The sequence below is a fragment of the Photinus pyralis genome, unplaced genomic scaffold (assembly GCF_008802855.1).
Source record: "Photinus pyralis isolate 1611_PpyrPB1 unplaced genomic scaffold, Ppyr1.3 Ppyr1.4_LG8, whole genome shotgun sequence".
Lineage (NCBI taxonomy): Eukaryota > Metazoa > Arthropoda > Insecta > Coleoptera > Lampyridae > Photinus > Photinus pyralis.
In genome coordinates, this window is record NW_022170819.1 from 5,379,227 (window position 1) to 5,448,295 (window position 69,069).

General features: G+C 38.1%; 11 protein-coding genes across 16 annotated transcripts in view; 7 read left to right on the top strand and 4 right to left on the bottom strand.

Moving 5' to 3' along the window:
• Nucleotides 1-5,066: 5,066 nt before the first annotated feature.
• Nucleotides 5,067-24,337, top strand: LOC116178753 (putative leucine-rich repeat-containing protein DDB_G0290503). The gene is made up of 27 exons (XM_031498338.1): nt 5,067-5,226; nt 5,277-5,369; nt 7,167-7,497; nt 7,550-8,111; nt 12,316-12,444; nt 12,491-12,616; nt 12,671-12,823; nt 12,871-12,948; nt 13,023-13,097; nt 13,144-13,206; nt 13,328-13,435; nt 13,490-13,609; nt 13,659-13,733; nt 13,821-13,982; nt 14,032-14,139; nt 14,187-14,249; nt 14,304-14,471; nt 14,551-14,607; nt 14,659-14,784; nt 17,271-17,402; nt 17,461-17,604; nt 17,651-17,764; nt 17,812-17,937; nt 18,300-18,668; nt 18,721-19,042; nt 19,088-19,304; nt 24,076-24,337. Exons 2-27 carry the CDS (start codon nt 5,290-5,292, stop codon nt 24,280-24,282), a joined length of 4,215 nt encoding a protein of 1,404 aa, XP_031354198.1. The 5' UTR covers nt 5,067-5,226; nt 5,277-5,289; the 3' UTR covers nt 24,283-24,337.
• LOC116178754 (tubulin alpha-1 chain-like) lies at nt 5,552-7,147 on the top strand. The gene is made up of 2 exons (XM_031498339.1): nt 5,552-5,692; nt 5,743-7,147. Exons 1-2 carry the CDS (start codon nt 5,690-5,692, stop codon nt 7,090-7,092), a joined length of 1,353 nt encoding a protein of 450 aa, XP_031354199.1. The 5' UTR covers nt 5,552-5,689; the 3' UTR covers nt 7,093-7,147.
• A 2,777-nt stretch (nt 24,338-27,114) lies between the features above and the next one.
• Nucleotides 27,115-34,245, bottom strand: LOC116178755 (UPF0047 protein YjbQ). 3 transcript variants are annotated; one of them, XR_004146895.1, is made up of 4 exons: nt 33,851-34,245; nt 33,666-33,802; nt 32,825-33,590; nt 27,115-29,058 (listed from the first exon to the last, which is right to left on the bottom strand). XR_004146895.1 is itself a non-coding variant. In XM_031498340.1 (3 exons), exons 1-3 carry the CDS (start codon nt 34,008-34,010, stop codon nt 33,375-33,377), a joined length of 513 nt encoding a protein of 170 aa, XP_031354200.1. In that variant the 5' UTR covers nt 34,011-34,245; the 3' UTR covers nt 32,711-33,374. The 3 variants fall into 3 exon arrangements, 2 of the variants coding, with proteins under 2 accessions (XP_031354200.1, XP_031354201.1); XM_031498340.1 differs by lacking the exon at nt 27,115-29,058 and having other exon boundaries at nt 32,711-33,590; XM_031498341.1 differs by lacking the exon at nt 27,115-29,058 and having other exon boundaries at nt 33,469-33,609.
• A 5,070-nt stretch (nt 34,246-39,315) lies between these two features.
• Nucleotides 39,316-41,455, bottom strand: LOC116178516 (coiled-coil domain-containing protein 47). Its single transcript, XM_031498024.1, has 2 exons — nt 40,509-41,455; nt 39,316-40,464 (listed from the first exon to the last, which is right to left on the bottom strand). The coding sequence occupies exons 1-2, from the start codon at nt 41,005-41,007 to the stop codon at nt 39,578-39,580; spliced, it is 1,386 nt and encodes a 461-aa protein (XP_031353884.1). The 5' UTR covers nt 41,008-41,455; the 3' UTR covers nt 39,316-39,577.
• A 441-nt stretch (nt 41,456-41,896) lies between these two features.
• Nucleotides 41,897-43,698, top strand: LOC116178518 (extensin-like). The gene has a single exon (XM_031498025.1). It carries the CDS (start codon nt 42,145-42,147, stop codon nt 43,432-43,434), a length of 1,290 nt encoding a protein of 429 aa, XP_031353885.1. The 5' UTR covers nt 41,897-42,144; the 3' UTR covers nt 43,435-43,698.
• Nucleotides 43,699-44,402: 704 nt separating this feature from the next.
• LOC116177916 (transmembrane inner ear expressed protein) lies at nt 44,403-46,077 on the top strand. Of its 3 annotated transcripts, none has more exons than XM_031497093.1 (4): nt 44,403-45,074; nt 45,123-45,275; nt 45,313-45,396; nt 45,443-46,077. In XM_031497093.1, exons 1-4 carry the CDS (start codon nt 44,948-44,950, stop codon nt 45,502-45,504), a joined length of 426 nt encoding a protein of 141 aa, XP_031352953.1. In that variant the 5' UTR covers nt 44,403-44,947; the 3' UTR covers nt 45,505-46,077. The 3 variants fall into 3 exon arrangements, with proteins under 3 accessions (XP_031352953.1, XP_031352954.1, XP_031352955.1); XM_031497094.1 differs by having other exon boundaries at nt 45,319-45,396; XM_031497095.1 differs by having other exon boundaries at nt 45,313-46,077.
• A 92-nt stretch (nt 46,078-46,169) lies between these two features.
• Nucleotides 46,170-49,053, bottom strand: LOC116177915 (probable actin-related protein 2/3 complex subunit 2). The gene is made up of 4 exons (XM_031497092.1): nt 48,090-49,053; nt 47,561-47,941; nt 47,094-47,516; nt 46,170-46,347 (listed from the first exon to the last, which is right to left on the bottom strand). Exons 1-4 carry the CDS (start codon nt 48,161-48,163, stop codon nt 46,320-46,322), a joined length of 906 nt encoding a protein of 301 aa, XP_031352952.1. The 5' UTR covers nt 48,164-49,053; the 3' UTR covers nt 46,170-46,319.
• A 408-nt stretch (nt 49,054-49,461) lies between these two features.
• On the bottom strand, nt 49,462-51,018 carry LOC116177914 (PI-PLC X domain-containing protein 2). Its single transcript, XM_031497091.1, has 5 exons — nt 50,623-51,018; nt 50,274-50,575; nt 50,069-50,230; nt 49,775-49,988; nt 49,462-49,730 (listed from the first exon to the last, which is right to left on the bottom strand). Exons 1-5 carry the CDS (start codon nt 50,711-50,713, stop codon nt 49,525-49,527), a joined length of 975 nt encoding a protein of 324 aa, XP_031352951.1. The 5' UTR covers nt 50,714-51,018; the 3' UTR covers nt 49,462-49,524.
• LOC116177913 (zinc finger X-chromosomal protein-like) lies at nt 49,897-54,006 on the top strand. Of its 2 annotated transcripts, none has more exons than XM_031497089.1 (2): nt 49,897-49,998; nt 51,967-54,006. In XM_031497089.1, the coding sequence occupies exon 2, from the start codon at nt 51,969-51,971 to the stop codon at nt 53,040-53,042; it is 1,074 nt and encodes a 357-aa protein (XP_031352949.1). In that variant the 5' UTR covers nt 49,897-49,998; nt 51,967-51,968; the 3' UTR covers nt 53,043-54,006. The 2 variants fall into 2 exon arrangements, with proteins under 2 accessions (XP_031352949.1, XP_031352950.1); XM_031497090.1 differs by lacking the exon at nt 49,897-49,998 and adding an exon at nt 51,129-51,868.
• A 7,665-nt stretch (nt 54,007-61,671) lies between these two features.
• On the top strand, nt 61,672-66,184 carry LOC116178114 (6-phosphofructo-2-kinase/fructose-2,6-bisphosphatase-like). The gene is made up of 4 exons (XM_031497491.1): nt 61,672-62,138; nt 62,662-62,805; nt 62,859-63,643; nt 65,468-66,184. Exons 1-4 carry the CDS (start codon nt 62,093-62,095, stop codon nt 65,927-65,929), a joined length of 1,437 nt encoding a protein of 478 aa, XP_031353351.1. The 5' UTR covers nt 61,672-62,092; the 3' UTR covers nt 65,930-66,184.
• Nucleotides 66,185-68,706: 2,522 nt separating this feature from the next.
• The window catches only part of LOC116177866 (transcription elongation factor SPT6), a 16,324-nt gene continuing 15,961 nt past the window's right edge, over nt 68,707-69,069 (top strand). Inside the window, exons 1-2 of the mRNA XM_031497015.1 lie at nt 68,707-68,874; nt 68,942-69,026. Of these exons, the coding sequence (XP_031352875.1) occupies nt 68,836-68,874; nt 68,942-69,026 (124 nt within the window). The 5' untranslated portion in view covers nt 68,707-68,835. The remainder of the gene's footprint in view (nt 68,875-68,941; nt 69,027-69,069) is intronic.

Genomic DNA, 69,069 nt, shown 5'->3' on the forward strand with positions numbered 1-69,069 from the left:
AATTGAATACGAATAACATTAGTGCTTGCCATAATAATTATAGACGCGTCCATAATTGTTATTCCTGAAATAGTTTTATTACATAGAGCTACGCCATTCAAATTTATTGGGACTATGTTTACCTTGTTTGGCATGATGTGCTGCAGTGAATTCATTGCTGGCTTGCAGAATATCAAAAAAACCGTAAGTAAGTAAAGTTTATGTTCAACATTTTAATTTTAATTGCATGATTTTAGGCGTAATGGTAACGGAGATTAAGTTGCGACAGGAAGTGAATTCGTTTCCAATTATCATTTTGGCCTATATGATGTTGATGCAGTGCGTTTGTATCATGATCACAAAGAAGGATCCGTGCAATATTCTTAGGAAAACGAGTTTTTAGACTGCGTGTGCGTGCAATATCAAATTTTGGTCGCTACGCGTCTTGCATACCTTTCGGCATATGTCCAATCGGTGGGGTTTCTTTTTGAAATTATAGTGTTAATTGTAGTATGTAAGCTACACATGTACATTTATTTAAAATAAATACAACATCTTAACAATGATATCCAATTGGTGATAATACTCATTTAGTGAACATTCATTACGTTTGTAAAAGTTCACAATCCGAATCATCATCAGATGAAATTGACAAATCCGAATCACCACTGTCATTATTAACACTTATTATAAAGTTCAGAAACATCAACCAATATAACTTCTCTTTTAAATTAATCACTTTCCACATGTTCACACACTTTCTTCCAGTTGTCAGCTTCCATTTTAAATGTAACATTTCTTGCTTCTATGCGATTTAAATAAATAAAAAGGCGGTTTATTTATGTTGTCTCAAATCTGATAATTTTCTGGGTGATTTGTGCTAACAATTTGATTGACAGTTATAATAAATAATGCGAATCTTGTCTTCCATGCTCAGGGTACCTCTATAAAGGATAGCGCTATACGTAATTAATGTGCCGAAAGTGATGGTAATAGATGGTACGTCCTTTTGAACTATGTTGGGGTATGGCTGTATCTATGTATTTATATATCTATGGCATGTACTACAGTGACTTTATAGAGACGGTGGCGACAATAGGAGATCGGCCGCCATTTTGAGTCAAAAAGGTGGCAACACACAATACACGTAGGCATGTATGGCGTACACCGCAATTTCATATTAGAGAGCAGTCAAAATTACACAAATTTTTCATCGTCTGCCACTGGCATTTCACTGCAGAAGTCGCTAATGTCAGACTGTCATCTGTCATGATACTATTTTTTTTTAGGAATATCATGGCACCTGTACTTCAAATTTGTCAACCAGTGACGTTTATAGAAGCGCGGGAATGCGCGTGAGCATATCTATTACCGGATATTTGACGCAAAATGGCGGCCGATCTCAATAACCAATCAAAAATTAGACACTCTATTGTCGCCACTGTCTCTATAAAGTCACTGGTAGCATGTACATACCATAGATTTAGACTTCTCAAAAAAAAGTTATAGACTAGAAACCAATTTCGTAAGAAAATTCAAAGGGCTGTAACTTTTGATCTAGTAGCCCAATCTTCGAACTGATTGAAATTATGGATTCTACAGGCCACATTCTATAAGAAAATGTTTTTCCTGGTCGATCTGAGACAATTTTTTTTCAGGCCAAAAAAAAGGCAGTGTATAACCTTCCTTTTTTACCAAAAATCGACTGCACCAAAATTTCTCGGGAAAACACTTTTTCTTATTAATTTTGGTGCGTAGAATTCAAAACGATTCGTAGTTTTTCGATTAGACTTCTCAAAAAAAAGTTATAGAGAGCAATTTCGTAATGAAATTCAAAGGGCTGTAACTTTTGATCTTGTAGCCCAATCTTGGAACTGTTTGAAATTATGGATTCTACAGGCCACATTCTATAAGAAAATGTTTTTTCCTGGTCGATCTGAGACAATTTTTTTTCAGGCCAAAAAAAGGCAGTGTATAACTTTCCTTTTTTACCAAAAATCGACTGCACCAAAATTTCTTGGGAAAACACTTTTTCTTATTAATTTTGGTGCGTAGAATTCAAAACGATTCGTACTTTTTCGATTAGATTTCTCAAAAAAAAGTTATAGAGAGCAATTTCGTAAGAAAATTCAAAGGGCTGTAACTTTTGATCTAGTAGCCTAATCTTGGAACTGTTTGAAATTATGGATTCTACAGGCACAAAAGTTACAGTACAGGGCAGGGCAGTTGAAAATGTGCATTCTCTAGTAGGATCTGTAGAGCAATAATTGTACTTCAATTATCTAGTATTTGGAAATGTCTTTTGTTAAAGCAATTGGTACACGTGCGCCATCTCTTTGATAATCGCTACACTTTTCCAAATAATTTTCTTGTAATAGTTGAACAAGTTCCAATGAGATGTCGCCACGTGCGTACCTTTCAATTTATTCAATTAATAGCCACGGCGCCCACGTCCCACTCAATTTTCCATAAAGGGCAGTTGAAAATGTGCAATCTCTTGTAGGATCTGTAGAGCAATTGTACTTCAATACTCCAGTATCTGGAATTGTCCTTTGTTTATGCATTTGGTATATGCGCCATCTCTTTGATAAACGTTAGACTTTCCAAAATCATTTTCATGTGATAGCTGAACATCTTTCTGTGAGATGTCGCCACTTTATTGGAAGGCGCTTATTTTGAATACTTTATATAACATAACCGAAAACTAAAAATTAGGGAAAACTATTACTTGGGACCCTTTGATCTGCTTTCATTTTACACGCAGCTTTACTGAAGTTTTTACCCATTCATTTAAATTATTTCATGATAGGTAGGATTGAAATTTGTTAAACCAATTGAACACATCGCAGGGAGGAAGATCACAGGTGTACCTACTCCATACCTAGGTAGCTATTGCGATAGCCGTTTTTTGAACATTTCAAAATTTCATCAAATGTCGAGGTTTTAGACCATTTTAAGCAACTTTTAAAGAATAAAATTTTTTTCCTAGTACGTATGTACGTACGTACGTTTGTTGGCAATTTTCTGAGAAAACGGCTCGACGGATTTTGTTGAAATTTTGTATATATGTTTTAGGCATACCGAACAGAAAAATAACGGGCCGGATTTTTGAACAGTTCCAAGATTGGGCTACTAGATCAAAACCAATTGCTTACGCGGACGCCGTGGCTATTAATTGAATAAATTGAAAGGTACGCACGTGGCGACATCTCATTGGAACTTGTTCAACTATTACAAGAAAATTAATTGGAAAAGTGTAACGATTATCAAAGAGATGGCGCACGTGTACCAATTGCTTACACAAGACACTTCCAAATACTGGATAATTGAAGTACAATTGCTTTGCAGATCGTACAAGAGATGGCACATTTTCAACTGCCATTTAAGGAAAATTGAGTGGGACGCGGACGCCGTGGCTATTAATTGAAAGTACACACCAAGATCTTTAATGCAATCAACCCTTCTCAGACTCTGATTATCTAGAAATGTTCTTTAGAAAATAGGTACGCACGTGGCGACATCTCATTGAAACTTGTTCAACTATTACAAGAAAATTATTTGGAAAAGTGTAGCGATTATCAAAGAGATGGCGCACGTGTACCAATTGCTTCATAGATATATTGGCATGTATGTACGTAATAATGTACCGGGTAATACAAATTAAAGATTTAAAAGTAAATGAACCGAAAGGTAGAAACGACGAGATCGCAGAGACGTTAGCGCTCCAGTATATATACAGAGTTGCTCAGCAATATTGGCTTAAAAGTTTTCCCTAGACAATTCAAATTTGGTGATGCCCAGGAACTGAATGCTAGTTTTTTGCATTCATGTACAATTGGTTGCACGTACCTACATTGTGCGTAAACCTCTCCATCTTGTTTCTGTTTTATACAGTCCTCTAATTGTGGGATGAAATATAAAGTTTCTCCATAACTGCCTTCCCGCCATGTTTTTCACATCCGTCAGCCAATTATTCATATCCTGGTACACACTCAACCCACAAGTTAAATCGGGCATCACGCTTCTTCTCTTAGACACCTCCTAAGCTTGTCCCACCCTGACTCCTGCCGTTCCTACATTCCCTGCGAGAGCGTCGCGCTCTCTCGTCAGAATTTACCTCGGTTCGCAACTCCAAACCCTCTTCCTCACCGAAACCCAGAATTCCTTCCAGACATTGGTATCCTGCTTATTCTCCCTCGACTCAGCAGTACTCCCTAGAACACTTATGGCCTCCGCAATTCCTTCAAAATTCACTTCACTGAACTCCCGAGAGTGCGATAGGCTCTATTCCGCTTCTGACCTGAATTACAATCACGATGGCCTTAATAAAACACCTAAATTAGTGTACAACTTTAAGACGAGATAGAAATGTTGACTTAAACTAGGTGACAAAATTTAACAGGTTACTCCTATGCCGACCTGAGAGGATCTGTCCCTTTTCGGCAAGCTACTCTCTGCCGCCAATACAAAAAGGGCCACTACTAATATTTTGCCACAATATGTTTCATTGTTTTGTTGTAATGTTATCCCTTGCAATATTTGACCATAGACAGTTGCCTACTTTAGGCGCCCTTCAGAAGAGATTTTGTCATTTAAAAGTAGACGTAGGGAAAAACAATACATGTAAACCCCTCCATCTACTTCTTAATAAATATCAGTACCTATATTACTATTATATGTGAAGACGCGAGAATACAGATGGCCAAGTAGGTACCATCTTTCCCTTACCCTATTATGCCAAAAGTCACGCTACGTAATTGTTTTGTCCTCTGCTTTATTCTCATAGATTGCAGGCATTGCTTGCAATAGAGGCCAGCAATACCTAACGTCAAGTTATAGTCATTTCCTGCAAAAAGCGAAATAATTACACGAGTTCCATCAGAATGAAGTAAATTTTACATTCGTTGAAGTATTATCACTGAATCTCGTGACTAAGCCCCTCACCCGCCATCTCGGCGATAAAACGGTAGATGGCAGAGGTACAGAGGCGGTCTTTTGCGGTCGCATTTTAAAATTCTAATAATCCATTATTAACGCGGAAGCGCAGAAGAGTTAATTAGTACATTTGTGACTGTGTGTGTTGTGGTAACGAAGACATTAATCAATTAAGAGATGATAATTAAAGCAACCCGCATTATACGAGAGTAAAACCCGCTTCGTTCTATTAATTGCTGGAACAAATACAAATATAAAAAAATCATTGAACTTAAAGTTCATAGAGTCAACCACTATCGATACTTATCTAACGTAAATATCGAGTGATAATAAACGACGGAATAAGGCAAAATTTTTTCTAGTGCTATAATTCGGATGATGTGCGTGCGGGGTGGTATTTTCTTCGTACTGCTTGTGTGCGTCTTTCAGGCCGATGGAGCGCCCCGGTCCGTGACGTAAGTATGGTTTTTAAATTTGTAATAATAACGACGCGCATCTCTTGCATCCTGCATATTTTCGAAAAGTTCGAAAATAGCAGCGGGTTTAAAAATACTCAAGTTCGTTTACCCCCAAGGATGGGACGTTTCCGGAATTAAATTCTGAATCAAGACCGAGAATGCGAAATAAACTAGGAAAATCTAGCGTTTATGGGAAACAATTGAGGGTAACCTGGTAACGGATGTAAATGTTATAAAATTTTGTAACAGTTATACACGGTTTTTTTTATCGTCGCGTTTTTTGCGTTTATATATTATATTTTTTTATTATATTTACAATGGTAAGTTATAAATATTTAGGGGTGGTGGAGGTTTATTTGTTGATTTGCAGCGTGAGGTAATTAATGTACACATAGGTCAGGGCGGTGTCCAAATTGGAAATGCATGTTGGGAATTGTTCTGCCTGGAGCACGGCATTCAGCCCGATGGGCAAATGCCGTCTGACAAAACGGTCGGTGGAGGAGACGACAGCTTTAACACCTTTTTTAGTGAGACCGGAGCCGGAAAACACGTACCAAGAGCGGTGATGATCGATTTGGAGCCGACGGTCGTAGATGAAGTGCGCACCGGGACCTACCGCCAGTTATTCCACCCCGAACAGCTAATATCCGGCAAGGAAGACGCGGCCAATAACTACGCCCGAGGGCACTACACCGTCGGCAAGGAAATCGTAGACTTGGTCCTCGACCGGCTGCGAAAGCTAGCGGATCAATGCACCGGAATGCAGGGATTCCTAGTTTTTCACTCGTACGGAGGCGGCACCGGCTCGGGATTCACTTCCCTGCTCATGGAAAGGCTCTCCGTGGACTACGGGAAAAAATCAAAATTGGAAGTCGCCATCTATCCTGCGCCCCAAATTTCGACCGCAGTCGTCGAGCCGTACAACGCAATCTTGACCACTCACACCACCCTGGAACATTCAGATTGCGCCTTCATGGTGGATAACGAGGCAATCTACGACGTGTGCCGCAGAAACTTGGACATCGAAAGGCCCACCTACACCAACCTTAACCGCTTACTGGCCCAAATCATCAGTTCAATCACCGCGTCGTTGAGATTCGATGGCGCCCTCAACGTCGACATGGCGGAATTTCAAACAAACCTCGTTCCCTACCCTCGAATTCACTTTCCCTTGGTGACCTACGCTCCGGTGATATCGGCGGAGAAGGCCTATCACGAACAGCTATCCGTACCGGAGCTGACAAACGCGTGCTTCGAACCTGCGAATCAGATGGTCAAGTGCGATCCACGGCACGGTAAATACATGGCGTGCGTTGTCTTGTACAGAGGCGATGTCGTGCCCAAAGACGTAAATTCGGCCATTGGCACAATCAAGACTAAACGTACCATTCAGTTTGTCGACTGGTGCCCGACTGGGTTTAAAGTGGGCATTAACTATCAACCACCCACTGTTGTACCAGGAGGCGACTTGGCCAAGGTCCAACGTGCAATTTGCATGTTATCGAACACCACCGCCATCGCGGAAGCGTGGGCACGGCTCGACCACAAGTTCGACTTGATGTACGCCAAGCGTGCCTTCGTCCACTGGTACGTGGGCGAAGGAATGGAGGAGGGTGAATTTTCGGAAGCGCGAGAAGATACCGCCGCATTAGAGAAGGACTACGAAGAAGTCGGGATGGATTCGGGCGAGGGCGAAGGCGAGGGGGGAGAAGAATTTTGATAATTGTGTACTTTTACATTATTTTACAGAAATATACGTAAAGTCACATTTTTGATTTATTTTGATTACTCTAGCAATGAAGACATTCGAGATGCCATCCTATCAATGGTCAACGTAATCCGTTCCACGGAAGATAAGCTAGAACGACACGAATTTCGAGAAAAAACTCTGGGAGATCAGTTCAAAAGAGTCCTGTCAAATATTGACAAACGTCAAAAACAATTAGATTCGGTGAGAGGAACGATAGGTAGACTCGATCAGAGGTTGGCCACCGTCGAGACCATTCTCCTGCAGAAAGATGAAAGAGAGCGGATTCAAGTCCAGAAAGTTTTTGACATGGTGGAGCAGATCCATCGAAGTCTACCGCAGCTGTTCGAAACGTTAAAGAATGACATAACGTCTTCGGTAGGTAACCTAAACTCTTTGCGTATCCTGTAACGCCTTAATTGCGCTTCAGTTTTCGAGCACCGAAGAAAAACCTCAGGACGCGCCCCATAATGCAGAACTCGAAAAGCTCCAAAAAGAAATCGCGACAAAAATCGACCACACCTCGAGCACGGTTAAAAACATCGAAGGGCAACTGTCCCAGATACGAGAGGAGAACAAAAACAACTTCAGCGGGACCCACAAGTTCATGGAACAGTATGATACCAAGCTGGACGAGTACAACAAGCACATTGACGTTCTACCCACGAGATGCAAACAGGAGACCGACACTCAGACGGACGTCATCCTCAAGGCGTTACAAAACCAAGAGCTGCACATAAAAAAAATGCAGGCGGAAATCAGCGGCGCGAACGCCACAATTAGGGAGCTTCAGCATAAAATCGTCACGATTCATGACAACCTGGAGAGCGGCCAGAAGGACGTAAAGGACAACCTCAAGGAGCTCATGAACGACAGCAAGCAGAATTACAAGAGCTACGGTAGCCAGTTGGGCACGTACAAAGAGAAAATTGACGCTATACCGGGGACGTACAAAAATGAGACTGAAGCGCAAACGAAGGAACTGCTGAAGGGTAGGAGTTTTGCATGTTTTTTTTTGCGTGGGGTTAGTTTTGAATTCGCAACCGAGTTGCCTAATATTTACGTGGACACTGTACATCTGTCCGTTCATATACAGTGATATTTATTAAGAAGTAGCCTTAGGGATTTACGTGTGTTGTTTTTCCCTATGTCTACTTTTAAAAGACAGAATCTCTAAAGTCACTAGATATAAAAAGTACCTCAATCATCCACCATTTTTGGGCAAATTTGCTGCCAACTTAAAAAAATTGACAAATAAAATCTGAATAGCTGTAATTTTTTATAACCTAACTTCATAGTACTGTCATGTTTTATAAGAATATACACAGATATCTCCAAACAGGTGGAACAATCCCTAACATTAAAGTTACTCTAATCTGGTAATTTCCGCCATTTTTGGGCAAAAATCATGCGTTCTCTCTCTAACACACGAGCCCAATGGATTGCGGTACTTTCTATATTTAGTGACTTTAAAAATCTCTTTTGAATGGCGCCTAATTTTATGCATCTAACATAACTTTTTAAAACAAATAAACATCTGGCTGGTTTGAATATTGTTGTTTTGACTTAACGGAAAATAAATCTTTTACGCTCCTTAAACTGTTATCGGCACTATATCAGTTGAAAATATCAACTTCTTCAGTTGAATACATCGCACATCCCAAAGCAACAAATGTGACAGCCAGATCTTTATTTGTTTTAAGAAGTTATTTTAGTTGCATAAAATTAGGCGCCCTTCAGAAACGATTTTGTCATTTAAAAGTAGACATAGGAAAAACAATCCATATACATCCGTATGTCTACTTTTTAATTAATAGCGCTGTGTATTTATAAGTTAAGCCTGTACGGTATACTTCACGTTGTACAGGGTGGCCAACTAAAAATGCGAGGTACTGTATCTGAGAATCTATCCATCGTAGAGGCTTGCGGTAAAAAAATTTATTAGTAAAACGGCCACGAGCAAAACCTGGAAAATATTTTAAGTTTTTGAAATGACCGCTAGGGGGCGAAACTGCAATCTGGAATCTAAAAAAAGTGATGTTTCTGTGAATTCCGCTATATTAACTTAACAAAAAAATGTCCGTTCTTTGAAGTTGACGATAATCTGAACAATTTTTGTTTGACAAATTTTCCTGTATCTCTAAAAATGAAGTGGTGGAGGGTATTCAAAGGTTTCCGTAGAGAACACCCTGTATCTTCGAAACGGCTGAGCCGATTTTAACAAACTCGGGTTAATTGAAATGGGTTATTCTTCAGCTATAAATATTATGCTATTTGAAGTTTTGTTAGTTTCACATATCACCGCTTGAGGGCTTTTTTGAACATTCCGACAGAAATGGTTAATTTTCTCAAAAAAATTAAATGCATTGGTTTGATTTTTTTTTCATGAAAAAGTCGCTAAATGATGCCTAAATAAATTCGCGAAAACAGCATCTCGATATCTTGAGATATATTATCTTTTTTTATATCGTGATGGCCAGCATTTCGAGCATTTACGACGGCATAAAAAGCTTCCTTTTTTAAATCGATCCACCTTAGGACCACAAATTATATAATAAAAAGAATTCCGGAAAAATTAGCTTAAAAAAATTAAAATTTTGAGGGTATACATTTTTCTTTGGCCTAAATTTTAGGTTAGGAACAAGATATCGAGATGCGGTTTTCGCGAGCTTGTTCAGGCATCATTTAGCTACTTTTTCATGAAAAAAAAATCAAACCAACGCATTTAATTTTTTTGAGAAAATTTACCATTTCTGTCGGAATGTCGAAAAAAGCCCTCAAGCGGCGATATGTGAAACTAACAAAACTTCAAATATTATAATATATGTAGCCGAAGAATAACCCTTTTCAATTAACCCGAGTTTGTTAAAATCGGCTCAGTCGTTTCGAAGATACAGGGTGTTCTTTACGGAAACCTTTGAATACCCCCCACCACTTCACTTTTAGAGATACAGGAAAAATTGTCAAACAAAAAAGGTTCAGATTATCGTCGTCTTCAAAGACCGGACATTTTTTTGTTAGGTTAATATAGCGGAATTCACAGAAAAATCACTTTTTTAAATTCCAGATTGCAGTTACGCCCCCTAGCGGGCATTGCAGAAACTTAAAAATATTTTCCAGGTTTTTCTCGTGGCCGTTTTAGTAATAAATTTTTTTACCGCAAGCCTCTACGATGGACAGGTTCCCAGATACAGTACCTCGCATTCTTATTTGGCCACCCTGTACATACCACCCACGTTCGATGTAGCATTCGCTTGATAAATTAAGAAGCAGCGTAGTCGCTGGCATTTTCTAGTTCCTTTTTATTGAAGAGTAATTTTTTATATTTCGTATAAAAAAGCGTTCGAATAATAATAAATCGAAGAAATTGGGCGCTCATTTCCGAAGAAAAAGACGAGTTTCGTTATCCACCTGCTCGGTTTAGCACATTCGCCCTAATTTTTTCATGGTTCGTTTATTTATATGACGCCCCCCCAAATTCAAAACATATCGCATATTGTGAAAATCAGATGTACGCATGCGCAAACTACGATTCAATGTCAACTTTATTATTTATGGAGATATTTCTTTGAAATTTTAAGCACATTCGCTTCTAGTAAAGACAAGCATATCGCATATTTTAAACATCAAGTGTGTTTCTTATTTATAAGAATATTTATGCTATAATTTATTTTCCTTTGCACACATAAATAGTCCGTTATATGAGCTTTCGGGAAGTACCGATCAAATTCATGGAAAATGCGTTACGCCCTAAGGCGAAAACGCTTTTTTTTAAATGAAATAAATATGGTATTGTTTGTATTTTGTCCGTCCGGACCAATTTCTGTGGTTTTGAGCTACTTTTAAGGACATTTGTCATAGACTTCTAGATTTTTGTGCGATAGATAGATACCTTGAAGGCGTACCTTCAAATTTCGTTGTATTAAGGTCTGAAAGTAAAACCACTACGACCAATTTGCCTCAGATTTTGGATGCGCGCACCTCTAGAGGTTCCAAGTAAAATTTTGAAAATGAGAGGGGGGGCACACGTTCTACCATTCACGAGTTCATGGCAGGCTAAAGAAGGGTCTTAGTTTATACAAATTAAACTTTTTTCGTGGCCCATTTTTGAGATGAAAGGGTGAAGAGGGGGGGCGGGGTTGGTTTAACGTTCATGGTATTCTAATAAAAGGTCTCAACGAAAGGAACTGTTTTCTGCCTAATTATCTCCCTTCTGCCATACCCCTTATCAAAATCAGGGGTGAGGGAGTGGATTTATCCTTCCAAGGTCTTAACGAAGGGACCAATTTTTACCAACCCCAGTTCTTCTCGTAGACGCCGGCGAGGTCGAAACGAATATCTCGACAGTGTCGGAAGAGGGTACTACTCATAAAGGGCAAGTGGAACTTTTGGACGAGACACATCTACTACCAACTACTACAAATGGTAAAAAGTAGTATTCGGGTGAAATGCGAATTCAAAGCTACCTTCTAACGCATAATTTTATTACTAATTAGCTCAAGTGCACTTTGGTAGCGGAAATGGTAACCTTCATTGTCTCAATTGATCTGTCATCACCTTCCTGCGCGAAACCAATCTGCATATCTCAGATAGCACAATTTATTCTAAAAATATTCTGAGAATATTCCTCTAGGAATATCTCAACATTCTCTTGGAATATACCGTAAATATATTCATAGTATGTCTTATGTCCGCCCACAGAACATTCTAGGAATATTCTGATAAATATATAATATGATTATTCTGAATATATCTGCAAATATATTCTCAAAATTTATAAAACGTGATCACGCTAACCAATTAACTATGATTATACTTGGAATATTCTCAATGAAATACTGATGATATTTATACATTAAAATATTTATTGTAGTTTAACCAGTGACAAAATTAAGAAAGTAGGAGTACCACGCTAAATGTCTTTATCCACTCTTGTCAATACATTACGAACCTCCGCTAAAAATATTCCTGGAATACTCTTCAGGAAATAATCATGGAATATCCAATATAATTATTCCTTGAATATTCACTTTAGGATATTCCTGGGGGATTCATTTAGGAGCGGTTTTAACAATATTCGTAGAATATCGGTGCTACCTGAGATTGTGTGTGATATTTTTAACACTCGCACGTGATGTTGTCTTGAGCTAGTTAGCGCACGTAATTTTCTTGCGTAGATAAATAACAATTTTGCAGCATTTCAAACGCATGACGCAGGCCTAAAGCAACTTAAAAAAGAACTAAACGATTTGAATACCAAATTACCAGAACAACATGTAAAAATCATCGACAAACTGGATCTACTACCCAAATTAACGAACAACGGTTTGTTAACACTCAATATTTCAAAATTCTCATCTTTGTAACACAGACAACCTCCTCCTAAACCAATCGGAACTTGTACAGAATGCCTTGAAGAAAATGGAGACGAAGATCAATGATCAATTGAGAAAAATGGGCGAGGAAACTCCTAAGATTAAACAGGAGATAGGAAAAGGTCCGTCGATCTCCCCCCCCCCACCCACCGTGACTTAGACCTAATCACTTTTAGCTCTCAACCTCGAGCTACCCAAAAAAATAGACGCGGCCGAAGGAAACATAAGGAAACTGTTAGAATTGCAGAAGGAACGTTTAACCGAATGCAGTAAACACATTGACGAGATCCCCAAGCAGCAGAAGCAACACACAGACGAAATTCTGAAAGGTGAATGAGCAGAAGCCGAAATTGTAACAAACTTGATGGTGTTGTAGTACTCAATCACGAATTGGCGAAGAAGTTCGAAGCGGTTTTGCAAAATCAACGGCAGCAAGGAGACGAAATCGTTAAAGGTCTGCTAAAGGCAAACTTCCACTGGATGTGCTCTCGGTGGAAATTGGCTTTTAGTTACCTTTCTCTTTTTCAGTTCTGAGTCGCGAAATGGAGGGCGCCACTAACATCTCGATCGAAAGCAGGACGGAGCGAAATTTAATACTGGAAGGTTAGTGAAGGTTTCGTTACGCGATTTTTAGCCGTCTACATTCCAGCTTTACAAGTGCAAAGGGATCAACTGCAAGCGTGCGGCAACCAAACTGAGTTGTTAAAAAAAGGTTTGTTTTTAGCGAACTTGGGGGAGTTTGTGTTAATCGTTAATGTTAACAAGATTACACCGCACAGTCAATTTTATGACCGATGACTGTATGCATGCAATCATCACATTAAACATTGCAGATCTTACGAACATTTTACAGAGGGACAATTTGATTACTAGCGAGAGCCTTTCGAAGTTGGCCGATAGTGTCGATCGGACTCGTTCGCAAAACCGAGCGAGCGCTGAAGGTCTGTATTGTACGGAGCGATATCGAAATAGCCAATGACGATACGAATTCGCAGCGCTTTTGGTGCAATTGAACGAGACCAGATCTTCGGCGCTTGAAAATCTCCAATTGATGACATCCAACTCCAATTTTCGCTGGGATGCGATTGAAACGTTGATCGAACATGCTACTGAAGGTCTTATACGGTTTTTTGATGCAATGCAATTTCTGGAACAAATTTTTAGTGTCAATGACGATCAAAGAGGCAGTGGGAGCCAGTGAGAAAAGTCTGATCGCGAAGGTGGATGATATTATACGAGGTTTGTTAAGACCCCAAGCGTTTTCTTTCAATTTTTACCCTCTTACGTTTTTGAGTCACAAAGCAAAGTGCATATATTTTCTGGTAGATTTGAAAACCCACAGCGGCGAAGTTAAGGAAGCCTTGATCGAAAGTAAGACTATTTTACAACGACAGGAAAGTGAGCTAGTAGACTACAATGACAAAATGGACGCACTGCCATGGAAGCACAAGGTTGAGAATGACAAGCAAACCCAAATGTTGTTAGAAGGTACGTAATTTATGACTCAAATTGTGGAGGAAAACAGCTACACTTACAGCGATTAAGCATCACATTGATGGTGCAACGATGGACAGCAGGTCACGTTGCGATCAAGCTCTCCTGAATGAGAAAGAACTCACCCAAAACCAAACTAACGCTTTGAAAGGTTTGTAATCGTATAAGAGCGCTATTGGGTTAAGACCCTACTTTTAGAACTGAACACAACCGTGGTGGAGTTGCTCAAACGGCAACCGAAGCAAAACGAGCTCGTTCAAAGTTAGTACAAAAACCCCCCCCCCGTAAATATAAAACTACCAAAAGCGTTTTCAGCAATTGAAAAGCAAATGTTGTTCATTGCCACGACGGCCGCCACGAACATCAACGATCGCTTGGAGCGCATCACTAGCTCCCAACTGGAGCAGTTCACGAACAGGATGGACGCATTCGTGTTGGGCCAGAAGGTCGACAACACTCAGTGGCACGAGGCGATAATGCAAGGTTGGTTCGCATATTTTTGCACTTCACATAAATGTATGCTAGAAGTGGTGGGTGGGGTAAAGTTATTTTATTCTTGAAGAGTGCGCCAGTCAGAGTACCGTGGCGGCAATCGAGGGCACCGTGAGGAACTTGACTAGTGAGTAATTCCGCTAACGCCCTAAACCAAAACGTACCAATATTCCTCTAGCCTTTCCGGAGTTCATAAAGAAGTCAGTAGATGATGCGAGGAAACGTGCAAAGGATCAGGAAGGCAAGCTTAATGAAATCTTAGAGGAACTGGAAATGAAAGCGCTCAATACTACAATAATGGAAGGTACAATAGTATACAGGATGTTTCACGCAAACCGTTACCTAAAAGTATTCAGACTTTCATTGATAAATTAAATCTGCATCGTTTCACTTCCGGTTCTACCGGATGTCGATAGCAACTTTCTTATTTTAAATAGAACACCCTGTATTTGATTGCATTTTCGAAACCCACATGAAAATCTACGTCGTTTGATACCACATTTCCCTATACCCAGCATTAAAGGTTTTCAAGTTATTCAAGATTTTTCAAAATTTTTGACGTTTGACTGCTAGCCTTTTGATCCCGGTACCTATGACTCCGTTAACTTGCATTTAAAAAAATATTCCAAAATCGACAGTACTGACTTGATGCTGCGTGACAATTATTTAAATTTTGTCGCTCTTCTACAGGGTGTTTTAAAACTGATGGCCAACTTTATAAACTTAAAACCTTAAAAAGTAGACCTGAACTTTCAAACGCAATTATTTCAAGGCCTCCTAAAAAAATTATGGATATAAACGGTCACAATTTTATCTGAAATAAAACGAAAACCATAACAGAGAGGTATAGGGAATGTAATCATTGATGTAGAATTTTTTCGACATTTGAAAATGCAAAAAAATAAACTTTCATTAAATCAACTTTTTAAGGTTTAAGTTGGCCATTAGTTTTGAAACACCCTGTAGAAGGGCGATCAAAATTTAAATCAATGTTACGCAGCATCATGTCAGTATTATCGATTTTTAAAATACAAATCAACGAGTCCTAAATACTGGTCTCAAAAGGTTAGCAGTCAAAACGTCAAAAATTTTGAATAACTTGAAAACCTTTGATACTGGGTATAGGGAAATGTGGTATCAAACGACGTAGATTTTCATGTAGGTTTCGAAAATGCAACCAAATACAGAGTGTTCTATTTAAAATAAGAAAGTTGCTATCGATATCCGGTAGAACCGGAAGTGAAACGATCATAATATTTTCTTTCGATAGATCATAAAGACATGTTGGTATAGTCAGGGAGACATTTCTGAAAAAGGCTCTCTAAAATGTCTAACGGCGTTTTGTGCTACAAACTGGCAACAGGCGGTTCTAGACTAATTTGCCCCCGCTGGCCGCTGAAAACGATGCGCCCTGTTGCCAGACCCAATTTTGACATTTAAGCTCTTAAATCCAAGATGGCGGCCAAAATTGCCGTTTTTTCGGTTATTTCGAGCCCACAAGGCAGCCACTGCACGTTTTGGGTAGTTTAAGGGTAGAATAACATCTAGTACACACGACGACACCGTTTGGGCACACTTTCGTATTCATATTAAGGGCATAAATGCCTAAACTCCGCTTAAAAACGTCAAAAATGCAAAAATTCATCATTTTTTTCTTTCTGACCGGTTGTCGGCGTCCAATATGCATTCATATGGTCAAGTTAACATTTAAGTATGCGTGGGGACCTCCAGATGGCGCTGCTGGAGATCCCCACTTACCTACTTAAATGTTAACTTTACCGTATGAATACATATTGGAGCCGACAACCGGCCAGAAAAAAAATGACGTTTTTAAACGGATTTTTGGCATTTAGGCCCCTAATATGAATACGAAAGTGTACCTAAACGATGTCGACGTGTGTACTACATGATATTCTACCCTTAAACTACCCAAAACGTTCAGTAGCGTGCCTTGTGGGCTTGAAATAACCGAAATACGGTAATTTCGCCCGCCATCTTGGATTTAAGGGCTTAAATGCCAAAATCGGGTCTGGCAACAGGGCTCATCGGTTTCAGCGGGAGCCAATTAGTCTAGAACCGCCTGTTGCCAGTTTGTAGCACAAAACGCCGTTACACATGCACTTTTCAGAAATGTCTCCCTGACTAGTATGCCAATTTTCAGATTTAAATTATTAATCAAAGCCTGAATACTTTTAGGTAACGGTTTGCGTGAAACAGCCTGTATAGCTATGGCACAGATCAATGGCTATGGTAATACCTTTTCAAGTCGCAAACGTGTTTTTGCACGAACTTATAAATTAAGATGGACTGCTAATGCTGAATTGACAAATGGCACCTACATGGGGGCAGCCATGATGTGCACACACTTGGCGCGAAATTCAAATCAACTAATAAACAAGCATTAACCTCACGTTATCTAAATAAATTACTGTGACACATGTCATTTGCCAAGGCTGCAATAGTCTCAAAACTTGAGCAGTAGGAAAATTCCCCTAGAAAATTACTAAAACGTGCACATCATGGCCGCGCCCATGCTAGGGCCATTTCTACCTCTATGCAACTGTTTGATCAGCAGTCCATCTTAATTTATAAGTTATTTATAAGGATGGATTCCGAGACGAATTGTGGATTTTTTCGACTAGTAGTTTACGAGGACTTTGAAATGAATTATCATAGCCTTAAATACGGATTCCGATTTGACTCAGTGTGCGTTGTAAAACCACTTCAAATTAAGCACACTAAGACAAATCTGTCTCCTACGACACTTTGCGTTACCACGCCCACATTTAGCGTTAAAATCGCACTCCCGAGACTTCACGAACGGCCTCGATTCTGTCAAAACCGATATCCATAATGATCTCGAAGAGGCTAACCTCAAATGGCAAAAAATCCAAAGGGATGGGGGCGATACTCTGATTAAAGGTGAGCTCACCTCGGCTTATAGTGAAACTAGATCTCCGGGTGAAATACCATTTAACAGAGTTGGAGGCGTATGTCCAAAGTGGCTTCAATAGAATTTCGGATACTGTAGAACGAAAATTCAACGAGAGCATCGACAAGACGAACGAACTGCCCCTACGGATAAAAATGGAGGCCGCCGAACAATCCTCGATCATTTACCAAGGTTCGACACTTCACCGATTTAGCTTAAAATCACGCCAAAATTTCAGCCATAAAAACTCAAGGTCTCAAAACCGAAAAATTGGCCACCGGTATGCAAAATATTAGCGGAGATATTAACCGAAGCGTGGCGGAGATCACCGACATCAAGACCAAATTGAAAGGTTCGTACATCGGCTGAATTCCTAAATTTAGTGGCGCCCCTTTACAGCGATCGAAGAAAAACATAACGAGTGCGTGGATGAGCTTAAAGCTAAACTTGAAAATGTTACTAGTCAAGCGGACCTTTCGGTGTATAGATCAGAAATAGAGAATCAAACTGCCATTATTATTAAAGGTCAGTAGATGATCATCAGTGGGTTACCATCTTCACGCGAACATTACTCGCACTCAATTTCTATAATAGTTGAGTGGGGGTAGGGGGCGCAGCAGGGGTGGATTACGCATAGGCTGAGTAGTACCTATTTTTTAGCCGGCCTAGGCTGTAGTCTACTGTATAAATCCACCTCTGAGGCGTTGTAGAGACTATACGAGGCCATATAACTCATGAATTGTTTATTTTAACCCATCACCATTGTAACAGACGCATGAAACTGTCGCTTGTACTAACTATAAGCTAACAATTACGACGATACGCATCTGAACAGCACGAGACTGCTTGGATTAGTGTAAGCAAAATCTCTACCATGCCGCTTACAGCTTTGGAAGTGCACACTGAGCAAGTCCAAAAATTAGAAAGGCACATCGAGAACAAAACACTATCGGCGAACGACGTATTAGACACCATGCAAACACATCTTGCAAAAATTCACGAGAACACCCGAAAACATGGCGACGCAGCGGAAGCGATCAAGAAAAACATAAGCAGCAGCAATGAGCTTTTACAAAAGTTCAACTCGAAATTGGAAGACGACCGGGAGGGATGTCGGAAACTTTTAGAAAACCACACGATCAGCACACTCGAACTCCAGAAAGAGATCAACGAGAAACTGGGCGAAAACGCCAAGACGTTGAAAACTGCAGACGCGCACTATGATAATCTAACTCAGCTGCTGAATAAAACTCAAGGTCTCTATACGCAAGTTCGCCCCAAAGCCTTACTAATTATTCCACCTTTCAGAGTGCAACAGTTCGTCGACGCTCGGCGAAATCAAAGCAATTCGAAGCAGTTTGGAGGAGTTGCGTTCCAAATCGGACACCGCCAAGCTTCTGGAGTCAATAAAAACGGTCGAGGAGCTGAGCGAAAATTTGAACGCGAACATCGCGCTCAGTTTCGGAAAGCTCGTCGACGAAATCGAGAACTTGCAAAAGTTGGAGGAGGCCGTGCGGCAAACCGGCGACGGCGTCGTCGACACGAAGCGGCGCGTCGAGTACGGCGTCCACCAGGTGTCGACCGAGGTTTCGAACTTGATTAAGGCGCAAACGAAGGAGCTGAACGCGAGGTAAACATTCGAATACTTTCGGGACGTTAATGGACGTTTTTGTAGGTTCAACAACTTGGAGACGTCGCTCCTGGACCGCGACGAGGGAATTTTGGTAAATCTGACGGCGGGAATGGCCCAGGAGGTCGATCAGGTTTGGAAGCAGATCGGAATGATGCATCAGCAAATGACCGCGACAAATGATCTGATCGGTAGCTTGGACAGTCGGGCCGATCGGTTCGTAAATGGAACCACGACCGCTATGGATGGCATGAAAGCGAATGTAAGAGTCTTATTCTTATTTATAGACATTTTTGAAATTTTAACCATATGCTTCTAGTAAAGACAAGCATATCGCATATTGATCAGATGTGCGCATGCGTGCATTGCGCAATGTCAACTTTATGTATATTTTTTAAAATTTTAACCTAGAAAAGACGCATATTTTAAACATCATGTGTGCGCATGCGCAAACCGCGCAATACTAAGTTTCTTATTTATAAGAATATTTAAGTCACAACTTATTTTCCTTTGTACACATAAATTCATGGAAAATAATGCGCTAATTCGCCTTAAGGCGAAAACCTTTTTTTCATTTTTTATGTTTGTGACGATAGAAAAATAAAAAAATACATTTTTATTCAATTCTCTATTAAACAAATTTTGACAGATTTCTATTGTCTTGTTACTAATGACTACTTGATAAATAACAAATTTAAATACATTACAGAATCTTCCAACACTATGGAAAAATTGAATTGAATGTACTCGTACATATCATATACAAACAAAGTAATGAATAAATAATTATTTCTTATAGATAACATTCAAATATAAAAATATTGTTTCAACTAATTCTAAATGTTTATGGTAGATTTAGATGTAGGTTTAATTTCGCCCGATTTCGATTTTGCGTCCACTACCGACGAGAAAATTATAACCCTGGAAAGGTCCTGCATAGTCCATACGGATCCTATCGAAATTTTCGTGTAGTTCCTCTTGCGAACGTACTGGTGACTTTTCTGGATCCTTTCTGATGAGTGCACAGTTTTCACTACTTGCTCGATGTCCTTATCGATGTTTTTCCCATGCCGTACCTATTTCCACGATCATATTAAAAAAACTCTCACATGTTTCGATCACTGTTTAATTCGTACCTGTAGGAGAATTTAAAGCTAAATTCTCAAGGTTTGCCGAGAAATAAATGAACTGTACAGAATTTGGTTGTCATTCATATGTCATACAAGAGAAAATGTCCGTATTACGACAGTAATCGATTAATCACATCATCGATAATCGAGGATCAAATAAAAGGAATTTTAATAAAAAGATTATCATTTATAAAAAATAATCCAAAACAATGGATTAATACCAATTATCAAAAAACATTGCGTACATGTCTGGTATTGTCCCATATACACTGTGTCCATTTTTCGAGTGCCACTATGGGGATCTCGCTTACCTTAAAAGATAGAAAGTTGGTTAAATGGGAGCAAAGTTGCGAATTTCCTTGCTGAATAACCATCTGAAAAGAAATTTAAAATATCATCAATAGTTCTGAAAATATCACAAAAAAACGAAACTTTCTGATTTTCGTTTTTAATTTTTTCATGATTATTCGAACGCTTTTCAATGGAGATTTCGAATGTGACATCTCGGTTTAAATAACTTTTAAGATGACAGAGAAACACGTGGCAACTTTAGTTTTTCTTATGGGCGCCATTTTTAATTTTGAGATTTTAAGATTACGTCTTTTTTTCTCTTTACGACGATATATCACACATGGTGGTTCAGTATCACATTTTTCCTAAAATACAATTTTTAATTTTTTGGGAAGAGTGCTTTGGAAAAACAAAACGTTCTTTTATTGTGAACAAAAGTTTGACAGTTTGATGCATATGTCCGGTTGCAGCGTTGGCATCAGGGAACTAGATGTGTTGAGAAAATTCGATTTTCATATGAACAAAATTGAACCTTCGTTTTGCAAGAAAATTATAATTCAAAATAGAACAAAATACATAAGAATAAATAATATTTTAGCAATAAAACTACCACAAACGTAAATGACACTGCTTGAAATAGGTCAACATTTTGTTCACAACAAAAGAACGTTTTCTTTTTGCATAGCACTCTTCCCAAAAAATGAAAATTGTATTTTTAGAAAAAATGTGATACTGAACCACCATGTGTGATATATCGTTGTAAAGAGAAAAAAAGACCTAATCTCAAAATGTTAAAATCCAAAACGGTGCCCATAAAAAAAACTAAAGTTCCCATGTGTTTCTCCGTTATCTTGAAAGTTATTAAAAACGGAATGCCATATTCGAAATCTCCATTAAAAAGTGTCTGAATAATGTGTTAATTAGAAATGTCTAGTACAATTAGTTTACCATGAAAAAGTTAAAAATGAAAATCAGAAATTTTCGATTTTTTGCCATATTTTCAAAACTATTGAAGATATTATAAATGTCTTTTTAAATTATTATTCAGCACGAAAATTCGCAACTTTGCCCTAATTTAACCGAGTTTCTATCTCTTAAGATAAGCGAGATCCCCACAGTGGCACTCGAAAAATGGACACCGTGTATATTTTATTGTAGTCGTTTCGTATTAAATATTTTTTTCCCTGTTTGTGGTACTACTGGTGCTACAATAAGTACTAAATAACGTTAGTACTGTCCCGTAAAAAAACAGTTTGAAGAAAGGAGGTGTGGACAAACAAGATTATCAGTAGAGTAAAAATTGTATAGTCTGTTGGTTAAAAATAAAAACATATTTTTAAACCTTACAGACCATTAAAGTTGTATTACATGTCCACGAAAATATTGCAGTGTGGGCGAAAGATTTATATTTATGTTTTTCGTTTCATAAAAATATTATTTTTATTGACAACAAAGTTAAAAAATATCCAGAAAATATGTGCATGCTGGCACTGTACAGGGTGGCCCAAATGGTTCGTTAATATGGGGTAACTCGTTAAACTTGCTTAACTGATGTACAGTCTTTTGTTTTTGAGCTATGGGCAAACGCTGCATTTTTTGATTGTTAGATAAAAACCTTTAACTTAATAGCTATCTTTTCAGATTAAAATATGCGGGGTGTTCCATTAAAAAAATGAAATTAGGTCCGCAAACTGTTTAACCTGACCTCGTATATCTATTTTGAAAACGACAGGTAATGCAACAATCACTACAAAGAAACTGTTGTGATAAACACAGTTAGAAGCTATAGACTTTTATTTAAAAATAGAAAAATGCAACTTCCCCCCCCCCCCCCCCCCCCCCCCCCCCAAAAAACAAAAGACTGTAGGCCAGTTTGGTTTTTAACAACTAAGTTTCTCTCAAAAAAATACATCGAGGCTGCGAGGTTAATTTTTTTCCATCACTTATACTTTAAGAGTTGCCGTGTACCATTGTATCTAAAAAATATACAATGCTAACGACCAAATCTGACCACCCTGTACATAGTGTGAAGTAAACAACTAATGAAAAGTATGTTTAAGAAAAAAATCAGTTTTGTACAACTGCTTAATATATACAGGTATGGGGTTAATTCGTATATTTAGACAGCTCCTTTAATATAAGAGAGAAAAAAATTTAAACACAAAGATTATGGGGTTTATCAAAAATCGCTCAAAAATGTAAAGAAAAAAACAAATGAATAATGTGAATGGAACGCCGTATACAGGGTGGTAACTTGCGTAACGCATCATAGGGATTTCAATGTAAAATTATAACATGCGATTATTGGCTCCCCAAATTATTTTAGAGCAAAAATGTATTAAGGTTTTTTTGTAGAAAAAAATATTTTACGTCAATCAACCGCATTAGTTTTCAATTTTTTGCATAATAAAGACGGAAAATTGGAAAAATAAAGCCCCCACCTTTTTCAATATTCTGTGATGCCATGGAATTTTATAATACAAAGACTACGCCATGCCATGGAATGTTTGCTATAAAACAAATCAAATTCTATCAAAAAGTAATCTATTTAGAACAGCGAATTCAACATAAAAAAAGACCAAATTACTAAAAACGGTTTCCTAATATAACAATTTACAATAAATGTTCGAATAAATCACCGTTAACTGCAAGACAGTAACCAAGTCGATCATAAAATCGATTTCGAACTGCTGCTAATTGATAACTGGATATCTTTTTGTTTCAGAAAATTCCATGGCATCGCAGATTATTGAAAAAGATGCGGGTTTTATTTTTCCAATTTTCCGTCTTTATTATGCAAAAAATTGAAAACTAATGCGGTTGATTGACGTAAAATATTTTTTTCTACAAAAAAACCTTAATACATTTTTGCTCTAAAATAATTTGGGGAGCCAATAATCGCATGTTATAATTTTACATTGAAATCCCTATGATGCGTTACGCAAATCACCACCCTGTATATTTTTCAAAAATTGAATAATCTTTTCCGGCTTCAAAAATGTATATGGTGACATTTTCTTTAGCTGTTTTTGAAATATTTGCGTTTATATCATCAAACTGTTTTACCCTCGGTTTTACCAAATCATAGTTGCCATGACAAAACAAAGGATTTGACCACCATTAATAATGAATTATTTATTCTGCTGTCAAGATTATATTTCATTAAAAATTTACCAAATTTGCATTTCTTACTAACTTTGCGATAATCACTTGTTTTTTTTTACTCTAGATTTTCTGGCGATTTATGATAAACCCCACGCTTCTCCTATAATAAACGCGCGATCTAAATACACTGAATAACCCCGTACATTTTAAACCTGTAAGATTTTTTCCTTATTCCTTAGTTTGTGAAAACCAAAAACTTGACCTTGAGTAGATATAGTGTCATTTGTGCCAGTCACATGACGCGCCAGACAGTGAGGTTTTAACGCACATGCGCAAAGTCTCGAACACGTGCGCTAAAACCTCACTGGTGCGTCATGTGTATCTGGCACAAGTGATCCCATATCTACTCCTGTGATTTCGCTATAGTTCCCCCATGTCGCCAAAATAGCAATATATATTGATTAAATTATCACCAGTTGCATACAATTCATTAATTTATACTTTCAGATTGGTAAAAACACCGCCCACGTCATCGAGATGGGCAACAATCTGAACAATCTATTCGGGCGAATATCGCTAATAACGCAAGAGTTCAATCTGATCAAGAAAGGGCTGGGAAACACGCTCGAGGAAATGAAACGCGGCTGCCAAACGGTTCAAAATCGAATAAAACCGCCGACCGGAGCGGGTCCGTACCCGGTTAACCGAACGTAATTTTTTAACTGTTAATTTTTTGTATTATCGTATATTAAAATACCATCCAATATAATATCGAATTTATTTATGCAAATATGCTCCTAGGTACAATATAGATGCGAGACGGACTGCAAAGCAGTCAACCCTACAGATTTAAAATCCCCATACCCTCAATATGGTACCTACTCAGTACGTACATGATATCAGTTTTGAACGCTTACTCACCGATACATTTTATAAAAAGAAAGGGAAACATTGTACCTTTATGCCGTAGTTTACGACGAATAAATCACAGTTATATAATAACGTCTTTCCATTGGATATCCGTGAGTAACGTAGAAAAACTAATCGAAGAACATATATTTACATAGTTTTCATGAATTGAATGGCAGTGAAACTATCAAAACCAACATTGTCTTTCATAATGACGGGCAATAAAAAAGAGGGGCAAAAATACAGCTACGTTTATATTAGCGCAAGCGCACCGATAAGGATGTTTTTCATTTTAAAGTAGGACGGATAGGCGCTTAAAATATATCACAAAATAACGCTAACAATTGGACATTTCAAAATTAATAACAAGCTCCACCATTTTCCACTTACTCGCGGGTGTATCTCCGAAATAAGATTATCGTATTTACATTTAAGCCGTATTTTTGCCTATATTTTCGTAACAATTTCATTTACTACATTTTTACAAATAGTGGTGTACAAAGGCTCTTATACATATTTGAAAGTAACAACACTTAAACAACAGCTTTATACTGGCGCGGCACTGTAGAGGTCAAAGCTCGCATCGAAAACAATAGGAAAAAAAGTGAGAAGCTTTCACCTATACATTGCCACAAAGAGAAACAATTCCAACAATTTGCATTCATTTAGGTGACCACTAACACACCTACCGGTGAAAATTTGTATCAATTTGCTGTAACTTAACGAAGAAAATGCGGGCTCAACTCGCTACATCCAGCGGCCAAAGATAGAGGGCCAGTTTCAATATACCACAGCCAAATGAATCACAGTAGCGACACAGTAATGAGTCACTAAATGTTTTAGTACCTAATGATACGACTACGTACAGTTTATAGAATCTTCAATAAAGTGATACTCTGCAATTGAAACTGCCGTCGACTCGGCGAAGGACCTGAATGTAGCACGCGAGCCCCCCCCCTTCCCCAACCACGAAACTAAAACAGCACTCGAGGACGTTCCAATTCAAGGGCAACGAATCATCGTGGACGTTTTCTGGAAGGATGAATTTACCAAAACGTATCATATATTGCTACCTAAATACGGAAATTATTGCTGCGACAATTCTACGTCGTCGACCCAACTGAATACAAATTTCTCGGCCCCCAAAACGATAAAAAATAGCGAATTTTCCTAGCCCCTCCCCGAAATCTTGAGCAGTCCCCAGTCGGTGCGTAACGCCAAAAAAAAAACGGTTTCTAGAACCGACTTCCACAAAACAGTCGAAGGTGCGCCAGCAATTGAATTTTTGGAGGATGGGATTTGGAGAAAATACCGTCGAGTTTACGATAATTTTCTTCACTGCCCGAAACGCGACTAATTCGAAACGAAAATGTTTACGGTTCTGTTTGGCGATGACTATATCGGTGTGCTAACACCATTTTGATCCGGTTATTATTACAACAGAAACTTGTGTGAACTTTCAGGCAATTCCAGACTCTTTACCGAAGACAGAATTACTAAATAAAAATTTACTTTGACGTTTATTAACCAGTAAACAAAAATGAGAGGATTAATATCGAAACAACAAATAAATTGATATACACTGTGTCCATAGCAAATACGACTGTGGTCAAATTAGTTGGGCAATTAAACAGTTAAATTTAAATTTGCCGATCTCGTTTTTATTTTTTTCTAATGTGAACAGATACAAAAAAAATAAAAGATCACTTTCTCATTGCCACTATTTGAGCTTTACAAGAAAACATTGAGAGATTTTCAATTTGGGGAAATCATCCACTTTATTTTTTATATGCCCAGTAAAAGAGGACAAGTACCATACAAAAAAAAATAAAAGTTGAAAACTCTTGGTCAACAGGATGGTGCACCCTCGCACAATCACCTATTCGTACAAGAATACCTATCAGAGAAGTTTCCAGGAAAATGGAAGATTTGTCTGATAGTTATTCTCACACGATTGGGGCGTTGTGGGCGGGTGCACAGTTCTGTTGAACCCACAGTTTCTATCTTTTGCTTTTTTTGTGTGCCATACATCGTTGTATTCGTAATAAAAAATGCTACTCGTATGACCTTTTTTTACGGGCCATATAAAGAAGTTGATAATTTGACCATATCTTCGAGATCCTCATGTTAGACATCGTTATCTTGAACACAGTGTATATTGCTACAAAAAAAAACATCTTTTTAGTGTTTTCCAAAATACCTATATTTCGGTGTGACTGTTTAAATATGCAAACTACACAAAGTGGCTAGTAAACATTGTTTTCAAAACGTGAAGGGGTTTTTGTGCACTTTCAAGAATTGTTTATCTCTCTCACTCGTCTAGAAAACAATGAAATGCACTTAGGTAAATTTGGAAAGCTTCCGAATGCTCCAAAAAACAGTGAATAATCTTATAGGTGTTTTAGTGCTTTCCAAAGCTCTTACATTTTTTCCGTAGAATTGTAGGACCGTCTGAGCAGAGAGAGAGATCAATTAGTTCTACAACAACACCTGGAAAAAGGCCCTTCTCAGAGCTAGAAAGGTGCAGTAGAAAAAACCTATGCAAGTCTGGAAAACCAGATTATTTAGTCGGGTCTTAAACTTTGCCTGGAGCTTATGTGTTTTAGAGCATGGCAGGATATTATTTATAATTAAAAATAAATATAAAAATCAGATCATTTCAGTGAGCCATTGTACCTACCAGGAGATCGAGAAAGTTATGTATGCGTATGATGTAATGATTACATTGTTCCATGTGAAATCTCGTTTGAAATGGATGTTAATGTTCAAACGCGTTTACACGTTTACTAAAAAGACTATTCAAGTAAGATATGATTACACAATACACAAAGAGTATGCATGATTGTTAGGTATATTTTGGAAAAAAAATCAATTTTCTACTTAATCATGAATCATACGCCCTCTGGCGGCAAACTTAGAAATTTGAAAATAATCTAGGCGTCTCTTGTTATCAAAATCTTTTTCCCCAAGCTGGCCTGCGGCCTTTAATTAACTTTATTGGTATTCTGTACACAATAATATCATCATTCTAAAATAAATAAATAATAAACAAATACAATGGATATTATGCAGTTAAGAAGTTCATTTAATAAAAGAATCAGTAATAATCAATTTTAATATTCTGATTTTTAAAGTTTAATGTATCAAAACAATAAACGTGCAACACTTTTTGTCATAGCTTTAATCCTAATTCTAATAGATCTGGGACAATCACAAAAAACGGACAATCACAAAAAACAAATAAAGAAAAAAAAACAATAAAAAAGAATAAAAAAAGCGTCATATTTATAGTTTCTAAAATAATAAATTTTGGCTAATTTTTGAAGTAAGAATATGACTGATATGGCGAGGAATATTTCATCTTGAATGCTTCGGCTAATTGAGTAAGTAAAGTATCACGATTCCGGTAACTATCGTATAAAACATTTGTGTTTAGTATAATTTTTATGTTGTAGAAGATAAGAGTGTATCATGGGGTTCTTAGAAACCACCGAAGATCCGACAATTAAACAGTTATTATCTTGCTTTAAAGAAAACCAGAAAATTCAGATTCCGAAGATATGCCAGAAAATTTTTTTTATTTTTTTCTGATGCTTTACGAGCAGATACATACAGAAAAAAAACACTTCCTCATTACCAATTCTGTGATCTGAATAGGAAGAATTTTTTCGCTAACTTTATGTACAGTCATTGACAAAAGTAATGAACAGGGAAATCCTGCAGTATACGCTACCAACATTTGAACATTTGAAAATATGCCCCCTTGACCATAGAGAAGTACGCCACTGACCACAAATTTAAAGTACATAGATTGATACCAATTTTTTTATCATTGTAGTTTTGAAGTTGTGTTCAGTGCTGGAGACAAAATTTCCGCGTTGTATAATAAATATACTGTTTTTGAATACGCATTTTTCTGTTTGTTTTGATAATAATAATAATATAGCCTTTAATTATCCCCAAAAATAAAATAACACACTTCTACAAGGCGAAGTTCAGTTCGGCGGAGACTACCGGCGTCTGTTCTTCCACTTAACCTCGAAAATATTTATTACACAATTTGTTAATATAATGAATAAATTATTTCCACTGTTTTTGAATAAACCATTTCCGCCCCGTTGACGCACGATTTCGTTAATTTAGAATTGTGGGTTAAATTTAGTTAACAACGACAACGTATATGAAAACTAATGTATGAAAATAAAACTTTTAGTTATGCAATTGTTTATTTTTTCAAAGTAACTTAGTAACTATAACTAAGTTCATTTTGTTTTTAAGTATCTTGATACTCGAGTTACTTGGATAAGTAACTTTCACAGGTTCCGATGTCTCTCTTGTAATGCTAATTTTATGTACACATAATTCACCGGCGCAAAATTTTTCCACATCCTCAGTGTCGCAAATAAGCACTGTCTAGTTGTCAAATTGTTTTTAAAAAATTCGGCACACACTTAACTTCCGAAAAATAAAACATGTTACATACAAAAGTGAAATGCTTACTTGGGTTACCAAGCTCCGTGCCTCAAATCGTAGTTAAATCGCGTATGGCAAAGATAACCAGGATCCAGCATTGCGCTTAACCTACGGAAGGAAAGTTTGATATCATCTCCGTTATAAAATCTATGTAAAAATAAAAATAATGCACTGATTGACATGCTAATTTATTTCCGCCGTTTAGTGGGCACGTGCCCTTGTGCCCTTTAAGAACCAGCTGCCACCTACCCTACGCGGGGGTCTGAGCAGATCCCACTATGTGTTTTTAAACTCTTCCCATTTACCCTAATCGCTTTCCTCAATAATAATAAAGTTTCCCACACAAACCCACGAGGGACACCCTGTATACTATTGTCCAACCTTAACTCCAGAGACAAATGTAACATTTTTTCATTGGAACTTTGATTCGGTTTACCATAGATTTTCTGCAATTTCAAAAAATTATACCACTGTATGTATGTTTGCATATTTTAAACTTTTCTGCACCCTGTACAGGGTGCTTTTTTGGAAGCTTTAGATAAACGTTTCTGGGAAAGCAAAAGCTTTTTGAAAATGTGTACTTAGGAGTTCCTCTGAAAGTCAAATCGATGTAAAATATTTTCAAAATGGTACCGGAAGTGGCTAGAAACTGTGAAAATTCAGTTCTTTTGATACCCACATTTTATTTATTTTGACTTAACAAAAATGGCGGATGCAAACGATGCTTTGAAAATTGATTGCTTGAAAACGGTTCTAGTTATGACAACCCATTTTTACCAGTGCATAGAGAAAGAATAGGAATTCCTTTTAGTGTACTTAAAAAAAGTTAAATTGCATACGACCATATAGATCCCAATTTAAGAGATTTTCTTTGGATTTGATGGAGAATCAAAATTGGAATATTTTGATATTAGATGTTCCTATTCATTGAATTGATACCATTTTTTTCAGATATCTTTTTAGTAGTCGGCCATGATTTTATGACAATCGAATTTTAAACAAATCAAGAGAAATATTCTTTAATATCATTCATTGATTCTAATCTAAATAATTAATTAATAAAAAAAAGGCAACAAAGTGATCAACTTGGAAAACACAAACTTATATAAAAATAAGATCAAATTATTTCTCTCGCTTCTTCAACACATGCTCAATTCTTACTCTCAACATCATGTCTTCTCTTGTGGAATGCCTGGCATAAACTGTCTTTTTCGTATTCCCACAAAAATAAATCTAATGGGGGAAAGGTGTGGGGAACGAGCAATATATGCCGGCATATTCCTGCAGAGGCGGAATCTTTCTTACAGCACTTTTTTATGTAGAATCCATCGCGAATCAGTTTTTATACAGGGTGTTTGGTTTTTCATATACGACCCTAAACTACATTTTTTTCATATCAACAACCCTATATATTTTTTTGAGAAAATGAAAAGCTCGGATAATCCAAATTAATATTTGTATCTTACATACGCACATATTAAACGTATACATATACATGTATGTACTAAAAAGAATAAAAAAACAGAGAACTTTTATACAAGGAAATTTGTACTTTAAATATCTAAAGTAACATGTTTACACTGATAAATTAACTATTCAAAAAAGCGGGTAGATAGGACTTTTGGAAAAAATGTTTGGTCTGCGTGTAAAGTTTTGATCGGTTTTAATTTTCTGGTGCATACTCCGTACATTTCAAATATACAGTTCAAAAATATAATTTGAATTAAGAGAATCACGCAAGAATCCGCCGCAAGGATATTCCTTTTTATACATTAAAATATTTTTACTGCAGACATCTAGCTTTCCATGGTGAACAAAAGAAGGCAGGATTGTTTAAAATTACAATTTCTTGGTTATTTGGAAATTTTTTTTCGTTCCAAATATTTATAATTTCAAATAACACATAAAACAAAAAAAAACTCATGTGAATAAAACAAATAAAGAATATAATATATAAAAAAATAATGCAGATAATCAAGAAATTATCATTTTAAACAATCCTGCCGTCTTATATATATTTTAATGTATAACATGCAATATTAGAAATAATATTTGATATAAATATAGTGTGTAAAGCGATGAAGTATACAAGAGGGAATTTTTTTTTAATATTGATTTATGAAAAAAATTTATTCGTCATAATATGTTTTGCTTGCTTTGAAAGTACTAATAACGTTTCGATTGTTTGTAGTTTGATAGCAATACTCTATCTTATTATAATGTAGAATGATAACTTTCAATAAAGAAAATTAATTTTATTATTTTTCCAGATTTCCATAAATAAATTTTAGATTATCGAAACGTTATTGGTACTTTCAAAGCAAACAAAAAATATCATGAAGAATAAATTTATTTCATAAATCAATATTTTAAAAAAATTCCCTCTTGTATACATTGCTTTACACACTGTATAATAAGTGATTCCTCAAAATTTGGAAAATTTTACACTCCTTTTAAAAACTCAAAATATATAGGATGGTCCATACGAAAAAATGTAGTTTAGGGTCGTATAAGAAAAACCAAACACCCTGTATAAAAACTGTGTATCGCGATGGATTCTACATAAAAAGGTTTTGCCAAACTCATTATCTTTAATAACAAGAAAGTTATGGGGCATTAAAGAAATCGACTAAATTTGAGAAACACCCTCTAGCGGCCAAACGATTAGAGATAACTGAATTCTGTTTGCGCCAGTGATTTTCTCTTTAAAATTGAGCTCCAGACACCTAGGTCCATTTTTTCTATCTCTTAAAATAAAGGGCGTTTCCATAAGAAAGTTAAAAATGAGATTTATTTTCATTTACCAAGAGGCGCTTTAGATACATTCAACACTTATCGAGCGGACTGTTAGCTCTGATTCTTCATAAGGGTATTGTCAGAAGGTAACATGAGCATGACAGCGGTGGGGGTTGCGCAATTGCAAAACAATGAATGGTGCTCGAGACCACTGTAGGGTTAAAGATAGCTATAGGAACATGTAATATCAAAATTGGCTCTATCAAATGCAATAGTAAGAAAATGGTCATTTCATTAAAAAAACTGAGTTTTGGTCTTTGAAGATTCTTAAATTTGGATAGGGTTAAGTGGTAGAACAGATTACAGTTTTCACTACATATCAGAACTATGAGAATTATGTATTGTTTCTTTTGTACGTTATCCAATAACTATCACTATTATTATATCTCAATAAAGCCATATTCTTTCTCTATGCACTGGTAAAAATGTGTTGCCATAACTACAACCGTTTTCAAGTACATAATCAATTTTCAAGATACCGTCTGCATCTGCCGTTTTCAAGTCAAAATAATTTAAAAATCATAAAATGTAGATCATGTGGGTATCAAAAATATTAAATATGTTTTACATTGATTCAGCCTTCAGAGTAACCCCTAAGTACAAATTTTCAAAAACAAAAAAAAAATATTTAATGAAGGCTCTCAAAAAAACACCCTGTATAAGATCATACCACCAAATGCATAGTTAAAAATAAAACAGTTGCGTCCTAAGTTACACTTTTGTCAATATTAAAACGAATTTACATTTTCTTAATGCCTCGAGAATACTTTGATACATCCCCTCCTAATATTGTATAAATCGTTTGGTTCAATTGTCTTATTTTCAGCGTATTTTGCTATTCTATCCAACGTGACCCCGGTAAAAAAAAATTGAAGAGCGTTTAAGTGAAGGAATCAAATTGGCTAGCAAGTTTCAACGTGCAATAATAACCGAGTTAAACATTTTGTCTTGAAGGAACATCGTATAAGGTACAAAATAGAAAATATATTTAAACCACATACTGTGTACATAACAATGTGCAAACATTTAAAAAGTGAATGAAATGTAAGTTGTAGAATGGAAACATTCTTAAACATACCCTGTACGTCATATACGAAACGCAAATGCCGGCGAAACAAACGGAACTTTCTTGATCGTTGTATTCACACAGGAGGGAAAGGTCGACACTATAATGGATATTGCTAAGGGAAGGAAGACAGACTAGTCAGTCCATAAACACACACGCACTATTTACAACCCGTAATGATTATTATTTACATTTGATTTGAGGAGGCGCATTCCGTACCGATTTTAAAAAATAACGAAACGTAGGCGTTTCCTATAGTATTCGAAGCCACGTTACTGATGATACCCTCCTAAATGCGTGCTCTATACAAAAAGTGTATGTCAAACCCCGTTATTTCTAAAATTATAATTTACACTTGAGACACCCAAATGATAAAAGCCTGTACAGCACCAGAAAAATCAACCCCCCTACATTAAACAATCTACTAAATAAAAAGAATGTACACATATGTACATATTGTCATAGATTTTTTTAGTCTGTGCGCAACACTAGTTTTTTAAATATGTAAACGGCACCCTCGGGACAATCAATGCTTAGACAATGAATGCCCCGAGTGTTTTCCCTAACTGCTCGTGCTAGCCATAGGGCTGACGGGAGAAAGAGGTGTACATGTGGCGTCCCGTAGACAACCATTAAGTGTTATAAGAAGTTTACGTGAGCCTGCGTGGTCCCTGTGTTCACATAACCAAACTCCTTGCCACGTGCCCAGGTTTAACTTTCCCTCCGTAATTGGAATAGTTAAAGATGAACCGAGAAAACATGCCTTGACGTGCGCCGGCTACAATCACAAAAGAACACTTTTTGTACAACTGAAAGTAGACTCGGATTAGTGCGGTTATAGCAATCGACCTACCATATCGTCTGGTCCCTCGCAGGAATGTCTGTACGCTAAGCCCTCCGGCACGATTTTATTCAACATCATTTCCATGTCGTCCCTAACGTCCGGATCCCAACTTTCGTTTAGCGCGAGACTCGCCGAAGTGTGCAAAACTAAAAGAATAGGGATAATTGTTAAGTTTCCTGAAGAGTTCAACTCACTTTGAACATGACACAATCCCATAGCAAACTGTGATAATTCGGGCACCTGCCTTAAAATTTCCTCAGTCACTAAATGTACGCCCCGATGCTGCGGCCTTAGATTAATTTTCTTTTGAAACCAGGCGGAATTAGTCTGAATAATTCGAGCCGAAGAAGCCATGTTGGACTTACTGTCACTACCACTGTCAGTCGCCAGTTTGAACGCGTTTATTTCTTACATTCACAAATAACCGAAAGAATAATACACTTCAAAATTTCTTTTATATCTCACTAAATTCATTATTATCATGAGCAAATCATCGGAATTTTGTTTAAATAGTTCGAAGAAAAAATAAAAAAAGGTTACACAAGGATTGCCGCAGTGCAAAACCGGCTCGTTACTAAATCTTCGTCTAGGATCGTTCGCGGTTCGTGCGGGCGAGGAAAAGCGCCAGAATTTAACTTCGCTTTATCAGAATTTCACGTGACTTTTCCAATTTCAAAATCTCGTTACAAGCTAGCCGACTATCATACCTCTAAAATATTCATCGTGAATAGAATTGAAAAAAACAAGCGATATCGTTACCGAAAAAAATGAATGATTTTTGGGTAAAAGATGCTCATTTCATGTAGCTTGATCCTTTTCTTTGCAAAATAGGCCAGGCCTTTGAGGTAAATAGGCAAAAGTAAAAAAAAGCATAACGCTGAAAATGTTCACTTGATGTGCTGAATACCCTTACTAACAGGCCGTACTCGCATGAGTCTATAGGTATTTGCCACTTGCAGCGCGATTTCTCTACATATCTGTTCCAGATGTCTCTACGCCCTTTACCAGAAACATCCAGGAACTTTCCATATCAGACAAAGCCTTAGCGAATCTTGTCAACGATTCCAAATGTGGACCTTCAAATCTTTTACTGACCTCCGGGTCCCTAAAGACACACATATTATAATAGCTGTTCCTATAGCGTTTTGTAACCCATTGAAGTAATAGTCCAAGAGCCCAGTAGGAGAGTATACCTTGAACGCCCGGACTATTCTAATAATTTTCATAGGATTCGCCAGGGGCGGACTGGGTACTTACGGGCCAGGTGGAATTGTATCGTACGGGCCATTAAAGTATTATAGTGTAGTAATGAAGGTGGCAGGGGGGGGGGGGTAGCTCTGAGGGGCACCACAAAAACATTTTAAAGTACTCCTTTCTAGAAAATCAATTACCATACAGTTTTTTCAGCTGATAATTAAAAGTAACAAAATATACAATCCACACGAGGTGCGTCGCCTATGATTATATTTCAGCACTTTCATGCTTCGACAAAAAATGATAAATTCATTGTAAAACACTTCAAACAGCACATACTTATAAATTTCCAATGGGCCATTATGATCTACAGGCCAGGTGACAATCGCCCCCCCCCCCGGGCCAGTCCGCCCCTGGTTATACACTGCCTTTTTTTGAGCCCCCAAAAAAAATTGTCTCAGATCGACCCGGAAAAAAAATTTTCTTATAGAATGTGGCCTGTAGAATCCATAATTTCAAACAGTTCCAAGATTGGGCTACTAGTTCAAAAGTTACAGCCCTTTGAATTTTTTTTCGAAATTGGTTTCTAGTCTATAACTTTTGATTGAGAAGTCTGATCGAAAAAGTACGAATTGATTTGGATTCTACGCACCCAAATTAATAAGAAAAAGTGTTTTCCCGAGAAATTTTGGTGTAGTCGATTTTTGGTAAGAAAGAAAGGTTATTTCGCCATAAAAAGTTATATTAGAATCGACAACGGTGCCGGCGAAAATCCTGCCGAAAAAGCAGTTAAAAAAAAATTAAATTCGCCCCTTATTTTTGGATTGTCCCGGACGTTCGGGAAGAGTACTAAAGGCATATGGATGAGTTTTATCGGAAAAAGTCACGGTGCCGGGGCGCAACTTGCCGCAACCCTTGGCACCGCGACTACAAATGGGGTGGTAAATCGTGTACTAAACTACCTTTTTCTCCCGGATCAAAATGACCTTGTGAAATCATTAAAACAAAAGATTCTCCGAACGATTTTATGTGGAAAAATGCGGCAGAAAAACAACGTATCACGCTCGATCCTACGAAATGTGGTTGGGAAATGAAAGATATTTTAAAACCCTTTTGGTTCGAGGGCGATCCTACTCCTTTGAGCGTCGATGATATTTTGAAAATCAACCGTTGAAAACTTGGAACTAGACACCGATGTGGAAGAAAATGATTTAGATGACTCTCGGGACAGTTATGAGTTTGATTCTGATTGAATTACAATAAAATGATTTCAAAAAAGCAGTTGTGACACAAGAATCATTTCGAGTCAACTTCGATCATTTCTACTTTTTTTGGGTTGCTTTCAGGCATAACCACACAAGTCAAGTGTTTTACTTTTCAAAAAATTAACGCATATTTATTAAAAACGATTTTGTCGGTTCTTTTTTTGGTTTTTTTGAACAAAAAAGTGCTTCAACTTATAAAAGAATGATTCTCTAAGTGACCGAAATAAGGGCATAAGTCTATTTGTGTTCATTCAAGTCTGTATCGTCACAAGTTTGAGAAAATGGACTTAGGAAGTGATCGGATACGAAAAGAAGGCTCTTATACGCACCCCCGGATTTCTTATAATTTGTCTACTCTTAAGCTACATTTTTCATTAAGGACTTTTTGGTCCGGGAAAACAAGCTGGATTATTACAATTTACCGCCTCTTTTATTGCGGTACAGTGCCAATAGGATTCCATCGACGGTGCCGAGGACTTCCGGCATCCTGAGAGTCGGCACCGTTGGTTTTTTAGATTCGTATAATCGCAAGCTACATTTTTCATACCTATAGGTCATTTTGGTCCGGGAGAAAAAGGTACGATTTACCACCCCATTTGTAGTCGCGGTGCCAAGGGTTGCGGCAATTAGTTGCGCTCCGGCACCGTGACTTTTTTCGATAAAACTCCCTATGCACCTTTTAGTACTTTTCCTGAACGTCCGGTACAATAAAGTACATTTTCCAAAAATAAGGAGCGAATTTAATTTTTTTTTAATAGCTTTCGGCAGGATTTTCGCCGGCACCGTTGTCGATTCTAATACAACTTTTTATGGCGAATCCTATGAAAATTATTAGAATCGTCCGGGCGTTCAAGGTATACTTTCCTACTGGGCTCTTTGACCGGTACCGTTGTCGATTCTAATACAACTTTTTATGGCGAATCCTATGAAAATTATTAGAATCGTCCGGGCGTTCAAGGTATACTTTCCTACTGGGCTCTTTGACCGGTATCTAATGAATTTTGTCCAAATACTGTCACTATGATTCTACCCAAGGATACTATATAATATATATAGTATCCTTGGATACCAATATTATGCGATCAAAAAAGAGTTAGCTGTCAAGTCACCTTTGGAATTTTTGTTTCCATGAGAAATCATATTTAAACTTGAACTTCCAAAGGCGACTCGATGTCAATCCTGATCTTGATCGCCCGTTATAACTTCTAATTAACTAATATAACAACACGCATTTTTTCCCATGCGCTACCATAACTGTCGATCAAAAAATTAGTGGCGGACAGGCGGTAGAGTGGTTGTTTGTGGCGTGTGAGGCGTATGCTGCCTGTCTGAAGAGCCTGGGAAGGTGTCACATGCCTAAGAGCAGTGGCCTAAGTGGTTGCCCTCCTGGTATATTGAAGGTGTTAGGTACTTGGTGGGTTTTTTTTTTTTGGCGGTGGTTCTTGGGTTCTTCTAATGACGACTGTCCCACCGATGTTTAGGAGGTGGTTGTCCTTGTTTGAGTTGTGATAGTTCTGGATCATGCACATCGTCGGCCCACAAAATTCAGACGGCGTTTTCTGGACGGACAATTTCTTGCTTAGGACGCGGTGGTGGGCCCTCATCTGGGTGTATACTAATGAATAATGATGTACATTTACGTACACCAACACCTTTAAATACACCAGAAGGGCAGCCACAGGCCACTGCTACTAATACACGTGTGACATCTTCCTAGGTCCTTCAGACAGGCTACACATGTTTAACATGCCACAGACAACTACACGATCATGGTTGGGATTGCTAACAGAAGGGGCTTCTATGCTTTTGTATTAACATAATATAACTATTATACTATGGTATTAGTTTTACCACGAGCGAATTGTTCGTGCCAAAATCGCCTTCTTATTTGAGAAATTTTTGCATTTCCAGCTCCCTGAGAGCGTCATCGTATTGTGCCTACAATGGCGCTATGGCATTAGAAACGCAGACATTAGGACGCGAACATTGGACCGCAAAGGGAATAGACAGCATACATTATGGGACGCGGACAATGAGACGCGGACATTAGGACGCAGACATTAGGACGCGGACATTAGAACGCAAGCATCATGTACATTACTTTACAAAGCAGAGATTAGGTCGCAGGTAGGACAATAAAAGGTATAACTAAATTAAACCAATGGTATTTTACTTATTTCAACTGTGTATGCGTTCTAACGTCTAGTCCTAGCCTAGATTCTAGTGTGCTAATGAAGGCGTTCCAGCTGCGTCCCAATGTCTGCGTTCTAATGTCCGCGTCCCTATGTCTGCGGCCTATTGTCTTGCGGCTCAATGACGGCGTCCTATTGTCTGCGTCCTAATGTCTGGGGGCCTAATGCCCGATCACCTGTGCTCACATACCTTCGAGTTTTTTTAGAGGAGTTCCACCTCTTTCTGTCATTTTGATTGTACAGTTTTCTATGCTTATATGGATGGTTTGAATTAGTGTTCTTATTAAACTTTTGGCAAGTTTTGAAAACCTTTCCATGGTATTTTTTGAATTCTGTACAAGCTGGTGGTACAGTCACCGTTAGCCGCGAGAACGGGACATCCTCTTGAGAAATAGTTAGCCTACAGTAACCGCAGATGGAATTTTTCTTTCAGTAACTACATCCCATTAAGGATAAGAAAATGAAAGTCAACACACCGTTTACTATACCCATGTAGAGGATGCAACTTCTGCACTGCACATGTCAAAATCCTCACAATTAAGGCAAATAGGTTTTGATAAGAGGAGCTCTACTACTTGAGGGACTACCCCGGGACACAAACTGATGGTGATAACAAACTCCAGAATCACAATGAAGGGAAGGGCCGGATTTATCTTATTTGCGGATTTTTTGAACTGTAATTATGGTTTATATGCCAAGGCAGAAAAGACACAAGTGGGAAAGCAAAGGAGAAGAAACCAATCGTAGTAATACGTGTTCTGGTATGTCGTGCTCCAGCACCACCATGATATGAAAAAGTTGGTTCAACATTCAACCACCAGAAAAGTTCTCAAGGAGATCAAGGTACCAGCTGGAAATTACTGATCAAAACAAAAGGATTCTAAGCAACAAAAACAAACTGAGCGTTTGTTTTTAGTACAATTCAGTTGTTTTTTGTTCAAACTTTTCAGTTAGCTTGATATTACTGACTATACAAAATAAAGTAAGGTCTACCATCAAAACTTCAGCTTAATTTATAACTATCTATATTGGGTACACAACTAAAACGTCGCCTTAGTTTGTATGTTAAATAGTCTTTGAACTTTTGCTCCGATTCCATTTATCTTTTTGGTTAATTAGTATCACATTAGCGCTCCCAAAAATTCAAAACGATAAAGAACAAAAATCCGAAAAAACATGTAACATTAAGTAAGGCAAAGAATGATTACTATAATTAACAACAATGTAACAAAAAAAATGATGACGTTTTACAAACACCCTGTACAATCCTTCACAGAGCTTTCACTTTGAGCTGTTTCATTTTAGGCGCGCGTTTCTTCGCCTGACGCTTTTGCTCCTTTTCCTCCCAGCGTCTCTGCTTCTCGGGGTCGGAATCCGCCATTACCTTCTCCTTTTCCAATCGCCTGCGCTCCTCACGACGTGCCGCGGCCGCCTCGGCGCGAGCGACGTGCGTCGATTTTAAAAATGCCTCTTCGACTCGTTGACGGTTCTTTTCAGCCTTTGCCTTGCCTTCCTTTGATAGACGGTAACGCTTGATCTTGTCGATACAGTACAACACCATTGTCATGAGCGGTTTTAGTTGCTCCATCGTTTCAGTCGTTCCCGCGCCTTTTGCCGGGACATTAAATCCGAAGAGCAACACCTTCTGAGTGTCGGGTAGCTTTAACGCGCCAGTATCGTCGGCTTGCTTTACTCCTGTGTACTGATCAGAAAAGTGAATGTATTCTACGTACTCGGCGTATTTATTAAGTACTGTGGTCACTTTGGAATCTAACAGTGCAGAGGTTGTCTCGGGTATTTCGCTCATTATACTGAAATTACTCGGTATATTTTGTTTTTCACCGGGGCGCCTCTCAGGGCAATACATGCTAATGTCTGCCATTTCCTTAGAGAAATGCAAGGATACCTTTTTCGATGCGACACAGAAGACGAAACTATCCATATCCTCCTTATTCATTATAACTTTCACGTGTATCTGATCCAAGGTAGGTCTCATCATTCCCGCAATGACCGCTACCAAGTCCTGGCGCTTTATCAACTTGAGCTCGACTAGCATCCCTTCGCAACACACTCGACCACTACACCACAGTGTGAATATATTTTCGCTTTCTTTAATTAAGGCTCCGCCCTCCTTGTTTTCGATGGTGGTGTCGTCCCCTGCAAAATAAATTAAAAGTGGGCAACTGCTATTGAAGACTTACCGACTAAGGAGAAATTTTCTTCGAGAAGTGTTTTATGTGTTTGAAACCACACGTTGGCGATCTTCGTATTCTTACTCTTTCCAGTTGCGAAATTCAAAAAATACACAACCAATCCGGCGATCATTAAAATCTCCAACCAGTAGCTGTCCCAATTCGCCCGAAAGTGTATGGGAACTTTAGTAATGGTTATTTTCGGTTCGGACGCCGGTTTCTCGTCCTTCGCGTCGGCGAAACCTTCGAACTCCTCAGAATCTTGAAAATGTTCAAATTCGGATTCGTCCTCGACAATAGCGTCCTGCTCGTCGTCCTCCTCGACGAAACCATCTTCGGCCGACGACTCCTTTACGCTTTTCTGGCCATCGTCGCTAGTAAAAACGTCATCTTCGGCTTCGAAGTCCTCAAATTCAGCGAACTCATTATCGGTCAGGTCGCCATAATTTGAAGCGCTAAGTGTAGATATGAAACATACAAAGCAAATACCAAATAATAATATCTTCATTGCAGTACGTATAAATTAAAATAATTACAACTTTAGCAATGAATCGAGAAGAGAAAAGTTTGGTTATGTAAAAATCGAATGGGGAGGGGAAACCAGTGTTGCCAATCTAACATAGAACGTGTACTATATACATGGTGCCACATCCAAAAGTGAATACAAAATTTGAAAAACTGTGTGTTCCATACACTTTCGAGATCTCTCCGAGCTTGAAGACGTTCTTCGTATCTGCAAGAAGCGTCGCACCGAGTTTATTATGGCGTTTTCAACGTCTGCAAGAAGCGTCGGTTGGCGTCTTCTCTAAGTCTGTAGGCGGCTTCACGTCGAAGTAGCGTCGCTCTGCGCTTGTTGGCATCTTCTCATATACAAAAGGCGTCGCTTCAGCATCTGTGGTGGACGCGCTCTAAGATTGTTGGCGGCTTCACTTGCAAGAAGTGTCTCTCCATGCTTGCTAAGTAAAAACATCTCCAAAGTGGCGTCGCTTCGCGTCTACAGCATGTATATATACGGAGGTGTTCTAATAAAGTGATAAACTTGATAAGGTTTTTTTTTTGATATTGACACTTGACTTTTTGGTGCCCGAAAATTACTCTACACGTAAATAGTCCCCGGAACTATGGCAGGCGCCAAGGTTGGAAAAATGCGCTTTACCTAAATATATAAGAATAGGTACATGCGTGATTTAGGGGCACGACATTATGAAAACCTTTTATTTTTATAGTGGGTTAAATAGATAATAACCCAATCATTTACGAAAAACCAAATTGCGGTAATTAGGTCACGTCAATTAATGAAGATTAGCTATTAATAGTTATTTTTCGCCACTACGAAGATATAGATAAATACCTCTGCTGCGTAGGTCATGGTACAGTACTACATCGATTACCATCAGTTAGCAGAGCGAATTCAATTAATAATTATTGCTAATTGCGTGATACAGTGGCTATTATTTTGAGATCAGTGACATTGATTGTGATTCCATACCTCCACATAACAATACAGAAGCTAAACTTGTTTGAAAACCAGTCATTGAAAGAATGTTGGCCTTGTCAATGTTTTGTTTGTGAATTTTTTGCAATATTCCGTTACATCTCTTTGCCCGTTGCGGTTGTTAATTTACGCAGATTTTAATATTAAAATATGAAAATTAATCTCGTAGACAGTGCGGTCGTTATACTTGTGTTGTGTAACGCATCTCAGACAGCTTCCGTAAGAAATACAAATGATACTGACACCGCTGCAAAAGATGTAAGACCATTGACCGTATTAGAATACAAACCAATAAGCTCTTTTCACCACCCCGAGCCGTTTACCTTAGGGCAGTTGGTTTCTGCAGGTACTCCATGGCCGGATTCCGCAAATACGACTCATAAACCTCCACCATCGGGGGCGGAAGTTAAACCTACTACTGATTTAGGAAACCAATCTTCAACGACATCATCAGCTGCAATTTCTTCCACTGATTACACAACGCCATCTGCGTCCAGCGTAGAAAATAGGTTTGGTGAAGAAGTGAATAACCTATCGGGCGGAAAACCTGCAATCGTTTTGGGGTATAAACCATCAAGACCGCCTTACGTTCCTGATCCAGTAACGATCGGTCAATTAATACCTGCAGGAACTCCATGGCCAGATTCACCAGAAGGTTATCAAACAACCATTAAGCCGGATGGAGTCAACAACGCAACAGTAAAACCAATTACGGTCTTGGAATACAAACCGACTAGGCCATCTTTTCTGCCAGAACCTTCAACAATCGCGCAGTTGGTACCATCCGGAACACCGTGGCCTGCTTCAGCAAATACAACTTTGAAACCGCAGCCATCATCACAATCAGAAGACGAACTCCAGTCCCCAGCAACAGTTTTGGAGTATAAACCAACGAGGCCGTCTTTTCTTCCTGAACCGGTAACAATTGGCCAATTGATACCTTCAGGAACTCCATGGCCGGATTCCCCGGCAGGTTACAAAACGACGACAACCACCAATGGCTCGACAGTCGTGCAAGAGGTAAAGACCACAGTACTTCCACAGGAGAATAATCAGACGCGACACACCACGCACAAAGTTCTAGAGTATACACCCCAAAGGCCTTGGTACCTACCGGAACCGGTGACGATCGGCCAACTGATACCGCCCGGAACCCCGTGGCCGGCCTCTCCGACTGTAAAGCCACCCAAACCGTCAACGCAACACGGAAAACCGCAAAGCACTCGACCGCCTCCTCACACCACCAACCGTATCACACAGAAACCGTTTTCATCCACGCACATAATACTTGGGTATAAACCGACAAGGCCATGGTACCTACCGGAACCGGTAACAATCGGTCAAATCATATCGCCCGGTAAACCTTGGCCCGCATCCGCCGACGATTTTAGCGCGAATGTAAAAGGTATCGAGCAAACGGTAGGGAATTCGCAACCTTAATTTCCGCTGCAGATCGTATATTTTTGTAAGAAATAATTAATAAATATGTAATCGTTAATTGTTGTAATTAAATGGAAGACGATTCCCTAATGTGGGGCCTAATTTTTACTGCTGGACTAAGAAGCTTGATCAGAAGTGTATACACATTCCCGCGAGCATTCTGGAACGGGCTCCAGACCTTCCTAGCTCTTTAGACGATTTTTACGCATTTTCCAACTCATGTTGGAAAGCGTTATTATGGGCATTTTCTCCGTCCGTCAGTCTACCAGAGGCCTTAACTACTGAGCCTACAGTGTCCAATATATCTAGTTATTTTTGCATTGGATAGCTTATTATAGCTACCAGAATCAAGAAAAATCTTAACGTTTAATTTGCGCATGCATATAAAGTCGGCGCAAGAGGAGGAGGTATAACACAGAATTAGGACCAAGAAGCGTTCCGGCAACATCCGAATTATTAATCTACAAGCTTTTCTGAACTGGGATCAATTGGCAGAATGCGGTCCTCGGTTTTTGCACACTCAAATCCATCCAGCGCCTGCACTACTAGTAAAGGCAAACATATCGCATATTTTAAACATTAGATGTGCGCATGCGCAAATGTCAAGTTTCTTATTTATTAAAATAATTTTTCTTTGTAAACAAATAGTCCGTTATATAACCTTTTGGGAAGTATTGATCAATTCATGGAAAATATTCGCCTAACTTAAGGTACTTTTTTTTAATTTTTTTGATTTTTGGATAGTTTTTCATCTCTCCCATCCCAACTAAAAAACAAATGAAAGATGTTCATTTTCGCGGGCGACACTAAATAAAATGCTGTTGCGTTTAATGGAATATATTAACGATACGTACAAAAAAGTAGCAGAAGTGCACGCGTTGAGCGCTGTAGTCGGAGTAAGTGGGGATGCGAGTCTTCTGGCTGGTGAAGAGTGGCACGAGGTCGAACTGGCAAGGCGAACTGGTTCTACAGGTGGAAAAGCTGGTTGTTTCTTGAAGCTCCATTGGAGCAGGAATTTCTTCGCAGAGTTCGGAGCTCTCATTGGTTCATTTTGGCCAATGAGAGTGCAACACGTTTTAGTTTGTTGTCGGATGTGCAAGCGCGGCGCGTCGCCACACTCATGCTGTGTGCATATCATGAATCTTCTCTTGTGTTGTAACATGGGAGTTCCAGCTAAAGGAAAAATTCACAACTAAAAATACGATAAATTAGCAATGCGCGTGGTTGTTTATCGTTATTAGTTACGCGTCGAGTCAGCGGGATTCTGTAAAAAATCGAACACGTATTGCGAAATTCGCAAATTATTTTGTTAAATTAAAAATCAAATAGAAAATTTGGAATTTCGGTAACCAATGACGAGTATTTTGGATTTTTTGAGCACCAATAATGACATTGAAAAAGAAAATCAATTGCAATCGCCGCAAATTACCACCTGCGGTGTAAAATTACATCCCACTAATAAAGGAGTGCCCCGGGAGTGGCGTCAACCCTAAACTCCATTAACAAAATTGGCATGGCGAGTTTTCGACCGAACCCCAACAAAGACGCGGAAATTTGGATCGAGAGGCCACTCTCGGACGATTTGGGCTTTCGCATTTGGCACCTGCTCTTCTTTTGTTTCTCTGGCGTGACCGTCTTAGGTACGAATTTTGTTTGTAATCCGTTGCCTTAACGGGTATCTTTTGCAGTAATCTTAATATGCTGTTGCGTTAAAATTCGAGTACCGCGCACCAAACAGGAGATCGAGGCCGATTATCAGCGCAAAAAGATCACGGTGAAATTTCGCGAGAAGCTGAAGTTGATACAGAATCAGGAGATGGACGCGATGGATTTGAAGCGCGGTAAGACTTTTTTACGCGATTTGTCTGATGGTGGTAGTTTTAGCGCTCGAAATTATACAGGAGGATTTGAGGAATGAGAATCGGAATATCGACGAGCAATACCTTGGAAAAACCAGGAACTGTGGTGAAGGTGGTTGTAAATTTGTTGTAATTCGTGACAATTACAGGTGTGAGTGACGAGCTGGGGATATCCGGCGCTACGCGTCATGGGGAAATAAAACCACGCTAGGAAATAATTTTTATATTACATAACTGCAGATTATTTTACAAAACAATGCTCGACAGGAATGAGTGAAATGAGTTTCGACATGTTTTTACAGCAGAAGCTAAGGACTATACATGAAATATCTAAAATATACTGTTAACTATATTTGTTTGAACGCTTACGTAACTAATAATTGTATTTATCGTGTTGGAGAAAAACTTTTTCCTAGACATGGGATCAATCCATTTCAACTCGCTCTGGTCAACATGCGAGACCTTTCTAGGTCTCAGGTCAACATACTAAATTTCATTGGCTTAAGTTGAAGAGAAAAGACAGATTTGAAATGGAATAGCCCAAAAGCGGGAAACACAATTTATGTATAAGCATAGAGCACCCGTAATAAGAATAAAACAATTGCACAACCGAGAAATCTGTAATCGAGGAGACATCGTTTGTGCCCATTCACTCACCAGGAAGCACGTTTAAAATGTTAACTATATGTACAAATCGAATTACTCGGCGAATCCCGTCGTCGCGCTTTGAGCACGCCGCGACGGTACATTCCCGATTTACTAATTTAAACTACACTACTCTCGAACTATTTTTGTTTAGGACAGAACTTTGTAATTTGGCAAAGTGAAAAAATAAATGCGTCGGTTCCAATGACAAATTATTGCTATCGCAATCGGTGAATTAAAATCGTATATTAGTTAACATTCGATACATGATAAAACAATATAAAAAGTAATTAAAACAGTACAATGGTCAAATGCACACAGGCTTACTTTGAACTTCGGTAATTAACATTGTTAATTAGACTTTGAGCTGGCACCTACTCATCAATCTCTTCGAATGAACGTTCTCCCACTGAAAAAGAACTCAATTCATTAAGCTGCTTTCGACAGCGTGCTACACTTTACAGTAAGGCCACACGTTTTTTAATTCTTGTAACGCCATCTTTGGGGCTACATTTTACCTTCTGATGGAGTAAACGGATTTTATACATTAAGCAAATATTGAATTAATGTCCAATAAGTAACTGTCCCATCAGCAAAGGTGTCACAATCGTGACCAGTCTGGTGCCATTTAGTACTCTTCCTATACATTTTCAAAAGAGACCATTAAACGATGTTTTTTTAAAGTATCACAAGTCACCAGGACTATTATGAAAGAAAGAATCCAGGATATACAATTTACCAATAAAAAAATTATGAACAGAACCTTTGAGAAAACGAAACGATGTGAACTTTGTATTGTTTGTGGAAAATTTAGGGCTTCTTCCGTAAATTTTGTTGTTGAAAACGCTTAATTAAAGTGTCCTTTAACCATTTTTATCAATTTCATGATCGTACCTGGGGGCCTTTATAACGTCACAAGAGAAAAAAATAAGCTTCCTAATGATCTATGTTGCCATTTAAAAAATCCAAGATGGCGGTGGCACTCAAAAAAAATTTCTTAACCTCAAAATCTGTGAAATGATTTCAAATTGACAGGTACCAATTCTCATGTCACGGTTTCAGCGTGAGAGCTTTGATTCCATCTTTATTTTGCGTTACACTGCCCTCTATGAGACTTATGGCCTTACCGAAAGTGTAGAGAAGAGCGCTACTTACGTAATCGTCTTTTTATCACTGGATTTATTCTCGGGCCGTGCACGATTCAGCACCTTAAGGAACTCGGAAGTTTTGGCCCTCATCCGACTGTGAATGTACGCCTTGGAACATTTAATATGGTAATGCAAATAATGTCTAAACATGTGTATCAAATTAATGGTGTTGTCGCGCGTATTTCTAGCAGTATGCCTCGGAAAGAGCACAAACGTAACGTAACCAACTTTATTGTCCACCACCGCGTCCGTATTCTGCAACTCTAATGGGGGCTCTCGATGACTGAACAGCACGGGAGGAGCGGTATGCGACGCCCTCAGCCCCTCCTTTAGCTCCTGCATGAACACCTTCCCGATGACCACGTCGTCCTCATCACGAAACCGTGTCGAAAATACGACCGTCACACGATCGGCTTTGGCTTCGACGTACCTAGCGCAAACATTTAAATTAGGTCAACACAGAGGGTCACTTACAAAGTCTCATCTGTTCTGTAATGAATAACTGCCCTCGACTGACCCTCGTCGCCCCGCTCTTGAAAATCAAAATACTTCTCAAAGACAGACGCAAAACAGTTCCTTTTCAACAGTCCGATCTTCTTGACTAATGACGGCCAATCGTTTGGAATGTTCTCTAGATCCATTAGCACAGACACATTGTAACCGTCCTCCGGTGAGATAAGTAGCGGTCCGTATACTCGTTTCAGCAGCTCATCGGCACCGTGCTCTTGCAGTTCCTTGTAAAACTTTAACGAAATACTTATCCTCACTTTTGTTTTATCCGAGTTAAGATTTGAAATGTGGTATAATACTCCATCAAAATCCGCAATGGTAATATCGATATACTCATTTTTTACCCTAAAATTAAAGGGGTGGTATGAGTAAGTGAGTTTGAGGACGCGTCTTATGAATCATTCAAGTGAATTTGAAGGAAACGTTCAAATTTTGATAAGCAAATGCCTCACCCCAAAGCACCGCCTAATAAAGTAATGAAAGGTGGACTTACCCAGCTTGTGCGTTTTTTATCTTAACCGTTAAAGTTTCCTCGACTACCCTATTATTTATTTCTAATAAAATCATTATTTAATATTACTATAGTTGTTTTTTTAATTGAAATTTAATACTAATTTTGAGATCGTTGCGGTGCACGACTCATGGGGAGGTGTTCATTGTGCACCGACCGGGAAGGTAACTGTTTTACCGACTACGATGAACTCATTTTTGAAATTTCATATCAAAAACGTTCACACCCAATTATTCTATTGCTCCCTAACTGCAATAGAAAGGAAGTACAAATTGTAATTGTACCTTTACACTCATATAGCAATGGCATTAACCCAAAATTCTCAATTACAATTTTTGTTCCAAAACTAGGTTAACATTTACCATTGGCGTGCACAAACACTGAAACACGTCACATTACGATATATGCACGCCAATGAAATATAATTAAGCTGAACACTAAAATTTCTAGCAAAAGCTATAGTCTTGCCTCTAAAATTTAACAGTTCTGGTGCTTTTTCTGCTAAATTCGCTGTTCCCCAAGAAATAGAGAGCATGGTAAAAGAAAACTGTCATCATCGGGGTGTGCTGAGAGTTTTTCGGGATAATCACATCCTTCGGGATGGGCCATTCACTCGCTTCACGCATTCCCTTTCAACGGAAAGCCGCCCGCCGCGCAGAGTTACTATCGTTGCCACTACCCAAACCGATTGAAGATGACCCTTTCGTCCACAAGAAGTGGTCGGCAGAGCACGCGCTTGAGCTCTTCAGGTGGCTGAAAATCAAGACGGATTTGTACCGTTGAGTGCACCCCTAAGCAAGGGTTCGGAAACTCTCAACCTGTCTTGTCCAAACCAGGACATTAATTTGCCCGTTAAGTAAGTATGTAAATAACAAAGAAAAATCCCGCCGAGTAAATTGCGCACAGCTGCTGGCAGAAAGCTGTTAGTAATGTAGGAAAGTATATTTTGTCGTAAGGCGTATGAAGCCTTTCACTTTTCAATAATCCAGAATGAAAAAACTACAAGGCACAAGGGCATCCAGGCAGAAAAGGTATACGTATACAAAGATTACTACGCCACTGCCCGACACCAAATAATGAATCACGCAAAAAACAAACTGGATACGCCCATGGCAGACCTATACCAAGATGGCGGTTGGTTGCGCCATATTTTCCCGCGCTAGTGAATTTTAGGGCTGCTGTGCTTATATATTGAACATTGTACACAGAACACCACCCCATGATCTTTGAAAGGGGATGTTCTGTGAAACTGTAGTGGTTGCGGCCTCGGACAAATGGTGAAAGTGACCATACAAGCTAAAGCAATCCAACATGACTTGGAAAATCGGCTTAAAATAACATAAAGTAAGAGTCCTCACAATGAAAATATGTATTAGATGAAGTAATTATAAGGCATAGCTGTAATGGAATAGGAATTTTAATTATCTACAGGCGTTAAAATGGAAGCATTAGTTGGAAAAACTTGCAGATTTAACTGCACAACTTCGGCAGGAAATTCAAAATCATTCAAATTTACAAAATCCCCTATCACAATATTAACGCCCCCTTCTCCGATCCTCTGCTGTTGAATCCATTCGATTCGTGCGCCGTGAATTGGTACAACGCAGGTTTTTTTCAAGGTAGCTAAAACAAACCTTTTTTTTAACCACTTTAACGGCTTAACTTACAGCACAACTTCTTCGCCACAAAGCCGTTCGTCGGCGTCAGAACACACTGTGAAACGTACGCGAAGCTCTGCAGTCTCGTCGCGATACCCCTATTGAGTTTGTCGAATAGGTCGGTTTGCGATATCGTCTGCGGCCACGGCGTGGGAAACGTAAAACTGGGCCACAAGTACTGCTGACTCAAGCGGGAGTAATTTGCACGGTATATCAGTATGATCTGAAATTTGGTAAGTACATACTTTCTTTAATTCATTAACTTTTGTAAAAGAGATGTAATTGCTCTTGCAACGTACAAACCTGGTACTTATTGCTCTCCGTCATAAACTCTAAGGTAATATGATTCATGTCGTTGGTGTAAGGCAATAACTTGGACTTGAAGACCGTGAGAAGAAGCGTAATTAAATTATGATGATCTTCCTCGGCAAATGCGTAGAAATGTTGAAAATCTAAAATGACGACCTAAAACTAAGATAAACATTTTAAAGCAAGCTATTACACTCACTTCATGAGGATGCGAGTCGATAAACTCCCTCACGCTCGTCACCATAGTCGTAATTTCGTCCGCGTAAAGCCCGTGCACGAAGTAGGGATAGGTTTTATTTCGTCTTGTAGCAACACGAAGATCGTAATACCGTATTCCGCACCGTAACTGATCGCCAATGGTCAAATCTTGCGTTTTCGACCAACGCGACATTATCAAACGTAGCAGGGGTCCCAAAAAGCGTAATTTCTGTAGAAGGCACTCGGCGTCGGGCGCAATTTTGGACGATTTCGTTATTGACGCGGTCATACTGTCGTGGGACCCTACACCATACTGATAATTTGCGTGAGAAAATTCCGATAAAACCTACCAGGAATCGCTAGGCGTATTAAAGGCCAAGTTCTTAAATGCACCGGCAGATTTGACATCCAATATTCTAAATTAATGTTCGTTTTTGCCATGTCGTTTGATCGATTGGACACTAACTAACATCACAATAAAGGTGCTTTATCTCTAGTGCTTCGTTTATCGTTTTATCTGTAATAGTAAAAGCGGATTTTCTTGCCATTGTTCTTTGTGGCTAATTATGCAAACGCAATTATTGGGCATTTTAATTAGTCATGGAACCACAACCGGTCATGTTTATGCAACTCCACACTCCAGAAAATCTCCCAATGGTTTAAAATACTTTGCTTCCACCAGACCAGAACTTGTAAGTTGATTTTTTCGAAAAGTTGTGAGTAGTGCAAGTTTCTTTGTATAATTTTGAGGTTAGGTTAACAAAAAAATGTCAATAAACATGAACAGCGTTGCCAAACGCTAACCAATGGTGTCGGTTAGTATAAATTCCGTCAAAGCCGTAGCCAGGTTGTGAGCTATAATCGTTAAGTGAATATTAAGCAAATGTAGTAAATACAATTCGATTATATCGAAAACCAGTATGTAATCAAACGTTGTATCAAGGAAAAATTAAAAAATTACCCTTGAACTTTGGGTCGCAACCTTGTGAGCTCAAAAGGATGCGTTCAGCCTTTTCGGTAACAGATAAAAACATAAACAAATGGGAGGGGTAGTGAATAGCGCGGCTCATAAAATATTGCGTAAGCAATCTAACGTGTGACAGGAAAGCAATCGTATACTAAAACCACGGATTATTATTACAATGGTAGCGGTATAAAAGTATAAACGTGACGTTCAAGAAAAGTGATTTACGATGCACCAATTTCTATTGGTCCTATCAATTCAAAACAGAACCAAGATAATATAAGCCGATTCTTCGGAGTAAAACAAATAACGTAACTAAAACTTGTAGATCTTGGCTTCGGACAGAGTACCGTAACTTCAAAAACTTATTTAATTGAAACGTAGTTAAACTGAAATGAAGCAATGATACAATATTATAATAGAAACCAAGGTATGGTTTTTTGGCTATTTATTAATAACCGTAACAACAATTTCGTGAATACGTGATTACTTAAACAAAAAAAAAGAAGAAAACTGTATACACGTACACCACTGGTACTGAAAGTGAGACGCTAATGAAACCGGAGCTTGTGTAATGTGTTACAGCCAGAGTCTGGTCTGGTCATATATATAAGAGTATATATATGGGTCTGGTAAGGTTGTTTATTTATCAAGCACATATGTGTTGGGTATTTTTTATTCAATGGATAAACCAAAACGCACTTTTCTTTAGTTACATTACTCTTCTCAGATATGGAGAAAGATGGTGGTGCAACACTCATTAAAATCGAACCAAAACAAGAAGAAGAAATCCATTCTTCTCTTCAGGAAAACATTTTCGTGAGTAATGAAGCATTGGTGACAATAAAAAACGAAATTACTATTGATGCGCAATGCTCGGAAGCCAATAATGAAAAAGTGCTAAAATGTGCTACCAATTATAAAACAAAATTGTTTAAACAACGCTATTTAAAACAAGTTTCTAATAATGTAGATGTATTACAATGTGAGAACTGTGAATACAAGACAAATAATAAACGCTACTTTCAAAGACATCGTTTAATTCACAAAAAATCTAAAGATTTTAAATGTGAGATCTGCGATTATGAGACACATTGCAAAACCTATCTGAACCGACACCTTTTAACGCACGATCGTTCTGATAATTATAAATGTACTAACTGTGAATATAAAACAAATAATAAATCCTACTTAAAACGACACTTTTTAACACACGTTACTTCCAAAAAATTGAAATGTGCTATTTGTGATTACAAAGCAAATAGTAAATGCTACCTTAAACGGCACGTTTTAACACACAAAATTTCCAAAGGTTTTAAATGTGCCACTTGCGATTATGAGACGAATAGTAAATCGTATCTTAAGAAACACGTTTTAACTCATCGAGTTACCAACGATTTTAAATGTGACTTTTGTGATTACACGACGAATGATAAATGCTGTCTGAAGCAACATTTTTTGACACACGATTCCAAAGATGCTAATTGTGATTACGAGACAAGTGACGAAGGACACCTTTTAATTCATAAAGTTTCCAAAGACCTATATGAATGCACTACCTGTGATTATGAGACGAGCAATAAATCTTACTATGACCAACACCTTTTAAAACATTGTGAGATGAATAGGCAATCGGGCTGTATCGAACATATTTATGAACATACAGTGTTTAAATGTGCTAACTGCAATTATGAGACAAAAAATAGATTCGATTTTGAGCAACATCTTTTGGGGTACATTAGGCGTTATCATCAAATTGCAGCAGCACCTATGCCGCTTACAAATTTATCAATTGCACCACATTAGAACGTTAATTAATTTTTGATTCAATTTTGAGATGTCATCACTCGGTCAATCCATTTTTGTTAATTATTAATGTTTGTTTTATTCCTTGTTTATTGTAATTTATGTAATGGAGCATGAATGTGAAATAAACACAATGTTACATTAATTCAAAATGTCATTTATTGTTCTTGGACTCGTGCCCCCATCTACATCAATCAGGTACAAGAATACCTATATGAGTTCAATTCCCAACAACCTCTTTTTTTTTAAACAAACTAAATTAATACATTGTAACAATTTCCATAAACAACTTAAACTTCTATGATTTACAACTCTAATCTTGGAATGTTCTGATCACTATCCATCAACAAATTTGTTCTAATTGCTTACCTGTTACACTTTATCCCAAACAAATTGTGAACTGGTGAAATGGTTAATTAATTAGTCGATTCCTATTGCATATCGAAATACAAGGAATTTTTCCCTACAAATGGGCTATATATATGTATACCTACTCCAAAACATTTGCTGTGGCCAGCACAGATACCACTCGTACACCTGCGCATGTGCGATTCTGCCCTTTTGTGTTTAAGATCAAATTTGGTTCCAATCGGTTCAGCCGTTTAAACGGCCCGACAGACCAATATCACAGCGATTTTGTTTGATTCGGATTCCTGGTGCTTCAAAATTCGTCAAAAAAGTGGGGGCTCCTTCTTTATTATTTTATTATCCCTCTTTTGTTCTGGGCCCTCAACAGGCTTGCGCCCAAATTATAAGATTGTATTATTTAGAATTAAAGAACATTTGGTCGAGTGCATTCAAGTGCTATCTGCTCGAACGCGATAAGACGTTGCTATTGCGAAAGTTAATTGATTTTCGAGATGCGAGGATGTGTGACGGTATTAGGCCAGAGAAGTTCTATATTCCGTTTGGAAAATGGGGTGGAAAAACTTTTTTCTATTTCGGTGTTACAATGAGAATTTTGTGCAACTGTTTTCGGCAAAAACAGTGTTTCAATGAGTTCCATTGTAACATTGTTTTTGGTAACTTTTCATCTCTAAGTTGGCAGTTCGCCAAGACGTCAACGTCAAATCATCAGATGCATGTGAAATCAAATTACGTAAAATTTATGTGTTTTCCTTTATTTTTGGTACACGAAGAACTTAATACATTCCAAATAAGCAGTTTACCTTTACACATCCACCATAAATAAATTTATCTACGAATAAAAAATTACACATTCACGGGATTTAAAGTTTCCAAATGTCAGTGTTGTGTTTATCTACGCTGCCAACTTAAAATTTGTCACTTATAATTGCACAAGAGGTTTGTATTTTACCGAATAAATTTGGGTTGTTAAGGTAATGAAAATCTGTTGCCTAGCAATTAGACGAGAAAAACTGTGAACTAATAAAAATGCGACACCGAAGGTGGAGCATTTTTAGGTTGACAGTTTTTCGAGTTCAATTGCTAAAAGGAAACAGATTTGAATTGCAACAACCCAAATTTACTCGGTTTAAATATAAACCTCGAGTGTAATTCGGCAGGACAATTTAACGAACAAGAAATTCACCAAACTAGTCAATTATTGACAGACGTCAAGCTAATCATATGGGAAAGGATAATGCGATACTTGTTCCAAAATGAAAAGTGAAAAAACCACTAGTGCATTTGTCGCTGGAAAAGTTGCAGGTAACTTTTGCCGCTGTCAAAGTGACAATTGCACTGCGGCTTATGCGATTTTGTATACATGAGTTGAATTGTCAACGTAAATGGTGTTGCCAACTTAAGATATATTAATTCTAAAGTTTCCTGTAGTATTTCATAATTACTTTTTAATTAAATTAAAGCCCCGAAATAGAAAAAATAGTATGAAAAACACGTGTTACAATGCTTTATTGTAATACTCCTATCTTGTGGACACTCGTGGCCCCGCTTCGCTACGCCACTCGTGCCACAAAATAGTCGTATTACAATAGGTCGCATTGTAACACTTGTCTTTCAATATACTATTTTTTAATATGTTTCACAATTGGGCCAAAAATTACAGTAGTTAATAATTTTTTTTACAAATTTTTAAAAATCAATTCCCAACAGCTAATGTCAATTACAGAGTATTAATGATATCATTTAGTTCTTCGATCTTGATTTTCCAAAATCGGTAAAAGAACCTGCTTTGGTTTTTGAGAAAAAATAGAGAGAATAAGTCTAGGGACCTTTGGTTACGTAGTTCTCAAACGAATCATTTTTGAGCAATTGGATTAATTTACAAAAAAATGTTTATTTAGATCTCTGCTACCCAGATTTTCTTCCATCTACCCTGCAGATTGGTCAAAACAGAAAGTCTCTGACGGACAGCGATAAAACACGATAGTAGAGCGACAGTTTTCAGCCTATAAAAGCTATGATTACCAATGTACATTTCAGAATGAATTCGTCAAAGGTCGATTTTTCCAAATCGCTTGTCAGATTTGCGCTGGTTAGAAGATCAAAGGTGAACCTGCGTTGTGCACTTTAAGCTCCGGTTATCCTAACGAATGGCCTTTTGATGGTAACGCTCCAGCGAGTTTGCGTAAAGTTTCGTCTTCCATTTCTCAAAATTAACAGGGTTCGTTGCAATTCTTGTAGATTAGACTAAAAATGTATAATGGACATTTTAGAAAAGATAAATTATAAGTATAGGTCACTGCTGTACACAGGGGGCCTAACACGCACTGTGCAGTTAGGATCAAAAGTAATGTACCTTTTATTATGACCTTGGCGAGTTTTCGGCGTCAGTTCCAAATGTGGGAGAGCCCTAATTTAGAAACGAATTGGAATAAAATCATCAAAGAACTCTCTTAACTATCTGCGCAACATTACTTTTGACCGTTAGTGCAGGGGTGTCGGGATTTGCAAATTTTAGTTAGAAAAAATTCCATTGCACATTAATGGAGATTGTAATGTTTCAAAAACATGAAGCAATAATAATAATACGATCTGTTTGTGATTAAATAAAAGTTGCTTTACGAAATTTTCCGCGCGTGTCGGGTAGTATTTGTTCTTGTAATAGAACCCTCAAGCCTTATTCAAGGTTTCTTCCAATCCATTTTGCAATAACAAAACAACAACAAATTCATTTCTTTAATATCTACCTAGTGGTATTATTGAAAAACAAGCGTGATTCGTTAATCGATTTTTAATTATATGTGATTAACTGTATGATAACAACATTTCGATAGAAATATAAACAGGCAAGATAGCATGAAAATATCTAATTGTCAGATATAGATATGTACTATTTGTTACAGCCGTTTCCGGTACCTATCGATTACTTCTTCTTTTTGGTCTCTGTTGGGGGCCAAATTACACAAATAAGCGTAGAGAAAAAATTTAATAAAGGCAAGATAAATGCGCAATTCGACGTATGTAGGTAACACCGTTTTATTCATTGCTCAAACAATCTATAAATAAAAACGTTGCCAATGGAGCGTGCATACAATATTATATCTCTTGGTAACAATTTGGTAAATTTGGCTGTGCAATTATTAGAATTTTTCCACGCAGTTTTTTTGGCTACCCTTCTCTTTAATAATCGCTATATGTGTTATCCTATTTTGTAACCTTCACTTTCTCTCCAATTTTAGTACCTACTAATGATAGCACTATCCTCTTAGCGTTGCCGGAGTATAAAAAAAGGGACCCACGTCAACTACTGCAACCTATGCATCTTAAAAATCAGTTTGCAATGTATAGACACGATAAACTTTGTCCATTAACTGACGCATGGAAATTTTTTCAAACTGACCAAATCGTCTAGTTTACGTGTAAACAATTGTGTAAATATAAAATTGCGATTAAAGTGAAGTAAACACAAAGTCGTATAAGTAATGGGGCTTATCTGCAAATTAGTCCGAAATGTAAATAAGTCACGTTGAACTTTGGAAGACGCATTTCAATTTTGTATAGGAAAAGATTTCGCATTTTATAGGTACATTTTGCCGCAACGCGTGGAGCGGCGAAAGGTCTTTTTTGGTTTGGTCTTTTCTCTCAGAGGCATCTAAGACAATCACCACATTGATTTGTAACGCCTCCTAAACCCTCTTACTCGAGAATGAGTTACGGCAGGTCATGCTTTTCACCACCCACATGCTAGTAACGGAGATATTGCCGACGTCCCAATCGCCCAATGTGAGTACCCTCCTTCGATAAGCTGTTCTTGAGATAACGAATTATATACGTAATGCGATCACGATAAGGGGCCGAGGAGGAGTAATGGTAGGTAGAAATTAATTCCTTTCGTTGAGACCTTTCAGTAGAGTACCATGAAGGATAAAACCAGCCCCCCCCCCCCCCCCCCAGATTTTCCGCGGGTAGTTAATGCCCAACTACCTCTTTTAATAGGGGGTCAGAAAGAAGGGCGGTAGTTGGTAGAAAACAGTTCCTTTACAATTAATTTCTACACCCACCGCCGCCCCTCCCCCCGGTCCCCCAGTGATCACCCAGTGGCGGACGGTTCTCATTTGCATCACGTTGGTACTTTGGTTGAGATCGGGAACTGCGCTGTTCTCTACTGGCAAAACCACCCCGTAAATATTTTTTTAAATATTAATCCCAGTGGAACAGTGTGTAGAACCTTTTACGCGGAGAATGTTATGTAGATTACGAAAAAAATGGACCTTTACTCCCCCCTCGGCCGGAACCACTACCCTTGCTTGTCTTAATCAAGCAGTCCACAATGGGATAGGTCGCGTATAGGAAGATTCGGCGCTAGGTAATTATGCACGTAGTGCGAGTAATACTATGCGATCAAAAATGAGTTGCTGTCGAGTCACCTTTGGAATTTTTCTTTACATGGGAAATCGTACTTAACTTTAACTTCCAAATGCGACTCGACCGCCACTCGTTATTGATCGCCCGTTAGAAGGTAGATCTCTCTAAGGCTAGAGTATGGGGCGCCTATCTTTCGGATTAAACCCACATAAGAAACTAGCATGGCTCAATATCCAAGATGGCGGGATTAGGATCGTGGCTATAGTTAGGCAGGACTAAACCGTTGAGAAACCCAGAAAATGATCTGTTGCAATTTCCTGGAAAATGAAAAATTTTTCCGATAGGTATTCCCGCACGATAATGGCGTTGTGCGTTGATGCACCATTCTGTTGAAATCGACAGTTTCTAAATTTTGTTTTTTTGTGTGTGGTATATCGGTATTAGTAATATGCTACTCAATACAATCACAGATTTAAATATACTAAAATCTGTGATACAATGAGTACTTTTTTACGTGCCATATAATATATGATGATGATGTCTCCGAAACGAAACGTTGTATTAAAAATCTCTCAACGGTGTGTTATAGAGCTCAAAATGCATCGTATGCATTTTTATTTTTTGTATCTGTTCAAAAATAAAAACCAAATCAGCAAATTTTGATTTTTCTGGCATATCTTCAGAAGTAATAACTCTTTAATTGCGCATCTTTTCTCTAATTTGACCATCGTCGTATGTGCTATGGCTTCGGAGATCCCCATGATGAACATCCTTATCTTGGACACAGTGTATATCTATGCAAAATATTTTAGTAAAGAAAATTAATATTGTTAATGTGTAACTAGGCGTCTTTAAAGTGTCGGTTTTGACCTTTTGAGGGATATTGTGAACATTGGATGTGCGCGTTCTGCGCAGTGCCAAATTTTTTCTTTATGAAGATATGAAAGTTTAATCATAGATGGCTCTAGTTAAGAAAAACAGCGCACATAGCATATATGGTCTTTTCGGAAGCACTATGCTGTCAAAAATGAGTTGCTCTCGAGTCACCTTTGGAATTTTTGTTTACATGCTTCCAAAGGCGACTCGACAGCAACTCATTTTTGATCATCCGTTACTGATCAATGTATGTAAAATGCGCTGAAGGTACTCGCGCCTTATGGCGAAACCTTTTTATTTGTTTATTTTAATAATAATAATAATATGCATTTATTGGCAATGGAGTTCACAAACTAACAAAATTAATAAATCCATTACAAAATTAATATGTCCAAAAGCCAAAAAGACTGTATCGCCTAAGAATCTAATCATCGGCGTTCTTCCTACATCGTCTCACATTCTCCTTCTCCTTCGATTGCCCACAAGTAATTAGTCCAGTGAATATAAAATAGAATATTACGTCATAAGGTTGTAATAGTACATATTACGCGCGAGTAGACAAATTGTCTCTAGGCAGCAGATTGCGGCAATTCTACGAACGTGTAATACGCAAATTACAACCGAATTACGTAGGTACCATACTTTTTCTACTACCATTTGTAGATAATTATTACTTCCAAAGGTGCATGATATATTCTAATTTTTTTTCATTACGCACGGGTGTAGGTAACGAGCGCTATATCGTACCTCTAAATTATGCGATTTATGGTAGATGCTTATTTTCCAACGTATTTGTCGTACCTACCTATAAACCAACTTTCCAATTCTTTCCTTGAAGCTTCTGTTTTCTTTGGAATCATTTCCTCCTAGCAGCGTTTCCTTCGGGTCCGAGTACTTTAATTTCCGAGTCAGGTAATGTCATTTTACTGACGAGTTTTGTATTAAATTTTACCCGAAATCGTATTTTATTATAAAATTTCAATTTTCATATGGAACTTTTGATTAACGTCAATCTGTCAGTGATGACAGGAGTAATTGTAGCAATGTCAAAAATGCGGCCGGTAAAGTGACAGGTGCGGCCATTAAAGCGACACGCGGCAGGAAACGCAGTTTGTTCTGCCCTTGTCATGGAAACTAAAATTTCCTGACAGAAAGTAGGCATGAAAATTAAGGTTTCAGGACAATTTTGGATAAACTAATTTTTGTTTCAATCATTTCATGGCATGAGTGATTTTTACTAAATGCCAGTGGCGGTCCCAGGATTTGGTAAAGGGAGGGGCCCAAACCCGAACTTTGTCTCAACACGGAAAAAAATAAAAGAAATCTCGCATAATGGAAATGAGATCGACACAAAATTGATGAAAAAATGGACAATGCCCCCCCCCCGGGACCGCCACTGCTAAATGATAATTTATACTTTCCTTAATTTCTCAGATTTCCCACAACAAAAAATTACAAATGAATAGAAGCAGAATTTTGCAATCTACAAAAAAAATGTATTTACAACTTTGCTGTAAAATAATTAGGGAAGAAAATACCATGAGAGCTCAAAAATTGAAAATGGTACCGTTGAAAAGCTCAGAATAATAGAACACTGAACAATTTTTGAGCTCATACTTGTCCCGCCCACTTCAGGGACGTCCCATCAGATAGCACAAAACCTCCTCAGGAGAAAATGTCTAGTGTAATTACTAGTGTATTAGTACTAGTGGTACTAGTAATATCTGCTTGTATATTTGATAAATACAGTGGTATTATGAATAATAATTATTATTAATCTAAAAACACCACGTAAAGCATATTGGAATGTATAGTAGTTGGAACCATCCCGAAGAGGTATGGGGAACCATCCCCCAGACTTTTGGTTTAGTAACATTTGACATCTCTGGTATTTCTCAAAGACGTCCCAGGACCGGTAATTGACATTCTGAGGACTTCCGAATGTCTTGCTGGGAATGTTTTTAGGATGCCTATTTAGTACATAGGTACTTCTGTTGTATGGGGTGCTTATTGCTGCTCATACAGGCTTATTGCCCGCACTTCGTTTCTCCATGGATGTATAGGGGTACTGTAGAGAGAGTATAGGTAAACTAGCGCTTCTAAAATGTTTAAACACTTTAAACCGAATAAAGAAAAAAGATTTATTACCGTTCGAAAAAAAACAAGATTATGGTGTGCGTACATTGGAGTGGCGGGGGGGAGGTCAAATGACTATGTGCCCCACGTACGGACGCCAGATCAACAAAATTACATCACGATTTCATCGAATTTATTCTTTGATTCGTCCATCTATAAATAAGGAAACACAAACGCTGCCAATTTGTTTTGAAAACAATAGACGTTTGTACAACAAATTTTCCGTTTGACCCACGCATCGCTAATCAATTGTTGTTATCGCATTTATCGATATACCTACTTCACAACAACCTTGAATACTTTACAATCAGGTACGTCTTCACGTTTCGTCCAAATCCACTCTTCAGGAATTTAAATCGATGTCAGTGGGTCACTTACAACCTTTGCACCCTAACAATCAATTTGCAAGAAACTTTAGCACTGACGCGCGCGAATTTTTTTTTAAAATTTCTATCAGATCGTCCCGATATATAAAAGTGTAAAAATACGCGAATGGTGTAGTAAACAAAAAACATGACCATCCGTAAACTACATTTATCCACAAAATGTAAACAAAGCGTGAACTTTGGAGTATGGTTGTTTTTGAGGCGATGTCGTCGTACCTATTTCAATAAACGTGGATATTGAGGTGGTTCTATTTAAAATTTTTGCACGTGGAGCTTTTGTGAAATGAAAACTGATGCGCCGGAAGAGAGCAAGGTGTGCGACCTTGCTTTTTCCATTCGTGCAATTTGCTAATAGGAGTGTTTGGTAATCTTCGTAACACATTATCATTGAATGATGACGTTTGACCAAACAGTCCAGTGAGCGCACCTTCCACTTTTCCCTTGCGCCAACCACATCGATCTATATATTTGAGGAGAGCTTCGTAATTTCAACATACTATAGCGAGTCTTCCAGTGAGCACTGTAGTTCTCGATAAAGTGCACGATTAATTAGTGATTAGTGCTTAATTACCGTCGCGTTCAACTATTTCACGTGTGTTAGTTTTACTTGGTTGTAAATCTGGCGACGGAATTTAGATATAGGCTGGGAATGCGACATATCCTGAAGAAGTTCATAATATACACTTCCTCAGATCACTTTTCAGAAGATTACGTTTTCATTTAGTATTTTATGTTGTAACAATTACCTACTTTTACTTTTTTTAATTTCCTTTTTGTTACTTTAAACGGAAAAAAACGTAAAGCGTGTGTTTGGACTGTTTACCAAGATCGCAGGAAGGGCCAAAAACACCACAAGAAAATTCGGAGCTTTTATCATTTCAACTAGTTTCACCTCCTACAATTACCAATCAACCTTGCAAAATGGCGTCCGTACCTCGCTTTTCAAATGACAGGGAAGAAAACAAAGGTAAGCTCACTCCGAACAGCGCGCTAAATTTAAAATCGCAACTCATTCATTTCGCGAACATGCCGTGGCTAAATGCATGCACGCAAAGGTGAAATATATTTTGGGAGACTGCGTCCTGCCAAATTTCTAGAACGAGATGTATTTTTAAATGGTTCCCAAAGGAACGCTCAAAGTCCAAATGCTTTAACAGGTCACATCCATACATTTAATAAATACTCCTCGGTGTAATATTAATTGATAATTGGTCCACGTTATCTCAAACGACCAATAAAATAAATAGCGGCCATAAAGCTATTTCCGCTTTAATTACGCAATTTGCAGTCGCAATGTCGAAAATTTAAATAAATGGTACAATAACTCCTCTCCCATGGTACAAAGGCGCTTTGGAAGGCGTCCAAGAGCGTCAGAGATGTGAGAAACTTCACATTTTAAAAAAGATCTTTTGTTAGTCATGTCTAAACGTGCGTTCGAACAATAAATTCACCCATCCACATGGCAACTAATCCGGAACTCTTCCCCTTAGGTCAACCCCAAGCCTCAAAGCGAACACCCCTGAGGCAATTCTCTCCATTACTGGTTGCTATGGTTGGACTTCCGGGGCGCGGAAAGAGTCTACTGGCAAGGCGGCTATCTCGCTACCTCAACTATACCGGGGACACAACAAAAGGTGACTATACCGACGGTAGCGCGAAACAAAATTACTAATTACCTCGAATTTAGTATTAGACATAAGCGATTACCGGCGCAAGCATATGGAGAAGTACGGGTCGCACGAGATGTTCCGGGCCGATAACCTGCCGGCGTGGCGCTTGCGCCAGAAAAGTTTCCACGAAGCCTTGGAGGACGCGGTCGCCTGGCTGAGCGAGCCCGGCCATCACGTCGCGATTTTGGACGGCCCGAACGTCTCGCGCCATCAGCGCCAGGAAATCTATGATCTCATCTATGGACAGAAAGGGTTTAGGATAATGTTCATCGAGTGCGTCTGCGAAGATCCGGCGATCCTCGAGCGCAACTTCAAGGACATCCTGCAGTACAGCGCCGACTACTCGAGCATGGCGACCGAGCAGGCGCTCACAGATTTGACGTACAAAATGGCGCACTACAAGGCTCAGTATGAGTCGCCGAGTCTCGGCAGCCACTGGGAGCTGCCTTGCCCGATGGTTAAGGTGCTCGACGGCGGGTTCGGCGGAATCGTCGCGCACGGCATCACCGGCGTGAAGGAGAGCAAAATTTTGGCGTACATCTCGGTTCCGAAACTGAGCCAGCAGAACATCTACTTCAGTCGGCATGGAGAGAGCGAGTTCAACGTCATCGGCCGGATCGGCGGTGACGCTCCGCTGTCGCCGCGCGGTCGAGTGTACGCGCACGCTTTGGCAAATCACCTCCGCACCTTAAACTTACCCGCCTTACAAGTTTGGACCTCGACGCTTAAACGTACAAAGGCAACTGCTGCCAACATTCATGCTCCTCAACAACACCTGTCCGAGCTAGACGAAGTCTTTTCTGTAAGTATCTTGCTCGTGCCATCGCTCTTCTAATGGCAACAAGTTACAAAAACCTTGGCACGGTTTTATCTGATGAAACGATATAACCGCCCTATGCAGGGTGTCTTAAATTGAGTAGGATAACATGGCTATCTTTGTTATTGTTATACTTACAGATTTGCTTAAATTGGCAAGGTTGGGTATTGTTTTATGCCGATGGATATTTCGATGCAATATTTTGAAAAAAAAGTTGTTTAAAAAGTTCAAATATTTTAATAACAAAGAGAGCTATTGGTAAAAGTTACAAGATTCAATCGGTTAAATTAAATGGACGTAGAAACAAATTTTCCAAATGGCGGTTTTCGAGATATTGACATCAACTTTCTTATTTTAAATGGACGCCATATTGGATTTTTACGTCACTCTATAGACAAAAAAATTACAAAACCAGTGATACTAAACACTCAGTATTTCATTTGCGAATCAACCTTGCATTTTTGCCTAAAGTTTACAATGTATTTCTTATGGCAATTTTTACTCAGTTTGATACAGTTTTTTTTTCCAACCATGTATCACAAGTTTCATTCAAATAATAAACATGGGTATAATTCCAATTTTCATTTTTTCTTTATAGTTGGCCATGGAAACAAAACTAGCATAGAGGGCTAATTGTCATTTGTTTAACAGGAATACACTCCGCAAAGTATAACTGCTGCAGTAGGTGCCGAACGTGCTCTGTTATTATATTTTTGTTATGTTAATTACCCGCCAGACAATTGTAACATTGCAAAATGTTAATTGCTTGCTGTTTCCATAGCCACCTATGAAAAAAAAATGAAAATTGTAATTTTATCCATGTTTATTATTTGAATGATAACTTGTGATATATGGTTGGAAAGAGAAAAAAAACTATATCAAACTGAGTAAAAATTCAAACTGGCGTCCATTTAATATAAGGAAGTTGATGTCAATATCCTAAAAACTGCCATTTTAAAAAAATGTTTTCTACGTCCATCGATTTATCCCATCGAATCTTGTAACTTTTATTTGAAACTTTTTTCGATAGCTCTCTTTGTTACTTTAATATGTGAACTTTTTAAAAAAATGGCGATCTTCACATTTTTCCAATTATCTACGAAACAAATTTTTTTTTAAAATATCGCATCGGAATATCCATGGAATGTTATCATAATTAATTTACGACACTGTATAATAAAAAAAAATAACAAAAAATATGATATGATATAATAGTATACAGGGTGTTCTCAAAAATTATGCTGTTGTATGTAATAAATTTCGAAAGAGTCTTTTCGATATTATACAAAAATGTTGTTATAATCGGGCTCACTCATATTTTGGAAGCTCACTATTCTTCTGAAGATTCTTAATTCATTGTGAGCTTTGAACCTTAACCCTTAAATCTTTTTTCGTTTATTTTGATCTAGAAAATTCGTGAATAGTGAGTGAATCGTCTGGAATATAGAAATATTTTTTATATTGAGCCGGATTTGAATTTAACATATCTCCAAATCTTTTCAAATATTTTGTGATATACAGGGTGTAAGTCAAAAGCTGTGATGTAACATTTATAATGAATATAGGCGTCATATATTGATCATATTGGAAATTCTTGTGGATGGTATTTCGCGGCAAGCAAAAATGAAGCTTGCCTAAAAAATTTTAGTTTTTCATAGTATGCTCAAAGTCCATGGAAACGTAAGCAGATAAACATTTAAAAATGCGGCAAAATATACAGGGTGGTCTCTTTTGTGGCGTCAATCAATAGTGCTTAATTCCATTTTAAACACTCCCTAATTGCATACTGATCTTTTGATTACATTACAGGGCGATTGCGAAAGTTTAACGTACGAGGAGCTGCAAGAAAGATTCCCGCGTGAGCTCGCTCTACGCGATCGTGATAAATTAAAGTATCGTTATCCTCAGGGAGAATCCTACGTGGACGTGATGCAACGTCTAGTGCCTATCTTAACTCAGTTAGAATCCGAAAACAACGTCCTGACAATATCTCATCAGGCGGTGCTGCGCTGCGTTCTGGGCTACTACCTCGAAATACCCGCCGAAGAAATTCCCTACGTTCACGTTCCGCTACACACCATTATTAAGGTATCGCTGAAGGGGTACAAGTACACAATGGAGACTGTGAAAATGCCCATTGACTGCGTCGACACCAATAGGGCGAAGCCGAGTAATTGTCTGATAAATCGTACTACCGAAGAAGCACTTTTGACCGTTCCTGCCCATCTAGAATCTATGTCTGGTTTGAACGCTCTCACCACCTGTATATAAATTATCAATTTCATTTCGACCTATCTATAAATGTAGCTAGATGCGTCCGGTAGTGATGCGTGGCGCACTTTTTTGTTTCGATTTTTACTAATACCTCAAAAGTTGACGTTTGCCAATACAAACAGCAATATGTTTTATACAGATTGTTAGAGATAAGAGTTGTTTCTTCTAGAAATACTGTGATCTTTTATTTATGCATTTTTATGGCATGTAAAAATTAAGTTTATATTATTAATATACACATATTACACATTGTTTTTGTCTATCGATAAGATTACTCAAGTTTGTTGGCCTCGCTCGAGTATACAATCTTTTTTGAATGTGCTATGACGACAATGACCTAAGATCAATGTCATAGTTCAATTTATTTCATAACGTTATCAAGTGTAGAGTTTATGATTGACGTCAAATATTATCTGGAGAAGACGATAAAAGTCCATCGGAAATGTATGTAAATTTTATCGTGCTTGTCTTCCGTGTGTCTGAAACAAACAAATTTCTTATCGGCAAGTTAAAAACACCAATTTCACATCAAATGATAGTCCTACTGCTTATGTTTATTATTATTATTCCACATTAATATTTATTGGTGGTGTTCATCCAATAAATATTTCCACACGTCACAATAACTATTACAATAAATTATGGGGGCAATAATTTGTAAGTTAATTATTATTATAGTCAGTCCTTCTTGTCAGGTCTAGTCTGGTTAACTAATCGCACGGATTAAAATCAAGTAACGATTAGTGTTTGCTTGTACATCAAGTCAAGTTTTGTCGAGTCCTAAATTTTATAAAGGATGCTAAAAAAAAAATTTTAATAAAAAAAATAAAGAAAATAATAATTTTAAAAATAAAAAAATAAAATTTGTTGTAAATCAGGATATGCATGATTAAAGCGCATTTTTGGTAATACAGGTCAGTATTTTATTAGCGAACTTTAAAATTATCGATCTCACGAGTAATTTTGGCTGCGTTAAATAATTAATTTTATTTAATTTCAATTGAGGGTACGTCTTTATTTTGTAAAACAAATCCCAAAGTAAATAATTAAGTTTTTATACTGGTAGCGCTATCTAACGGTAAAAATCTCACAAGTAATCTAATTCAAATAAACTAGAGCCTGCACATCTACACTATAGCAGAAAGCTTTGAGTGAAAATTTGAAGTCTCTAATAGCTATTGTAGTTGCTGAGATCTCAGCCAGCCATAACAAACATGGTAGCGCTAAAAAATCACATCGGTTACGTTACACTTAGGTATATGCTTTTCACTGCATTCAGAAAGTTTCCAAAACCCACTGGATTCATTTTGGGTGTTCCAAAAGTGTGCTATATAGGTCGTATCCGAAATTTTTGAGATGATTTTAGACATTTCGATATTCGTTTATGGTTTATTTCCCGGAAAGCGCTCAAGAAGCCTCGGGCATGGGCAACCTTTTTTTCCAAGGGGCCAAAATAACATTTTTCATATGCGCCACCGGCCAAAGTTGAAAATCCAAATAAAAAGTATGTTTAAAGAAATTTTTTGGTGTATTTGTTGCAATATGTGGTTTAAAAATGTTGCTGAATCTCGAAACACGTGTCGTTTTATTGCCCCACCCGGTATATATGATATATCGCGACGAAAATTCTGGAAAATACCTGGGGATATCTGTGAAAGAGGCTTTCAAACGTCTTGGAAGCTTCGGATTACGCGTCCACTAGATGCTGCGATGTAACATAATCATAATTAATTAATTCGAAATTTTAATATAACTTGACGGGCCTTATGAAGTATTAACAGTGACGTAACTAGGTATTTTTCGAAGCGGTGCCGGATCTGGTTTTGGCGCCCTACCATATTTGCGCGCCTTATCACTTACCATTGAGCTCTAATTAATAAAACACTGCACATTTTTGAGAGAAACTTACACGAAATTTTAAAAGCACTGCACTACTTAAATTTTAGAAAAATGTTTTCCACACAACTTTTAATCCGGCTCATATTCAATAGCACTGTCTCTGCTTCTGCTGACAGGGACCTTAGCGTCAGCTGACTCTACGGAGGTTCTCATCTTGTGCACGGGTCATGATGGCTAACATCTCTACCTGAAACACGATGCTATGCTGACCAAGGGAGAAGCTGACGTCAGCTCTCGATCGATCGCCATATATGTCCAATACCCATGTCCGTTCTTTTCCGTTAGGGACCCGTCTGTAAACCACACGAGTCCCTCAGATTTGAGGAAAGGGCAATTTGAGTTTAGCCACTGTTCCCTGTTCGAGAGACTGCCTTTAACTCTTTTCTATTGGGAAACGGGGTTGATTGACGCGCTAGTACAATAACTTTGGAAACCGTTAGCAGGAGGATCTCAAACACCTTTTACATATCTTTCAGGTAGGGCTGAAGAAAATTGTTTGAAGCAGTGGAAAACTTCCTAAGACAATCTGAAACTCTTAATAAAGGCTATGGAGAGTATCAGATTGTCTTAGAAAGCTTCAAACGATTTTCTTGCCTTTAAAGTGCTTTTCATAACTTTCTATAGTATAGGTAGTTCGTTTTACTTCCCATAGCCCTTCTAGAAATTCGATAATGGACTATAGATCTTTGCAAAAGGCAAAATTGCTCTGGAAAGGGGTATGAAAGTAAGGTAGCTCAAATTTGTACCTAATTGAGAGAAATTTGGAATTTTCTATTTTGTACTAAGCCAGAACAATTTTTTTAAGTAATGGGAACGTTTGCGAAATGGAAACGTAAACACTCTACGCATGCCTCACTCTAGCCAATCCCGTTACCGATCATCCTTCCATTTTCAAAATGGATTCGTAATCACTGATGGCGTCTTATTAAATAAATAGTCATAATATTTTGTATCAAAACATTTATATATTCCTTTCTTCCTGTAGCTTAAGTTTAAAGTAGAAAATGGCAGACTTTATTGACTCGGAGGCCGAAGAGAGCGAGGTAAGTAAAGTGTCACAATTCCCACACACATGCAGGTCCCTGGCATACCTCACTCGAAACTTTGCAGGAGGAGGAAGAATTAGAGCCCCACGAAAGGAAAAAGGCGAAACAGGCGAAGGCCACCGTCGAGGACAGTTCCGAAGAGGAAGAGGGTAAGGTGTCGATTGCCCCGGTACGATTTTAATCGTTTACTTT

Coding starts and splice junctions, on each gene's coding strand:
- LOC116178753 (XM_031498338.1), top strand. CDS start 5,290: ATGATGTGCGTGCGGGGTGGTATTTTCTTCGTACTGCTTGTGTGCGTC. Junction 12,824..12,870: donor CACAGACGAAATTCTGAAAG/GTGAATGAGCAG, acceptor ATGGTGTTGTAG/TACTCAATCACGAATTGGCG. Junction 14,140..14,186: donor CCAAACTAACGCTTTGAAAG/GTTTGTAATCGT, acceptor CCCTACTTTTAG/AACTGAACACAACCGTGGTG.
- LOC116178755 (XM_031498340.1), bottom strand. CDS start 34,010: ATGGCTTCTTCGGCTCGAATTATTCAGACTAATTCCGCCTGGTTTCAA. Junction 33,803..33,850: donor GGGATTGTGTCATGTTCAAA/GTGAGTTGAACT, acceptor CTATTCTTTTAG/TTTTGCACACTTCGGCGAGT. Junction 33,591..33,665: donor GCGAGGGACCAGACGATATG/GTAGGTCGATTG, acceptor TTGTGATTGTAG/CCGGCGCACGTCAAGGCATG.
- LOC116178516 (XM_031498024.1), bottom strand. CDS start 41,007: ATGAAGATATTATTATTTGGTATTTGCTTTGTATGTTTCATATCTACA. Junction 40,465..40,508: donor AGAAAATTTCTCCTTAGTCG/GTAAGTCTTCAA, acceptor TTTATTTTGCAG/GGGACGACACCACCATCGAA.
- LOC116178518 (XM_031498025.1), top strand. CDS start 42,145: ATGAAAATTAATCTCGTAGACAGTGCGGTCGTTATACTTGTGTTGTGT.
- LOC116177916 (XM_031497093.1), top strand. CDS start 44,948: ATGGCGAGTTTTCGACCGAACCCCAACAAAGACGCGGAAATTTGGATC. Junction 45,075..45,122: donor CTCTGGCGTGACCGTCTTAG/GTACGAATTTTG, acceptor TATCTTTTGCAG/TAATCTTAATATGCTGTTGC. Junction 45,397..45,442: donor CCTTGGAAAAACCAGGAACT/GTGGTGAAGGTG, acceptor TGACAATTACAG/GTGTGAGTGACGAGCTGGGG.
- LOC116177915 (XM_031497092.1), bottom strand. CDS start 48,163: ATGATTTTATTAGAAATAAATAATAGGGTAGTCGAGGAAACTTTAACG. Junction 47,942..48,089: donor ATAAAAAACGCACAAGCTGG/GTAAGTCCACCT, acceptor CTTTAATTTTAG/GGTAAAAAATGAGTATATCG. Junction 46,348..47,093: donor AGTGATAAAAAGACGATTAC/GTAAGTAGCGCT, acceptor GTTCTTTTTCAG/TGGGAGAACGTTCATTCGAA.
- LOC116177914 (XM_031497091.1), bottom strand. CDS start 50,713: ATGGCAAAAACGAACATTAATTTAGAATATTGGATGTCAAATCTGCCG. Junction 50,576..50,622: donor AATACGCCTAGCGATTCCTG/GTAGGTTTTATC, acceptor AGTATGGTGTAG/GGTCCCACGACAGTATGACC. Junction 50,231..50,273: donor TCGACTCGCATCCTCATGAA/GTGAGTGTAATA, acceptor TCTTAGTTTTAG/GTCGTCATTTTAGATTTTCA.
- LOC116177913 (XM_031497089.1), top strand. CDS start 51,969: ATGGAGAAAGATGGTGGTGCAACACTCATTAAAATCGAACCAAAACAA.
- LOC116178114 (XM_031497491.1), top strand. CDS start 62,093: ATGGCGTCCGTACCTCGCTTTTCAAATGACAGGGAAGAAAACAAAG. Junction 62,806..62,858: donor TACCGGGGACACAACAAAAG/GTGACTATACCG, acceptor CCTCGAATTTAG/TATTAGACATAAGCGATTAC. Junction 63,644..65,467: donor AGCTAGACGAAGTCTTTTCT/GTAAGTATCTTG, acceptor ATTACATTACAG/GGCGATTGCGAAAGTTTAAC.